The sequence below is a fragment of the Ascidiella aspersa genome, chromosome 6 (assembly GCF_963924565.1).
Source record: "Ascidiella aspersa chromosome 6, kaAscAspe10.2, whole genome shotgun sequence".
In the NCBI taxonomy this organism is placed as follows: domain Eukaryota; kingdom Metazoa; phylum Chordata; class Ascidiacea; order Phlebobranchia; family Ascidiidae; genus Ascidiella; species Ascidiella aspersa.
The window spans coordinates 7,479,897-7,551,224 of record NC_139452.1 but is presented as its reverse complement, the minus strand read 5'-3'; the positions used below and the strand labels follow the sequence as shown (position 1 = coordinate 7,551,224).

Genomic DNA, 71,328 nt, shown 5'->3' with positions numbered 1-71,328 from the left:
AAGTATGCGCAACAAGCTAAAGTTCGGTTTAAGCGTTCATTTATTTTTTATTGGACATTGTTTAAATAACGCTTAATTCGGTAATTGAAAAGTGTAGTGGTGACGTCATAAACACGACTGGTACAATTCAGCAAACGCCACATAAACACAAAAGTTAGACTGGCGGTTGCTTTAGATCCTTATACTGCAAAACCTTTAGTTCATTTTGCTTATTTCTTATGGCGGTTCTTTTTATCAAATACTACACGGCGACCCCAAAAGAGGGTCGCGATAAAACAATTCAAGCGCCCTAGAAACACAGTCGCCAAAAATAATTGGAAAGCAGTTAAAAGTGGCAGGTGATAGCAACATATAAGATGTTCACACAAAGTCGAAATGCTAAACCTTGTTTTACTTTGCCTTTACGCGTCCAAAGGACGACTTTTATTCATTTGGCGCGTCCCGACCAAAAAGCATAAAAACGCGTACGCTTATTTCAGCAGATGTCAGTCTGGCGGCCCAATATCAAAATGGCGCGTAATGCGTGTTGGTTTCCGCCATTTTGGTTTCTGTTATAGCGCGGTTTCGATCCCTGCAAACCTTCGTCTGGTTATAGTTGATGTCGGGCGTTTTCTTTACGAAGCTAACAATAGTGGAAAATGATTTTCTATCTCTTACGCATTGAGTTGATCTATTTAAGGGCACGAATTGAACTCGAAGGCGTGTTAACTAAAATACTTCTATTAGTCACAGTTTCGTATTCCTGATAAGTCTGATGCTGGACAAAGCCAACTAATATGCGTATAAATGTCAAATGGAGTTACGCCATGTGTTAAAACTTATCGTCAAGTATAGTTTTGCAATCGGTACTTATCGCATGTCGTTTTAGCTTCAAATTTAATGCCGTTCTGAACATCATTATGGTCAACCATTGATAGTGACCAGATTTTTGAATACTAACCGAAATTGGCAGTTCTGGTTCACTCACTGTTAAACCATGCCACACATTGGACATCGGAAGCTGACGAACAAATTAGGATCGTGAATGCTTCGTATAGTTTTTATATGACCGTTGTGGTCGCAGTATATTGCCGAAAAAATGGTCACACTATCTGTACATGGATATGAGTGGTAAACATCCTTTTAACGGCAGTAGTAACCGCCAAAAAAAATTTTTTGTGAATATTCTTGATGATATTTCTTCAGGGTTTCCAGCACGCTTTACAAATTTTGCTTTTGCTATTAAACAACCTTCATTATTATTGGTCTTCAAATTGCACAACAAAATGCAATCAAATCATCGTTTCTGATGATTAAGCCGCTTCGCGTTGCAGACGCTTACTCAATTGAACAATAGGCGCCAATCAAAGTACACAACAACACACACTGTCTATACCCAGTCAGCAGTCACTCTATTCAGATCGCAAATATACGCGAGACGCGCGTCACATGTTTGCATATTTTTGTTTTGCAATCAGTGATCTAAACCAGACGACTAGCACCGTTGACTGTTTCTGCCTGTTGTCTTACACAACGTAAAGGTCACCATTTAGACTACCCTTTTACAAAATCTTTATTGGTATCATGTGGAATTTTTAGTAGCACATTTGATTTCAATAACTGAATGCAAAAAACAGCCTCAACTGAATATTTCGTAGAATAACCAGAATAGCCAACTAGTTACAATACAACCAATGCATGGCATGCACCAAATATAAGTCTATAAAAGAGAAACAATACCCCATTAATTCGAATTAGGCGTGGCCAGCAACTGTGATTGAAGTCTCATCCTAAAATATCGCGCCAAGCATTTTCGTTCCGCGCTTTGAACCTATTTCGGGGCAACCTATTTGGATAGATATATATCCAGATTTAATTCTTGTGAGATATATGCGTTAAAATCGATTAGTATTTAACGTACAAAGATGTTTATCGGACCTTGAATCTGTTGTGTAACACCTGTTCAGGTTAAAAACACTACTTTAAAGACCAATCAAGCAATTTATTGAGGTGACTGGTAAAAGTAAACCTGAACGGTTCGTAACGGGGTTCTGCTAAAATATTTTTTGCAGATACGCCGTCCTGGTAAAACAAAATGTTGTTCTTTTCAGCAGCATGTGATTTTCTCACCAGGCTATCCCGTCATCTCCTTGATGCATTTAAACTAAACTGTTAGTTGCATATCTGTGCACTACATGCAAAATTAACCTCAGTTCTCCTAAGAATACTTAGACGTCCCGTGACGACGTCACTTTTTGACATCATCTCTAAAAAATTTCATGTAATTCCGGTAAAAAAAGTTCTACATCAACGCCTGAAACTTTAACAAGCCTTCTGTACTATTTACGCGAACTCACACCGGTTTTCTTTACAGCAGCAGCGTGGAGGCAGTCGTGTTCGGCAACCCTCTCCAGTCCCGGCTCCGACTCCGGCTACTCCGACCACGTGGAGGCGCTGTGGGGCTCGAACCGGCTCGGATTCCACGGCGGCCATCAGCGTCTTCCAATACAAGCTGCTGACAACGACGGTGTTCAGGTAGATATATATATATATATATTAGCTTCACCAGCTTAAATATCATTGGTTTAACCTGTTGTTTGGCCACCTATCACTATTGGTTTTTCCTAAAGCTGTGTACCACCTTGTTTAATAAGAAACCACTTTAAACGATTTGACTTAGAATTATTAAAACCAAAAACCAAATAAACACTCGGTATAGTTAGTTGCTTTTACAGCTTAAATGTCAATAGTCCAACCTGTTGTTTGGCCACCTATCACTTGTTGGATTTTTATTGTCGCTGTGTACCACCTTGTTTCAAAAGAAACCACTTTAAACGACATTTTGAAGGTTTATCAAAGCCAAATAACAAAAACAAAAACGGTTGGGAATTTTAGATTACAGTTTTTTTGTGGCACGTAGAGTTCTGTATATCACAGATTTAATTATTAATGCGATTAAGATGCAATATTTTGGTTGGTTCTCGATTTGCTGCTTCAGCGAGCCTAAGTTGCCCAGGAGTTAAAGCGACCGTGTACCGCTATGGCCAGTAAAGTGGGTCGAGTCTCTCCACAGGCTTCATTTAGCTTTCAGCTTGCTCTTACATTTTTTAATAGACCGACAGGCTTACAAGCCTCACCAGAAAGACTACATAATAGGCATTTTTTTATATGCGAGGGTGTTACTTTTAAATTTTTTTTTTCTTGTTTTAACATTTTTTGATTTTCTTACTTCTGACGAGGCACGTTAGAGGAAACTTTGAGATAATTAATTGTGTATTGATTATTATCGTCATTTTGCCGGTGGTTAAGGCAAAAACAAAGGGCGTTATACAGGTTGTACTGTTTGATGACAAGAAACTATGTTACAGAACTATCGCCTTGTATTCATTCGTTTTGTCATTTCACCATGACGCTTGGCGTTAACGCTCAAAACGGAAACGATCCCAAAACATAAAGCAATAGGCTATGTTGTAGATAAAATAGGGAGGGATACACCATCTTAGCATATATGATAGGGATCGATCACGCATTACCTTATTGTATACATCAATTAACGATTTCGTCATCTTAATTATATCAAATGTACCGTTCTAACGCATCAATAACATTTAGTGACAAATTGCCTATACGCAATTCGCATCTGCCCGTATAAGTGACGCATTTACACTGGTACTTATGCTGTTCTCGTTGGGCATTTGTCGTGTCTATTTGTATATTTGCGTAACGGAAAATACCCAACGCAATGCGTTAGGCGTTTACGCATTTGGGGAAGTTCGAGTTGTTTGCAAGTTTAGTTGAAAACTGAAAATGTTATTTAAATCATACAATATTACTTTATCTACGCGACCACTTTAGAAACGAAAAACTTTTTAAATTTAATCGAGCTTTGATTTTTCTGTATAAAAACACGAGTTTTAGCAACATCTGTAACTAAAAATATTTTATTTATTTCGTTCCTAACTAAGTTATTAGGACTTAAAATTTATAATTACTCCTAGCTGTTTGTTTAAATAAATAGTAAAAATTGACACAACTAAAAAAATAATATATGGCATAAAAAAGTTGTTCTGGTTGTTTAGTGTGATGTATTAAGAATGTTCAGCATTTAAAATAGTTGAAGCACAAAATAAACCATGACTACTTGAGCATAGGTTTAAAACTTGGCACCTGCTGTGTATTGCTTACACCATAGCAACTCGCTTAACCTGCTTGATTTGGCGAATACATCATCGAAAAAGGCCTTTGACGGACGATCTAGCGGCGCGACCGAGCCTGCGAATCCGCTTTCAATTTACTATAAAAGCCCGATGGCATCCGTTCGTGACACGGGATGCGTTATTACATGGATTTAGCATGCGAGTAACTTATCTTTGTATGCGTTTTCTAAACAACGGGACTTTAAGCTCTTTCGTGAAAGGTTGCTGGGCTTACACAGAGGTTAATTAATCGAACTTGTTTTGTACAAACGCGTTTTGAACATCGATCTCATAAAACCCTAACGAAGTTAGGGAGTTAACACAAAATAACTTCGTTACGTAACGATAGAGTTTACTAGAGTCATGCAACGAACACAATGATATTTTCCGAAGGTAAAGCAAACAGCACAATGCATTTTTGTTTTGTATAGTAAGGTAGATTGGAGTTTGTGCTTTAAATTACTTCTTAAACCATAACTCGGCTGCAAATGCTATTAGTTGTGGGCAGCCGATAAAGGAAAAAACACCAAATGGCCCAAGGATATTTTCTAAAATCGCACCATCACCCGAACAAAATGACCAGTTTAAATAATGTATAGAAATGAAGTCAATCTCCTATATTCTTGTTGCAATTATTACCATTGTTGGCAAACCTGAAAACGACGCGCCCCAGTAAATGTCTGGCGGCTCTTTTGTTCAACCTGCCTTCGTGTAAAACGTCATCGCAAAGTGTGCTTAGGCGTACGTTACCGTGCGTAATCACTGTTGATTCGCGCGTTGTTTCTCGCCACCACCTTCGACCCCTCCCCTTCCCCCCATCCGCCGTTTCGCGTGCCCTGCGTCATCAGTGACGTCATTTCCCGCTCTCTTCCTGCGGTCGTGACTTTTCGGGCGTGGGCCTGGTTCGGATTCCCCGGAAGACGTATTTCTCAAAGAACCAGGCTTGAGAAAGACACTTGCTACGTCGGTATGTTTACGTTAGACCCCGCATTTTTCGGGGCTTTGATTTTTGGGCCGTCAAGAAACGAAATGTCACCTGTGTTTAAGTCACTTTGTTTCTGGTTGCCATTTTATGAAAACAAGATTTTGTCCAAATAATAGAGAGTTATGCCTAGAAGGTTTAAATAAAGCCTACTGTTTAACTCGACAATTTTAGGGACCGTTGTAATTTTAAAAGACAAAAACAAAACTGAAACGGATTTAAAAAAAACATTAGGTTCATTTTTTTAAATCAAACTAATTTTTTATAAGAACCAACTAGTTTTGCTGTTGCAAGTATAATTTAAGGGCAATAAAGTGGGTTTAGGTGACATTTTCGGCCACTTAAAACTTTACTGGTTGGAAGTACATTAGCGCGATAAAATAATGAGAAATAAGGGTGCAAGCCTGCGTTTAAAGCGGACGTGTAAACCCGTCGTTATTGCGATTACATCCCTTCGGTGTATGCAGTTATGTGTCCTAGGCCGCGGTAGTGGAAGCTATTTAAGTACGATGGCGCAAATCCGCTGCGAGAAGGCAATTTAGTTGGAAATATTTCGGATTGTCACCACTCGAAACCTCCTTCCTCGGGGCACTGATTTACACGTTGCGACGAACTTGGGCCATTAGAGAAACGCACGTTGCCGGTTTCAAATAACAGCGCTCGTGACGTTGCTGTTATAGAGGTAGCACAAAAAACTGAATGCCTTCTTGACATGGCAAAGCTGGGCAAAGCTGACCAAAGGTGATTCTTCCGTTCGTCCTATATTCGACCTGTGTCGAAATGCCACCTTTTCTCAAGCTGCTTTCTGGTGCATTCATTAAATATCAAACAGCCAAACGTCACGTTGAAAATATTCATCTGAGACATTACCAGGACATTTATTGCCGTTTTTTCTAGAAACTGGCAATAGAAATCCCAGAGGGACTATAACACCCCGAAAGTTTTATATAATTCAGAAACAGTTTTTTTTTTTACTTTTTTAACCCATTTTTTAATCAAGGTTATTTTATGTAGCTTCAAGGTTATTTTATGTAAACTTGACAATGTAAGCATGTGTTTAATGTATCACAAAAGTATAAAACATGCGAATTTTCCAGGAGCACACTTTGTTTTGTTATACATATTGATATTATCGTTAATTGCAAACAATTAAAAACGTGCATAATATTGAATAAGTTTTGAACCCATACTCTTTGGATAGTCCTGTTTTATCCAGTTTAACGGCGAATTTATTTCGATAATATGGCTAACGCACTCTCGTTTTAATTATTAACCCTGATGAGGTCAGCTGGTATCTGCTGCCGAAACGTCGGTTTATACTTCGTTTACACCAGAAGAGCGATTTATATTTATTGATATGTTGCCTGGTGGAGCTAACTCTATTTTTAAATGACTTCCACGTTGCTTCGTTGATCAATGTGTAAAACTGTAAAACTATAGACGTTTTAATATCAAAACTTGACAACGTTGGATTCAAAACATCCACTAAAGGTTACCTATAAACTTTCGTACTGGATTATACAACTTTATGTGGTTTAATACTTATTCGTTGTCCAGTTTCGACCTCCGCAAACTTTGCCATTAAATATGCCGATTCAAGGCATTACATCAGCGTCCATTGGGGCTTACCGTATGTTAGTCCATGCCAACTGTTCGCCCCGCCCCAAACCAGCAGGCCAGTGGGTAAAAACGTGACCAAGGCCCAAAAATCGTGATTACCGGTTGCGGCGATTCGGCCTCGAAACAAAGTGGTAGTGTAGAGGAAGACATGCTAGTCTTGCCATTGTGACGGAGGGAAGTGGAAACGCCTTTGTCCTGGGAACATATGCTCGGTACGGCCTTGCTGGGTTTCGTAATCGTATAACTTGCTAACCGCTAAATCTTTGGCCCAATTTTAGTGGTTAAAAAAGCATTTACCACATGTGAGTGTCATCCTCTCAACCCCAGTTTTACCCGTCCACCTTTGACTGCTTTGTCCTATTTGGAAATTCATTTCAACCAAATATAGGTTGCATTCGAATTGCACGGTCATCATGTAACGCATTGCAAACAGGCGACAGCTGCCAAAATCTTTGAAAACGTGTTAAGGTCACCATGAATGAAAGTCTCAAATCCGCAAAGAAAGCTTACTTTGTTTAGCACAGGAAAACAAACATGAAGATGTTATAATTTCATCTTCAGATAAAGATTTTGCTGAAACTATTTGACATCGCTATTTCAAATGCACCACTTTCAGTGGCTTAAAAAAGTCCTTATTTGAGCAAGCCTAATAACTCTAAACATTTTGACTTATTTATTATGTTCAAATTGTTTGATGATGTACGCTGAAAATTATTTAAATAAATGATAGCGAAGTACACCTTACTCAATTTAGGCCCTGATCTTTCTTTAGTAAAACTGTTTAACTGTTTTCCAAGTATAGGGTAGAAACTCCTGTCAATAACTTATAACCTTGGTTCTTTGCCATGTTTTATTTTCAACTAGTAAGTTGCCTAATTTTGTTCATAGTAGTTTTGAGAAAAGCCTTTCTTTTTTGACCCAGGCCGCTTACACGAGTGCCTGTGAGTTGAACGGCGCCGACAGTGTACAGCACTACTACAACTTCGGGGGCCAGGAGTACCCCGGCCGGCACCCTGGGGCCCCCGGCACCGAGGAGCACGTCTTTAAGGAACCCAACGCCGTGCAGCCCCGGGAAGGTGCCGTGGGGCCTGGGGGCTTTCCCCGAGCGGCGTCATCGGCGCACCAGCACAGCCCCCCAGATCCGGCCGGGAAAAGGTAACACACGTGGTCTTTTCACACGTTTTTTGTGATGATTATTATTTTTAGACAAGATTTTCTTCAGCTCATTTAGTTTTTATGATTTCGTTTTTATTATTTGTTTCTTATATATATTATTTCATTGTTACCTTATCCGTGTAATGTATTTTTCGAATTTTATTTTATATGATTTCTTTTGGCACATTTTGTTTTGCAATATTTTTAAGTTTACATTTTTTGTTATAGGCTGCAAATTTTTATTTTCTTTCTTCGTAGTCAATTTTTATGATTTATTTTGTGAATTTAGTTTTTCTATGATTGACTTCCTTTTCAGTTTTTGTTTTCGTTTATATCTTTAGTTTGTTTGGCGGTATTTTTCGTTTTGAATTGTTTTCCCACGAAGTGTGTTTTACTAATTTTTGTTTGTTTCAACATTGCAACGTCGCTTCTTTAAAGCTTGTTGTTTTATTTAGTGTTTTCCATTTATTAAGTTTTAAGTTTTTTATCTGCTTTGTTTTTTAAGTTTTATCTGCTTTGTTTTTCTTGCTGTTTTTGTTGCAATATATTCTTTCGAGCTCATGTCGTGTGTATACAAAGATAGAAATACAAGCCAATTTGAGTTAGACATCATAGTACAGTGCACGTTTTGCAGCAAAAGGAAAAAAAAAAACCTTCCATAAATTATTTCTTTTAAATGTCCACTTAGTCACTGCCATGTTTCAAGTTTGTTTCTATAGCAGCCATCCCGGCCTATAGCTGCTGTGCATAATAATAATCGACCGTACGGCCCGCAACAGGTCGCACAGCCGTGACGTAGACGATTGGCGTGACGTCACTTCCGTTTACGCGCGAAATCTTGCGCACGGGCCTTGTCAAAGCAGATGCGCAAGGTTGCTTAAACAGTAGAGTTTTAGCTTTTTTCGCTCGCCATCCTTTTCATGGCACGACGGCGAAGTCCCAGGTGGCGTTTATAAGGTCATACAGTTTTTTTTGGCCAGATGGGATGTTTCAACAAAGAAATGCTTTCTATTCTCAAAAGTTGCGGCGTTTTAAATTAAGTACATGTTTGTTTTTTTTGGAAAAAAAAACGGCGACAACATACCTTATTTGAAATATTTTTTCAAATCTTAAAATGCTCTTTTCAACACAAAAATCGTAATTTTTTATATGTCATTACAGTTTCCCATAACTCGAATAATAGAAAAGCTGTTTGGACAGTTTATATAGGCAAAAATCTGAAAACACCGAACACCACTGTTCAGCTGACCCGCTCTTTGTACTAGAGTTACAGTTAACTACGTAAAACATCAAAATTGCATTATTTATTACGTAAGCGCGGTGTCCAATCATATTTCCTAATTTATTCTTACCTGCTACCACACTGCCCTTCTCTTATTAAAGGCCTTATGATTAACGCACCGCACGTCCTTTGACGTCTTGCATCCTCAGCCAACTTAAAGCGGAAAAAGTTCTTCGAAAATAGAAAATCCCCCTTCCGTTTGGGGAAAGTCGACAGAGTAAATTAATAGGTCGGTCTCAACTATTCGATTGATCGTTTGATTAAAAAAATAATATCTTAACAAGCGTTATATGATAATATTACATATGGTGAATTTAATGTTTTTTTCAAGCTATTTTTAGGCAGCAGACACAAGAAAAAGGTTTAGATTTTTACGAACCACGTTTAGTGTTCAGGGATGGGGGCGACGAAATAAGTGTGTTATATAATTTTAGTATAACACTATTAAAGTAAAATGACTTTTCAAGTTAAAAAATGGGTCAAAAACCAACGAAACGAACGACTTCGCCAATAACCTTCAAATAGATTTATATATACTGTATATATTGAATTTTAGGAATTCATGTAACAGTTTAAAAAGCAAGAGTTTTGTTTGCATGAGTACGAGTGTTGTATTGGTTTTACCTATATTGAACAGATGATCACAAATTCACGAAATGATCACATATTCGCGAGATATTCACAAATTCACAAGATAGTCGCATATTCACAAATAATCACATATTCACGAAATGATCACATATTCGCGAGATAATCACACATTCACTGATGACCACATATTCACAAATCATTACATATTCACGAAATGATCACATATCACGAGATGATCACAAATTTCCCGACTCATAAAATCCCTTATCGGTGAAATAGGCCTTTTTCATGATCTTTCCTCACGATCCACTCGTATACTTCTTATACCAATCACATTAATCATATGACTATCGCCAAGGGTATCACTTGCGATCACCCTTTCACAATACCCCAACTGGGATATTTTTTTCCCTTTTTTATGATACATACTGACGATTACTCAATTCTTTTCTCGATCACTCTTTTTCACCTCTTCTGTTTTCTCCACTCATTTCATTTTTATATGCTCACTTACCATCGCTTATTCGTTAATTTTATTTTTGCTCATGATAATTTCTTTGAACGGCGATTTAAGCCGATCGTGGTGATTCAAATCACGATCACCCTTTACACTGGTGATATACCACTCTCGATCATGCATTTTCCATATGATATTACCACTTAGGATATTTCCGATACTACCACTTACGATATGTGTACTCACAAAATTCTAATTTACAACTACCCTTCCCACTCAAGATATCATAAATCATGATTATCGCTTTTACTCTTTGTTTTTCCAATCCCTATACTCTTTTTCGCACTCATTCTCACCACTCAACATCACCTGTCCGAATGACTACCAATCCCTCTCTTTATAGTTGTTTCCACTTAGAATATCACCAACCACGTAATCCCCATTCACACTCACATTTCAATCACATCACTATTCCTCTTTCTTTTGTAGAAACTCGATCTCGGAGACGAACGACGCTTGCGCGGCCGCCGCTGCGGCAGCCGCTTTTAGCAACAACGCCACTTCGTCGCCTCAGTTCGTAGGCTACGGGGCCTACGCCTACCCGGGCAGTAGCTACGAGGCAGCGGCTGCCGCGGCCCAACAGGCCCAGCTTATTCCGGCCTCCGTGGCCGAGTTCCAGGCTGAGCTGGCCGCGGCGCACGGCGAGAACCTCTACACGCAGCTCAACGGCGCTCAGAACGTGTCCGAACTCAAGATGCTGCCCCAGGGCGGGGGCAACATGGCGATGGGCGCCGACGGACACGCCTACTCGCAGCGGGGCAACACGCCCACCGAGAGTGGCGGCCATTACTTGTACAGCGAGGTGTCACCAGTGCCAGGCTACCCTGCTCAGCACGGTGCCGAGCTTAACCCAGCCGCGCTGAACCCTCAAGCTGAGTACTACGCCAGTAGCAGGGAGCACTACCAATACCAGCACGCACTACAGTCGGCCGCTGGCATGGTGGCCCTCGATGGGGTGACTCCAGTTGGCCAGGGCAAGTTCCCGCATGCGGCGGCTGTGTTCGCAAACCGACAGTACCGTAGCTCGTTAGAGTGCATCGCCGAACGCGCCCAACGACGGCTTCAAGACTCATCGCGCCTTCACGAAGAGTCACTGGCGGTCAACCCTATCATCAACATCCAGGAGCTAACCGGCTACACAGGTGTTTTGCAAGGCATGGCGTCTTTGTCTTTGTTTTTTCTTCTTAAAAGATATATAGAGCTTTAACGTAAACATTCTGGGGTGACATCGATTGAGATTATAGGTGACCCAGGGATAAAACTAAGAGCGGTTTAGAGACCACATTGATGTCTGAAATCAATCGAGCGAGGTTGTTACTTAAGGAACATCAGTTTAGGGTTGCAGAGTTATTTTGCATGGCAATATGCCCTATAGTAATGGGATAATTATTCTTCACTCTGCTTAAATTTTAGTTCAATATGCTTGGCATCAGTAGCCACCAAAGTAAATGGTTCTACCCTTGTAAATACTTCGTCTTTTGTTAACCTTAAAGCTTGCTTTACGTCATATTTGTTACGTAAATTGTCTTGTTTGCATAGTCAAAAAAATAAACAGCTTGCATTTCACTTTAAAAATCGAATTCAACAGCCAAGCACTGTTTTCCATTTCCGTTCTCAAATTTATTTTGTGTTTAAAGGACTAAAATAACTTTTCTTCACATGGTAATAATGGAAGCACCAAATGCGTGGCGCATGATCATACGCCTTGTAGATTTCGCGCAATAGGTAAATCCAGTGGCACAAAATAGCAAATTATTTTAGTTTTACCAGGCTTTTTAGGTTACAAGTGTTTTTGAGTAACAACTAAATTAGAGAGGTTTTTTAGATTTTATTTATAAAAATAACTGTATGTGGCATACCGTCGGTAGAAAGTGTCAGCTACGTTCCATCATTGTTGTAAACAAGTCATTTCAAAACTGACTTAAGGCCCAGTCGAGTAATACGCGACAAATGACAAGATTCAAGTAATTGTCATAGTAAATCGAGTCCATGTAAAGTCAGTTGAACAAAATTCAAATTTTTAAAATTGCTAAACCACAACAAAAACGTAACATATAAAATTGGACTAAAACAGTATAAAAGTTAACCAAGATTATTTAATGAAAGCACTTCAAACTGTAATTCCGATCTAATACAATTTTTTTTGTCTAAATGCCGTTTAGTCAATGTCTAGTCAAGACTTTTAAAAATATGACTTGCAATAAGTTAGATCCTTGGTCAGTCCTTCCAAGTTACAACACTGTATTCTACCGTCGTAAACCTAATTTACACACAGGGCGAATAAATTACTCTCCACAATTTGACAATTGGCCCCCCATAGTCGGTTTCCGTCGCCCGAATACCACCACCTATATATATTATATATATGTGTGTGAATGTCTTTCAATGGCACCAATGAAATAAGGCTTTCCGCAAAATCCAAAGCCGCGCGAAATCTGACTCGAAAATAAAAAAAAACTTGGCTTTGCTCTAACCGCGCAGCTTTCGATTTTACTGCCAGTTCTCTTTTTACCGGTGGATTTGTGCTACTGATGAATCTCCTGGCATATGAGTGACTTTTAAGTGCAATTCTTCTGCGGTTGGAGTTTCCGTGAACCTAGCTAATCACGACAGTCAGCGTTGTCAGTCAATTTGTAGAACGGTGTTTAATCCTCTATCATAATTATTTAGCCACTGTATTTTTTTTTGGTGTTTTGAAACCTATAATGTCGTTCAAAGGTTTGGAACACATTTATCGAAATCCTAAAGTGATCACATTGTCTTGAAGCAACCGCATACTTTATAATTTTGCGATTAAACTTTTTGGGGATGTGCCATTCTTTAATTGCTACTGCCCCAAAAAGACAGACCGTTGCATGTTGCCACGTTTAAAATTAGCGCATCAAAAAAGACGCACGCAAAAACAAACAATGTCCGACAAACGCCACACCCTCAGCTTGTTGACACCGAACCGTAATGAGCTGAATCGAAAACAAAACTTCCATCCGAGGTCCAGGGAGCTTGGAAACAATCCTGGCGTGACTGCTGTGACAAAACGACGGCGTGTCGTCCTGGCGCGCTGTCCTCCCGTTTCCAGGTAAAATCCTGGCAACTTTTTCCGTCCCCGTGCTTTATCGGCGCCCTAAACGTTTCCGACGCGGATGCGCCGACGGCCGCCCGCGACATTTTGATGCCTCGGAATTTCGCGCGAATTCGGCGGCAAACCGATGCTCGATATCCGGCAGAAACTCGGCGCGCAATTTGCATCGGTGCTCGCAGCCAACCATGCCTGATGTGCCGCTGTTGCTGCTGATGATATCGATGCGACGGGAATCAAAAAAAAAACAGCCGGTGTTGTCGACTAAATATATGCCACGACGTGTAAGGTTTTTCGAATCGGCGATTTGGCGATGCCTTGTAACTAAATGTAGGCCTATATCTCGGTTTTGCCGTTTGACTGTTCGCGACTAGTGCTATTTAATTATTAACTGCATACGAAAAATGGCCAACGTTAAGCAGGCTGGCTTGAGACGAATTGCACTAGTTGTGACTGTAAAATTTTAATTGTTTATACAGCTGCATTAAATTACTAATTACGGAAGAAATTGATGGACCTGAAATGGTTTTCCTGTTATTATTTTAACAGTTTTTTCAATAATTTTGAACTAGCTATTACCATGGGCCAAAAATGCAGCTTACCAGCGTATGTTCATCTCGTTTCCGATTATAGCTTAGCAAGGCCTGAGAACACGATAAACGAGACCCATAAAGACGAAATGCGACGCTGGTAATTAAGCAGTAGCTTGACACGATGCTACAACAAACCAGTTTTTAACAGCAGCTGCTGCGCTCGACGTTGTAGGAAATGCTTATTGGCGCGAGTATTGTAGTCGCCCACCTGTTAGCGCTTGCACACAACATAGTGAATACGATACAGCAGCCCGTTTACATGACCGCATTAGGCCGCTTCACTTAAAATCAGTTTTCACACCTTGATAATTTTTCCATTGATTTTGTGTCCTGCACCAGGGATTTCCTTCACAGTTTTAAAATTTACATTACCGGTAAAATACGTTTTTTAAAGATGTAACTCACATAGTGCAAAGTATATTAACTCCCAATCGGTTAGCTCTATCTTAGACGATCACTGACATAAATAGTTTTTCAATATATTTCAGTTCAATAACCACAAAGTGGAAATAGGTGCGATTGTTAGCCCAGGAGAGCTGCTGGTCAAACTAGCCTAAAGGTGTCGGGTGTCTTGAAAGCCTTGCAAAATACCCGTGCACAGCAGTATGCTGTAGCGAGAGCGGTCGGCCAAAAAATGGCAAGGACGAAGCGGAAAAGGCGACGTGTTCGGGCTGTGTTCGTCAGTGGCGACTGGCTCACGCTAAGGCCGCCGCTGCCGCCGCTTCACCTTATTTGTCTGACGCGAGGCTCTTCGTGGAAAATCTCGGCGCCTCTCCTTGGGATACAGAATTAAAATTGAGGTGTCGCGTTCAGCTGAAAGGCAATCGGTACTATATGCAGGGTAGCGATGCTTGGCTAAAAATAGCGACTCGTTTTGCTTATGCGCGTTTAAAGCAGCTTGCTGCAGTGTCGCGTTACCGCGCTTTATTTAGAGCCAGATTGGCATTTGCGCGTGTCTCTCTCTATCTTGTGTCCAACGCTGTTTACCTTCATTGGCCTTAAAGCGTCGTTTGGTTGCTGTATGCCCAGGCCAGTCTATTTTTGTGGTGGCAGCCTTACCTGTGCTGATGCGACAGGTGACGCTCGTGAAACTAGCCAGGCATATTTATAGGTCGGCTTATTTTTGGCCTTTATTGAAACTCCCGCCGCTTAGAAAAGCCTTAAAGAGACATTTTAAGCCTCGCTTTGTACTGTTTCATAATAAGTTGCATAGCGGTATGACAACTTTTACGCACCGCTCAAAAGTTTAACTTTAATGGTGCTTGTTATTAAGATACCTGCACTCCCACAAAAATTGTCTATAATTTTGAAAATTTTTGGCAAACTTTTATTGTTTTTTATAATATAAAAGGGATTGACAATTTGTTTTTAGGGGCGCATTTTTCCCATTTTTAAAACCACGATCTTTCAGTTTACCACAACAACATTAACATTTTGAAGACCAAGCCTGTTAGGTCCGAGAACGCATTTTCCAATAATGACAGCAAGTGAAAGGCAACCGGTCTGATCGAGAATACAATTGTTACGCCAAACTATCCAGAGCTCTACTTAACGGCCTGTCGGATGCCCGAGCACTACACGAGGCGTGTATTAGTGTTGTAATATAAAACGAAACAAGCGAACTTACATAAAGAATCATAAAACTATAAAAGGACTTAATATTTAAGCGGCCAATGACTAAAATCGGGCGTAAACAATGACGATCTTTAAAGCTCCTTATCCCAGCCTTGCCCAAACCTGACTATCCTTCTATTAAGTGTTCCCAAAACTACAAGTGTAACGAAAAAGGTGTGATGGCTTCAATAACGAAAGATAAAAAGGTGTTAATAGCAAACGTGATTAGATAAAGTATATACAGGTGAACGGTGAGGTGGAGCGTGAAGAGGCAAGAAAAGTTAAGTGAGTGAAAACGCATAGAAACAATAAGGCAAAAACAACATACAACAAACGTTAACTCAGTTTGTGCAACACAATAATAAAAAATAATGAAATTAAAAAAAAAAAAAACATATTTTATTGTATATTTTTTGTTTTTCAGGCAACGGCCCGATCCAGCTCTGGCAGTTTCTTCTCGAGTTGCTGTGTGACCCCACGTGTAAGAACTTGATCAAATGGACCGGAGAAGATTGGCAATTCAAGATGGAAGAGCCCGACGAAGTTGCCAAGTAAGAAGCGCATCGAACTTACAGTATTGTCAAGGAAACAGCGATCTTGGAATTTCTATATTTCTTTCTTTTTTTGGATAAACTTTTTTTTGAAAAACTTTTAGTTTTCCCTACTAAAGTTTAAAGAAAAAATTGGAAAAGTTTTTTTGTCCAGTGGTTGTTTAGAATTGTCATAGTGCAAACAGATAACTCTCTAAAAAAAGTATACCTATACCATTAAACTCCTGCATTTAATCGGTATAAACGCTATTTTTTTTAAATTACAAAAACTTTTCTCAAAGATTTATCGCAAACATTATTTATTTATTTGGCAATTAAAAGCTGTAACGTATGCGATAAGCTATCCATTTACGTAAACCGATAAATCTAGACGCTATATAGTCTGGCGAAAGCTGCTTCGCAAAGGTCTCTATAACCTCTTGTTCTCGTTCGCAGGCGATGGGGATTGCGCAAGAACAAACCGAAAATGACGTACGAAAAGCTCTCGCGGGGAATCCGGTATTACTACGACAAGAACATCATCGTCAAGTGCCCGGCAAGGTAAAAATTAAAGTCTTGTTCTCTTTGTTTGTTTTTTCGATTAAATATTGATTTAGGTAAATAGGTTTTAAATTCGAGATAACGAAACTTAAAATTGACTTTTGCTGCTATTTTATCTACATTAATATTTTGTTATGTTTCGGCTCACCAACGTTTGGAATACCGCGGTTTAACAAAAGACGTTGTCAGTATTTTAAACTATATAGTCTTTTTGATATTTTTTAAGTCCCATTTAAGTCTTTCTCAACAATAAGAAGTCAAGTACAAATAATTATTTCCCCAAGTCATGTCCCAGAAACCCAAGTCATTTATATAGCAAGTCAATTCCAAGCATAGTCGTTTTGTTAGAAAATAGATGATTTAAACTAAATGAATGCTGCTCTTTCCATGTCTTGCGATATTTCGCCTCGCAAACACTAAAACAAGACAAATAACAAGCAAGCTGTTTCACGCAAAAAATCAAATAAGTACCTCATTTTTACCATAATTATATTTTTAAGCACTTAATTTTAATCTCAGTCTTTTTCCAAATTGACTCGAGTCCATTTCAGTTAAAAACAGTGAGGTAATTGGACTTAAGTCAAGCCGTTCACTTCAATCGTTACAAAACTGGAAACTGTCATCTGTCTGTAAACGCAATTATATAAAACGTCTCGCGCTGTGCGGTTCTTGCCTAAACCTTGACCAGTTTTAACCTGAGGCAAAACGCCCTAAGCCTCTAGGACACAAATTGTGGTACCTTTTCGTGACCTTAAGCGAAAAACCTGCAAAGCAGAAAGTATTTTGCCTCGGTTTGTGCCGCTCATATACGACAGTCTTATCACAACACGCATTTTTACAAACTCTACACCAGGAGGTATGTGTACAAGTACGTGAATGACCTCGAAAAGATCCTCGGGTTCTCGGCCGTTCAATTGCACAAGATGCTTGGGATTAAGCCGCTCAACGAAGATGGCGAAGAATCCCATGCGGTGGAGGTGAAGATCGAAGTCAAACAACAGCAGCAGTCGGTTCCGCCCAATGAGGGTTCACCTTGTGCCGTAACTGCGTCGTCCAATGGTTAGTAATATGCGCTTGCCAAAGTTTTATGCTATAAGAAAGTGTCCGATATTTTTGAGTACACAGAAACATCGAAAACAAGGTATTCATTAAGGCAAACAATAATTGTTCGGTCGTTACTTGCTCCCTGTTAACGATACAGCACAAATGATCAACCTTTTGGGCGCGTACCACTTACAGAGTTTTACTGTTGCTGTGTATCACCTGAGTCACAAGAAGCCATTTTGCTCAAATTTTAGTGAGTTTTGACAAGGCCAAGTACGATTAATGAAACACGCTCCCGGGGCTGTTAAGCTGCAGATGAATATGACTTACGACTGCCACAATAATATTACACTTACGCTATTTCCCCAAAGTCAACATAAGAACACGGCCGGGTACCACCACAACAACCTTCCCGTACCACAGGCTGAAAAAAAACACTGATATAGCACCTATAGCTATATTGTTAGGTTCTACTATAACAATGCTTATATTAACAAAACTCCATTGGGCATGGTCGGAGGTCAAAAAATATTGCACATCACCGTGCTTTGGGTGAAAAGTCATGCTTTGCGACTTTTCGCTTTTCACTTAAATTGGAAACGATGATCTCTGCTTAGTCGCATTTCGTGATAAAACGAGTTGCGAAACCACCTTAATTTTTGTTTGTTTGGGACAAAAAGTTAACGAAACGTGCCACGTCCGAAATGACGTAACCTTTGAGTAATTGCACACATGTTTAGCTTTATTATAACACACCTAAAGGTCGCAAGTTGCTCGAGCCTACAATGCAGTTCAAGCCAAATATATAAACCCAAATACGAGGTTTTTGTTTTCTGTTGTCTTGTGCACATTTTTTAACTGTTCTGTAAGACAGAGTCCGCATTGATCCTGACAAAATAATGATTTCATAGCAAAGTTTGCTGGACGTGTGAAATAAACGGAACGGTCGCCCAGTTTAAACTTCGTCAAAACGACAATTACCCAACAAAAAACAACATTCGTCGCAGATCTGAAATCGAACGGCAAGCGCCCCTCGTCGTCATCTTCATCGACGTCATCTCCAGGCTCATCTTCAACAAGCGCCCCAGGCCACCACCAGAACCCCTCCACCTCACAACACCAGCAGCAGCCGGAACAACTGGCCGAAATCCCGGCGTCGCTGGCACCAAAAGGCCCTTCTCCGCCGACGCAGTACAATGGAGTCCTAATACACGAAAACCAACAACAACAGCAGCAGCAGTACAACAGTCAGCAGCCGATGCACGCAATAGGTGGGTTTTCGAGTCTGGCTTCCGGGAAGAGGCGAGGGCGGATTCGGGGTCTTTTTTGACGAATGCGTCCCGCCCGACGGCAACATCCCGCATCCTCGGCTCGGCGGGGATTCGCGGCCTGTTCTCCCGCCGAAACGTGAGCGCTCGAAAGAGTAAACAAGCGAGCGCCTGCTCGTTAATTTCGCTCGGCGACGGGAAACGGTGCAGCGATAATCACCTGAAACGAGGAAGTGGAGCGCCTCGAATGAGCGCAAAATTTTAATTCGTCGAGTGAACATTTCAGTTCAAAGACCGAGGGCGCTTTGATAGTTATGGCCGCTCATATTGCCGTTCAATGGCGTTATGTAGGGTAACGGCGAAATACTTTTTGAAATCCTAACGTTAGCCCAAAGCACGGACTGAACATCGCTAGATATGACTGAATTATTATTTTTATTATAAATTTTCCAGCAACGTAACATTTTGTCGATTGACCACAAAAACAAGCGAACTGATTTGATTTAAGAAGTATTTATACTTGGCCCAACTTATACATATTGTTTTTGCCTGTACATGTTTTATTGACATCAAACAAAAACATGCAGTAGCGCAGGGCTATTGTTGAACATATGATGTAATTTGATTACTTGTCCGCTATTTTTGAGCCATACAAAGTGTCTCCAAATATTTTTTAAAAATTGAACTCTACAATTTGCCTAAAAAGTCATGGACGGCAAATGCAAAACAATGTTGTTTAGTTGAACAACTGGTCCGTCAGTTTGTGTTTTAGAAACCTTCAGAAAGCTTACGACATTTTTGGGTAACTTTTACGTGATGTTTAATATTTAATCAGTGAACTATAGAACTTTGACATTCTGTTTTACTTTCCCGTTTTAAAATGGGGCATCCTGCATCACAAAGCACGCAAATTAAAACTTATCATTCTTTAAGTAAATGATTGTGGGGCAGATGCCGGGATTAAACTTTTTATTCAAGTTGCAAAAGAAGTTGTAACAAATGCATTTAAAATTTAACCAGGCTATTAGTTGCAACGTAAGCCGAAGAAATAATAGGATTGTTTCCAATCGCAGGCGGGCAGCAACAACAACAGGGCAAGTCGAACTTCGACGATTGGATCGTCGGAATCTCGTCCAGCTGCGGCTCGCGGGCGCACCAGGAAGAAAGCAAGCAGCAGCAGCAGCAGAGACAGGTGATCCAGCGCCAGCACTCGCTTCCCTGCAGTCGTAACTCGCCCATACAAGCGCAAAGCCACGTCAGCTCTTCCACGCCACCTGCCGACCGCATGCTCCAGTCGCCGCTGGACACTACGGTGGCGCACTATCCCACAGCAACGTCGGCTGCCGGCGTCAGCCAAGAGCAGCTGCTCGAAAGAATGATGGCGCAACAGCGCGTTAATAGCAGTAACAGCAACAACAGCAACAGTGCCAACTTGCAAGAGAACCCCGCCAACGCCGCCGCACTCTACAGCACCGGATTTAAGCAGGAGGTCAGCGGCGCCGAGGGCGAATCGCTGATGCAGGACGGCCGCCGAATGTGCCAGAACAGTCAATATCTCGTTTGTGATAGCGACGTTCTAGGATGATGCTAAGCAATTCTATTTTTTCTTCGTTTGTTGTTGTTGTCAAAATCGAGCTTTTTGTAATTAACTCGCCCTTCCGTGGCGGTTTGAAACAGATATTCTTGCACTAAAAAGAAAACTTGGAGGTTTACCTTTAAACTGGAAGATTCCTAATGTTCAAAATAAATCTGACGATAAAGTTTGGCGAAAGAATCAACTGATATGCAAAATTTTGCATTAAATTGCTTTTAGGGAAATACATAATACAATTATATGGGCTTCACTCTTTTGACACACACTTAGAAAACGATGCCATTGCCATTATTTGCCACTTAGTCACAAACGCACACAAGTCAGCGTTATGACAAACAAGGACAGTTTTCCGACCGGTGCTTTAACCCGAGCTCCTGCCACGCCCCTTGCTCCGCCTACCGTTCCGTCGTGCTCAGCGGTTCTCCGCTGCTTTTCGTGCAATTTTTTCGTCTTTTGTCCACCGACCGTGTTTCCGGACGGATAATCTTGCCTGTTCATTTTGCTGGCATCGACTTATCAGCAGCCCCAGCTCTGTTCAACCTATCTTGACACCCAGAATGCCCCTGAACACCTTCACCCTTCGGTCTCTTACATTTCAGTTATTCGCCTTTGTAACAGGCATTTCATTTTGGTCTTTTCGGGGAAAACTAGTTAGTGGTTTTATTTTGTTTTCGTTTTGTGGCGAAAATTAGATTTGTTGAGCCTCGACCCAGCCAGAACCAGCATAACTTTGTAAAATTATTATTTGCTAACAGTTTCAGAGATTGTGCACAGTTGTTCAGCATGCACAAAAATCGGGCGCAAAAAAGTGCTATAGTGTTTTCCGTAAAACGCGTGCTGCTCCATAGACTGTGATGTCACGTCACTTTCACAGCAGCATTCAACTAGTTTTTCTTCACGCACACACCGACATAACACACGAATTAAAGTGCTCTACAGTTGTCCCCTTTTTAGTCGTTTTCTCGTTGCAATCGTGTCTCTCGTTTTATCTCGCGCCCCGAACTTCTTCAATTGCCAAACGTCAGTACAGTTTCAACTCTATTTTTTTCGCGTTTCTTCAAATAAATTTCGTCCACGGCCATCGAAGGGGAAAAAGCGGCTCGATCGCTCCGCTAAACAAAAAAAATTTTCGAAGCGGCGATCGTAAAACAATTTATACGGTACCTGGTGTGAGTATGCCCTTGAGACGCCAGCCTTTGAGTTTTTTTTTTGCCTATTTCCTGGTGGCCTTGCGTTTTGTTGTTTTGCCGTTTTTTTCACCTTTTTTTTGCAGTGCGGGTACCCAGATGGTCGTTCTACTCTTTACCGTTCCCCCTTTTTTTGTGCGCCCGTCGTTGTAAATACGATTCGTTCGTTTGTATATTTACATAACCCAACAAAGGAAATACAATCTTACCAAAACGAAACTCCCCCGTTGCTTTGAGGAACGTTTTTCTGTTTGTCAAAAATAGGGCTGTTTTAAAAAACATTCTGTAAAGATGCAATGTCAGTTGGTTTGCATTCGTGCTGAGATTTTAGGTTTGTAACGATGAAATATTTTTGAATTTATAAAAACCTTTATTTAATTTGAAAGTATAGAGAAGTTAGAACAGTTATTATTCTTTCCTGGGGATTTAAGATATCTAAAGTGCGGTTAGGTACAAACTAAGACAGCTTTGTCAAGCTTTAATTGTTTTCACCTTAAAAACGGTCAGTCAAGAGTTTCTATAAGCATCAAAATGACTATTCGATAGAAATTGTATACACAGGTCCTGTATTACGGCTAAATAAGCGTTGCATTCGCAACAACAAAACGTGTCCAACTAACTAATCATTACATCGGAAAGTTATTTTTTTGCAGCTATACTTTACACGAATGTATATAATTGATCATGTTGACGTGTTGAAATACCAGGTGTTTATTTGTCATCAAGTTTAAAGTCGTTAATTTTGCTTGAAATTTTCCATCGTTGTTAAACACGTTAAAAAATGTAGGTGTTTAGCACAAAATCCATTATGTTTTTATAATTTAACCACAGTTCTGACAGTGATAGTTTTCAACGTTATATACCCTTTGAAAGGTTCTGGTTTAAGTGCATATGAGTTGAGCACAGTTGCTATTTAAACCAATCAAAGTCCACAACTCGCGATGTACATTTTGCTTGCGCAATTCACCGACAGAAATGTAGAATCTCCAGCTTTAGTAAAGGCATACGCTTTGCGAATTACATCACGGCGATTTTCGATTGTATATCTTCTAATTAATACGATCTGATTTTCTTCTACCAATTGTTTAGTGTCTCGTCCATGGAAATAAGGGGGGCAACATTGGCCGGGTTTCTCGAAAAGCGGCAAACATGTGATCGCCGTGTAATATTAGCTCTCGCGTATATGTTTTCATTGTGTCGCGGCTATAGTCGGTGATCTCCGAAGAATACCGAGCAATATCTATATAATGTCGCGGGCTTGCGGTCGGCACGAGAAGTAATCTGCTCAATTATTCATCGCATTACGGCGATCGGCAACTAGACCTGGCGCCGTGCGGGCGCAATTTATGCCAGGGCCTCTTCGCGTGTTTGATGGATGTTTTATTAATGCGCGGCGCTATTTAATTATGTCTTCGCCGCCGCTGCTTGCATCGGTATTAGCGGCTGAGTTTGGGGGATTTGCAGCGGCAAGAGTAAACATGTGTTTTTATGTGCGCTTACACTTGTCCTACACCTGTAATTTTCTGTGGCTGGCATTTCGGTTGATTCCTGTGTTATCCATGAAGCTTTCAAATCGATTAAAATAAGATTGTCTTCTTCAACTGCACATAAGTTTTCCCAACAAGAGGCAATGTACGTCATGTATTACAAACATGAAACTTCAAGCAAAACCACAAATAATAATATTATTATTATTTCATCAAACATGAAACTTATGTACATTTAATAAATGCAATTTATGGAGACAAAAATGCAATGGAGGCAAAACATTCATGGCTTAATGCTGAAGTTTGTCTTAGGTTTTGTAGCAACTGATAGAGGCTGATAAGTAAGTCCGAGTATAGAATGCGCAAATAAAATCGCACAATTCAAAAATTCTACACGAATCATATATTATTTGTAGTTTCCCATTTATTTCCGTATGTGCTTGCAGCTTTTTTGCCGTCCAAAGTGCCAAACTTAATTCAAAACGGTCAAGAATCGTTTAAATCGGCCGGCGAAAAAACGAAAATCTAAATATCATCCTCGTCGCTAGGTGGCGGTCTGCGACGTCGACTCGCGCGACGGCTCTTCCCAAGTTCGGGTAAGCCCCCGTTTTCCATGGTGCTCATTTGCTGGTGTTGAAATCCATTTCCCATCTGATTCTGATTTTGCGGCGGAAAGCTGTTGTTTAGCTGCTGAACCTGTCCGTTGCTGCTGTTGTACTTGGGCTGTTGGCCGCCGCCGTTGTACATCTGCTGGTTGCTGTCGTACTGTCCGTTGCTGCCGTTGTTCGCCTTGGCGTAGATGGGCGGCAGCTTGACGTAGGCCGACATGGCCGGGGTCACCTGGGAGTTACTGGCGTCCCGGAGCTGGGCCAGCTGGCGCCGGTGGTCCTCCGTCCACGAGTAGCTGTCCTTCTGGATGAGCGCCCGCGGGCCCCAGGTACGCAGGTCGTGCGTGTGGTAGTTGTGCTACAGACAAATACATTGGCTCATGCTAAAGTTAAAACAAAGCGGTGTTGTTTGTGTACGTATATGATGTAAAAACTCTAAGTCTTAACAGTGGACTTAACCTTAAAAAGCCACTTCATAAATTGATTTGATTGAACATTTACTGGCAAATTAAAAAAAAAAAAAATTGCTGGCAAATTAGTCTCTATAGTCGGTATTAAACGCAAAGTGTTGTTTTATGCTTTTTAATTTATTGATATTTTTAATTTATTAATGTTTTTCTTTAATTTATTGATATTTTTATACCAGACATTAAATTTGCGCAACCTCTTTTGTCTTTGAATCTAAGCTTTGATAAGATCAATGGTCACCAAACTACTGCAGGCTAAATCATACTGGTTAAATATAATAGTTTTCTTTGTTTAATATTAACTAAGTCAATAAAATGCGAAAAAATTGTTTACATCTTGCCTGCGATTGCCAGTCCTCTATTCTCAAACCATCAAAACAAATCGAGTATTTAGATTTCAAAACATAATAACTTTTTAGCATCATGGTGAGTGGTTTAAGTTAGGCGTAGGCGTAGGCGTAGGCGTAGTAAGAAATACCAAAGCCCTTATGGAATAGGTAGCATTTTGATTTCGAAATATATCTTTATTCATTTTCAACATGTTTTTTACTACGTATAACAACTTCGATTTAAATTCTCACCTTCGATTCGGTGTGCCAGTCGTTGCACGAGTTGCCTAGCGACAGCGTCGACTCCAGCATCCCCCTCTTTCGTGATGACGTCATCTTTCTGTCGCCCGTCACCGCTCTCCCCTGGTTGTTGCTGCCGTACACCACCTGCTGCTGGATGTCCTGCAAGAAACACAGAATCAAGAACAATGCATTTGCATTTGGGTTTTGTGAACAGAAATTAGGCTGTTATATTCCTCAGCAGAACAAGTTAAGTTAGCCCTTTTGATTTTAGCTTGAAATGTTGTTTTAAAGTATAACTGCTTCGCGAGGGCCTTTTACTCGCCATACAACTCTATTACCAGAAAATTAAAACATACCAAGCAAAAGGTAGCGATACCTAAACTTCGAAATCTCGAAATCTCTAAGGTTTCAAACAAGTAGTTTTCAAACTTATGAATAAAATAAACAATTCGCGGCAAAATGGGTTATTTTAAAAGTTACGTACTAAAGTTCCTCGTCACACTTTGAAACCTCAAGCCACAATGCTGTGCTGTAGCATACTTTTGACAATCACTGATCTAACTAAACCGTAAAACGACGTTGCGTTCGTGCGCGGTTCCGTCTTTTTGTCAACGACAATCAAATAAAACTGTGCTCATACAGTGTTTTTTTTATTTCTGTCCATTAATATTGCTGTTAAGTGCGTTTACCCCGTTTGTAGTTGCCCAATGGTCTTTATCGTATCCGAGAATTATGTTGCTGCTTCGCGGATCGACTCTTCTGTACCGTGAAGTTCTTCCGGGCTCATACTTTCTTGCCGATCTACTCGTATCCTGTCACAAAAAACTACTTCAACTCTTGATAGAAATGTACCAAATTTCCACATAACAGAATCGGATTATGGTTGAAATCAAATCGGCGTTTTCTATCAACTCGAATTAAAGCTTTCAATAAATTTATAGGTAATGCACACTTTAAACGTAGTTTTTTTACTTTTTTAAGTCCTAGCGGTTTTAAAGCTTAAAATAGCCTACATCTAGGTATTGCGCACTTTAAACGTATTTTTCTTTACTTTTTTAGGTAGGGTAAAAGCAAGTCAACCACCAATGTAGCACTCTTGCCTGCTTTATCTTATTCTTATACGTAAAACTTCAGTTAAGATTTTCAAGGCTTACGGGACTACACGAGAAAACCCGAAATACTTTGCTTACCAAATACTCCATCCTACAGCCGAACGCGGTAGATACACAAATTCAGTTTTTGGTTGTCGCCTCGATGAAGTAATGTTATAAACACCTTATTGCTAAATGCTTGTAAAAAATAATACCTAGCACCTTGTCCTTCGTCTTTGCATCCTATTTAGTAAAATGCATTATCCAAAACCAGTGGTTCCCAAACTTTTTTATTCCGTGGCCTATATTTTTTTAATAAAATAGTTTGTGGCCGGTGTAAGTTTTTTGTAGGCCTATGACCTTTAGCCCATCATCCAAATAAGATATATTAACCTTGTTAACCTTGTTAATATACATAGGCTTTAGCAAAATTGCCTGTCTGCAATTTACGTCTACATAGTCGGACAATTTAAAAAAATGCATTAATTCTAACAACATCCAAATAATCCTTTTGAATACCGGTTAGTTTCAAGATTGGGATTAAATATCACTGTGACAACAAACTAAATTTAAAGTGCTAACTGCGTAGCAAATAAAAAAAAACATAAGTCGATAGATTTTGCCTTTACGTATATAGTTCACAAATAGGGCCTCGTTCCTATATAGTTTTAGATATACTAACAATTATTTTAGTAAAACAAAACATATTTAGTTGCAATATTTTCAAATAGCTCCATGGCCCACTGAAAATAGTCTTGTGGCCCACAGTTTGGGAACCACTGGCTTGAACGGTAAAGTAAATTTGACAAAAATAGCATTTTTTATTTTTTGCGGTTTTATTTAAGATTTAAGGTTGTTGCCACTTCAAAATCATCTTATTACCACTTTCACATTCGTAACTAAAGCAGCTTAAACTCTCAAAGCCAAAACTATTTTTGTAAGAGGTTCTCTCGTCCGACTACCAAAACTTTTCTACCTTTCTCTTACCGTGGTCGATCTCTGTGCACTTGTTTGCTGATAAGGTCCGCTATGCATTATGCATGCCGGAATGAGTAAGGCTCATCATGTTAAATTTCCTCGCGGCGATAAAGGTCAAGATGCGCGACTTTTACGGGACCTTGTTTTCGCTCGCACTAGCGACCGTCTTTTTAGTGTGAACTGTCTGTATTTGCAGTCCTTGCAAACCATCTTTCCAGCCGAGAACAACTAAGAGATTTTCGTAAGATTGGATGACCACGCGTTTGGCTACAAACCAGACATGGTGCATTTGCCTGATGTCTACCAAACTGCGGTTAGATTGTAATAACTGCATGATGTCACAATTTTATTCAACTTATCAACAAGTTTTACAGTCGAATGACGGTGTTTAAATGTCTTAAAAATAATGATGCAACACCCGTTTACATCGCAAACTTAGGGTTATATGAAGCTTTCCCAAACATATATATATGGTTAGGTAGTATAGCATTATTTAGCATTACAAACAATGCGCAGTTTCAATCCGCAAAAAAACAAACAACACTTGATAGCTAAGATGATTTTCTCTACGATTTGGCTATTATCGTTTCAGTTTGCCTAATGTCCTTGGGAAACCCAAACCAAAAAATCGACGGTCGGCGATTCCATTATATACGTTATATGTGCAGGTTGAGACTTTTAAATCCAACTTTTTTCCGGTTAACATTTGCCACAAAGAGTGACAAATTTGACCCGCAGCTTTTGTCACGGTCAAAGGAAACGCCGCGTTAACCTTTTAAACAACTCCTCAAACGCAGTAAAAGGTTAAAAGGTTAGATTCCTTTGCTTAAAACCGAAAACAGTATTCGACTTAAGGCTTGCGTCAGGCGAAAGTTTCCCGGCTTTCTAACATTTAAACCAAGTCGATTCTTTTAAACCTTTGCTTTGGCTTTTTTGTCACGAAATCAGCTCGTCCAACCAGTCGTCCAGGTCCTGCTCATCAGCGACACCTGGCGGGGTTAAATAGAGAAAATTAAATAGTTCAAATAGAGAACGTTTGCCTCCTTTTAAGGGGACAATCTTTATGCTTTATGGCAGTGGTCTCCAACCTTTTCAAAAAGCGACCCCAATTTAAATAAATTTAAATCAGAATTTATATTGCGACCCAATTTTTTACAGATAGGAATAAATTATATATATAATAATGCTGGAACTAAGTAACACAAGCGAATATATGTAAATTATACACACCTAAATGATTTATTTTAGGTAGTATAGTTTAAATTATGAATTTATATTTAGCACACGAAATAAAGCAAAAATTTAAATTTGTTTCAACACTAAGTGCGACGGTGGCGCCTGCATAATGCCCACTGTCCACCAGTTTTGAAAACGCGTCTCCACTTTGCATAAGCATAACGGCCATGCTCTACTTCCAAGCGATGCACGATGTTTCGTTTTCAATATGCTTAGTGCGCTAAATTTCGTTAACAAAGCCATGTGGTTGAAAACGGAAAGAGTAGTTAACTCACAAATTTGGACAGAGTCGGGTATGTTAGTTGCATAAAAGTCCAAAAGTAAATATTTATTTGCTGAAATTTTTGTAACCTAGCCATTCTTAGGAGCTAAAAACACCTATTTTATGTAGAAGAAACAAAAGCTTATCTTTCCTATGTACTCAGTCACATTTATTAGTGTGACGTAATTGCAAAGAAAACAAAATACATGAATCGCACTGAAACAGTAAGAATATGATGAGTTATTGCGACCCCAGAAAATTTTAGGCGACCCACAGGTTGGAGGCGACTGCTTTATGGTATAAGGAATAAAATGCGTCACAGCTTTTATAACGAACGCTTTGCTTGCTGAAAAATTATTACACATTTAAAAATGAACTACAGCACCTAAAAAAGAACCGCTTTATCGATGAAGAAACTAATAGACAAATTAGATTCGAATTTAATACCAACCTATCTTTGTAGAAGTTGTTTTATCCTCAATCGATGCATCGTCCAAAACATTTACCACCACCTTTTCAGAAGATTTTAGGGGAGGCTTGTTTATGGTTAAAATTTGTTGCTTTGGAGTGGGTGCTACAGTGTCTGACAAAAGATCATCCAGCTCGCTTTCAAGATCATCTGGAATTGACAATGTTGCGACTGCTTTATCAACACTGCTTGTGTCACTTTTTGTTTTAGGCTCGTCTGCAGAAAGAAGGTTAGCAGAGACTTTGGATAAACAAGCTTTATCAGGGTCTTGGTTTTGTGACGTAAGGTCTGCTTCTGATGTTTGTTTAATCTCTGAACATTCTTTAACAGGATCAACAGTTGCTGGGACTCTGTCTTCCGATTCTGTTTTTAGTTCTGTTGTAAGTAAGCTATTGGGATTAGTTTTGGGTAGTTGAAAGTCAAATGAATCCATGTTTGGAACAAAAGTGGGGCATGTTGCTTGCATTCCACCTTCATCGTCTGCTGGGTCACCATCAATAGCTTGTAATAATTCAGGCTTCAAAATGTAAACACAATTAAAAACTGCATTGTAAAATCTGTTTATTAAAAATTATTAGTTTTTTTACATGTTTTATGTTTCGTGAATTTAACCAATAAGCTATTGTTGATAAATAGGCCATATTGTGTTTCTATACAACTTTAAATTTCTAGCACATACATCAAAATCTTTAGGGTTGAAATCAAATTTTTCACAAAATGTCAACTGTGACAATGCTTCAGCAATCTTTGCTGTGTCGATAGAAAGGACATCTTCAAAATCCTGAAACAAAAGGATATCAGTTCAGAAAACGAGTAGAGAGAGCAGGGTTACTGTAACCAAATTTTACAACTTACAGTAAACTAAAAATTATTAAATTTCAAAGTTGAAACAAATTGATTCAGCTGTACTGCTTTAGCCAGAAATTCTTACCATGTCAAAGTCCCATTCCTTTTCCTCCTTTAATCTAAAATGTGATCCGGTTTTACCTTGGAAAAATAAACTTGAATTAAAAGATCACTTACAAGTTAAACAAACTGTGTTTTATTAAAAAGGTTATTTCAGCAATGAAAGGCACATAGTTTTTCATAATTATTCTAATCTTTGATTTACAATATGGCATTGATAAGAAAAATTATCAATTAAGTATTTACTATCTTTTCGCATTACGCTACTTACTTGATGAAGCTAAAACTTTGTCGTAATCTTCTCCAATCAGTGTTACTAACTGCTCAGGTTCATCATATCGCTGCCAATTGCTTTGCACTTTGCGTCGGGAAAATGTCTGCACATTTTTATCAGGTAAGATTGGGTCATCATCCTTCAAATTATGAAACAACAAAGTTTATTGAGCTGTGTAGAGAAGTCTTTCATTGTAAATGGTACAAAATTCGTCCATGACGTCAAAAAGCATTAAAAAACAAGGATTGGGAAAGCCTGTCATATAGAATTACATAACAACCTAAAATATATTTCTATTTCAAATCAGTATAACAGCTAAAAATTGCATGCCTGTTTATTTAAAAAATACACCAGGTGAGTGTATTTAATAAAACAGGTTTCTTAGTTGTGATATATGTATGATATATATATCAGATCACGATTGCATGCAGAGCCTTTGAGCCATAGATCTTTGGCGAGCTGCTTAAAAATCTTTGAGTGGAATATTTTAGCATAAAATATTCTTTTTGAAAATGAAAATTTACTTTTTCGGTGGTTATGTCACAGTATTTTAGTCTTGGGATTTCAGTAAAATAAGGTTTGGCGAGAATCTTTGGCGACCACAGAAAATGGAATGCAGTCAGGGTTTAAATTAGAGATCATAGGGTTGATAAAGCAAAAATATATGTAAACATATTCTTTAAATGAAGGTTCATTTACCTTTACTTTTGTTTCAGGATGGTTTTCTTGTTTGGGCTTTGAGTCTAAATTAAAAATAAAACCAAGGGGGTTTCACTTTGTGAATTGAGTTAATCTATAATATTTTTCGACTAAGCTTAATATTGTTATTTAAAGGCAAGATGAATTTTCTTAACAATTAAAAAAATATGAACAGTAATTATTTTTTGCTGCACCTTTTTTGTCTATGCCATGTTTTTTCTTGTATTGTGCACTTTTCTTTTGCTTGTGTTCATCAGGCCTCATTATTATTATTGAAACGGAGACTTAAACTTCGATAACGGCTACAAATAACGCAACGGCTAAACAATAACTGAAAATAACGTTTATTAAGTGTTATACCTTTGCAAATAAGAAATTTACAAATAAATAAGTGTAAATAAAAAAACACTAATGTTTAAATAGTTCTCTGAACTGGGAATTAACCACAAACATTTCTTTCGAAATACTGTGGCAACCGGTCTTCAATTAAAAAACACAAGTTTGAAGTTTGTTTCATTTGTTTCCCCGTAGAGTACAAAATTGAAAAGAGACGTGAGTATTTACTGAGTTTTCCTTTTATTTGCACAACGATTATACAAATTACAGTCAACTATACACCATAGCGAATGATCACCAGCAACAAAAACCGAACAAACTTATCCATTTTATTTGCACAACATTGATACAAATTACAGTGAACTATACACCATAGCGAATGATCACCAGCAACAAAAACCGAACAAACTTATCCAGTTATTATAACGAACACAGAAACGATTATTTATACAGTGGCCGTTTAGGACTAAATAGAAATTACTGGCCTTCGACGGCCTCCATTTTCTCAACGGTGATTGGCACTTCTTTGGTATGCTCTTCAGGGGGCGGAAGAGAAAGGTACGGTGCCTTTAGCTTTAGTACGCCAGCCTTCTGGTCAAAAGTCGAAGTCAGTTGATCAGCATTGACGTTGTCTGGTACGACAAGAGAACGGTGGAACTGTCGCCGCGAGTACGACTCGCATTCCTCGTCAGCGTGCTGGTCTTCTTTTACCGCGTCGACCACGACCTTGTTGCCGACCGTTTTGACCTTGATGTCGCCCGGTTGAAAACCGACCAGGTCAAAGTTGAAGGTGAAATTGTTGGGGTCGCTCTTGTCCACCGTCAGCGGCGCGCCTTGGCGATTGGACGCCGAAAACCAGTCAGGGCGGTAATGGAACGGACTGAGCCAGCCGCGCTGATCGTACAGCCCACGTTGCTTGCCTTCACCTGAAATCGCCGCTCTATTTCCCGCCGATCGCCAAAAATCGTCGTTATCCATCGCGTCGTGCATGCGAGATATCGACCTTTGCATGTCAGAAACCATCGGCATCAAAAACAGACTCAACGGCGAATCGTAACCTCTCAAAGACATCTTTTTTAGCTTCTGTGCTTTTCTCGTTAAAGTTAAACACTACTGCTCTGAACACTCCTCTAAATGCCTGATGCGCGATTCGCGTTCCCTTTATATATTGTTTGGGCCGTTTGCACGACTAACCGCAGCCGTTGCTCTTTTACTTTTGATACGCCCGGTTGGATTTTTCTCGAAGCGTCTGGTCGACTGGTCGTGTTTGTTTTTTTCGTCACAGACTGCTATTCGAGGTTACTGGAACTTTAGAGTATTCACATCGACTGCCAGCACTTGCTGGAATTTTCAAGCTTTTTATGCCTGTTAACTGTTAAGGCCCTTAGTCAAAACATACCAACATAAAAATATCCCAAAACTAGCAAAAATAGGAAGATTTGTATTTGCTATAGATTATATAAAAATGTAGGTTTCGACATTTTTAAGGTTTAATAACAAATTAGTAATGTGATGAATTTGAACTTTAAACTTGAAAAATTAAACAAATCCTGAATTACGAAATCAATACATGGGCCAGGCTGGTCAATGTGTTGTATAATTTATATTTATCTAAAACTCCAGTATATAAGAATAATATTGTCAGCTCACGAGATGCATTTTTGGGGGGGTTCTTGTTGTATTCAATACAAAGTCAATGAAAAACGATGCTGTCTACATCATCTACTACAGGGGTTCTTTTTTACAGCGGATCCCAACATTTGTTTTGCTACGCGTAGACCACAGGTAGCAAGAAAGACCCCCAAGGGGATCCATGGAACCGACTTGAATAACTCCCGATCTACTACAAATCTGATAAGGCATTGTATGATACAACACAAACAACTCTTATCCCTGAACAGGTGGTAACATATTGTTTCAAAGCGTTTCTGAATTGTAATTATAATTGACCTTTTTGTAAACTTCTCGTGCCGTTGGCTGTTTTTACTTTTATTTTTGAAACATTCTACCGGCACGCCGAATACCCATAAAGCTGCTGGTACGTTACTTCAAAAAATACTTCAGTTGCATTCAGCTGGTGGGTTTGTTTACTAATTGCACGGCTGATTGATTTACCGATGAAGGTCACGTGCGCTTAGACAAGCCACACTCTATATTTACTTTTGAAACGGCCTATATCATAGAATGTTCTCGTGCGTGCTGTTTTTCTGCTGTTCTGCTGGAAAGCAATAATTGCAGCCGCCGCATGCTTTTACTGTGCTGCACAAATCACAATTGTACAACAAAATAGAGGAAAGCTCCGTCTAAAGCGATCACGCTTTAATGTTCTGCCCTAATTCCAGCATAAATTTTTGTTCTTAATAAATAAATTGTGCTGTTGTATCCCTCCATGGTCCATATTCAGGCATGAGTTTGTTTTACCAAACTGCATTGAATCATTTCCCACTGTTTTATGCTCTTATTCGGATTACTTATTAATGACTTGCTCTTATCTTTCGGTCATAGCAACAATTTGTTTGTTTCTTGCTTAAATTGTTTCTTGCTTATATTTATAATTTTCATTAGATAGCAAAATTAAATTCTTTTTACTATTGCAAAAATAATTTACAAGTTTTAATGCCGTTACTTATATTTACGATTTTCACAAAATGATTTGCAACACGTTTAAATAAAAACATCTTTGGTTTCTTTCCAATCTTTGGTTTCTTTTCCAATTTCCTTTGGGTTTATTTTCCAATCGCATTAAATTGCATATATAGACAATTGTATAAACATGCAAACAGAAATTCATAACACGAGAATTAAAGCTTGGATTTCAGTTGTCCCTCATTTATTGGCATTTTCGCCTTCTTAACTTCAGCAGACGCTTCCACCTTTACTTGTTGCTCTTCCAGAGCCTTTAAATCCAAACGCGGAGCGGTGACCTTGAGGACTCCTTCCTCGCCAAGAGTCCAGGTCAGGTGCTGGGCGTCCACCGTGTCCGGGAGGACCAGGGATTGGTGGTACTTTTTTGTGGTGTGAGACACAATCCCATCCTGATCCGACTCCACCTTAGATCTAGCTTTAACGATCACCGTTTGACCCCCAGTCTTCACTTTGATGTCGTCAGGAGCGAATCCTTTCAGGTTCAGGTCGCAAGTTAAAGAAGCGTTGCTGTCTTTCACTGTTTTATCTTCATTTCTATTATTGCCATCTTCCTTTGTTGTCAACCATCGGAATCTCGGAATGCCATGAAGTAAGAATCCTTCCATTGGAAAATTATGCATAGATATTTTGGACGGAAAACTGTATTTTATTTGTATTGCAAAGAACTAAGTTAAAGCAGATTGAACGTCTAGTTAACATATCAGATGGCTTCAATAATTACACACGTTGTTGTTATAAATAGAAATGGAACTATTAAAACCAAATTTTTAATAACCTTGTTAAGGACAAGTAAGCATAATTACCTTCATTGGTACTGTATAAGAAATAACAGCGACACAGCAATACAATTAGGAGGAAGAATGTTTTTTACATAAATCGTATATTAAACTTCTTAAAAAAAGAAATTTTTGTTGTATTTTTTTTCACAAAAATTTATTGCAAAATATGAACATAATGAAATACCCTACTTTTATAAAAATACAGTTTGTATAGATTTTTGTTAAATGTCTGTTAATCTTGGATTAATAGAGAAAAAACAAAGTAATATTTTGAACAACATAAATGGGTGGCGCAGCAAATGACACACAAAAACAGCAAAACGTAAACAAGAAAGCGCAAAACGAGAAGGGTTTAGGATTTTAGCTCTTCATCTGTGTGAGCTGGCTCCGATGGAGTTTCAGAAGTCGTTGCTTCTTCATCTTTCGGTTTCGGCTCTTCGGGAGTTGTCTCAACTTGAACTTCAACCTGTTGCTCTTCCGGAGCCTTCAGAACCAAACGCGGAGCAGTGACCTTGAGGACACCTCCCTCGCCAAGAGTCGAGGTCAGTTGCTGGGCGTCCACGGTTGCCGGGAGGGCCAGGGATCGCTGGTACTCCTTCCTCGTGTGAGACACAATCCCGTCCTGATCCGACTCCACCTCAGATCTTGCTTCCACGATAACCTTTTGACCAACAGTCTTCACTTTGATGTCGCCAGGAGCGACCGAATTGTGTCTCACACGAGGAGGGAGTATCATCGATCCCTGGTCCTCCCGGATACGGTGGACGCCCAGCAACTGACTTCCACTCTTGGCGAGGGAGGAGTCCTTAAGGTCAACGCTCCGCGTTTGGCTCTGAAAGCTCCGGAAGAACAACAGGTGGATGTTCAAGTTGATACAACTCCCGAAGAGTCGAAACCGGAAGATAAAGAAGCAACGACTTCCGAAAAATCGACGGAGTCTGGAAATGCAGAGGAGCGAAAATCTTGAAATTTAATAACTGTTTTTATTTGGTATACCTATTGAACTAACAAAGCGCTTCTATTTCTGTCCTAAATTTGTTGTACAATGTACATTGTTTTACCTTCTAACGACCGCCATTGATCTGTAACTACTTCTCTTTAGAAAAATATTTTTGATTATGTCGTGCGCTAAAATCCAGGTTTTCCTTTAGATAAATGTCGATTTCGCGCAGTATAAACTTTTGTATACAAATCTACTCGACATTTTAATCTTTTTTTTTGGTTTTACCCAAACTTGATTGCTGCTCGTTGATGGAGAGCAAAGGTTAAACCTTTTTACTCTGTTCTATATAAAAGGTGTTCATTGTACTGTGTATATTAGCATTTGCAATAAACTTCGTTATGCCATTTATAAGTCGTAGTGTTAAAAAATAAAAATTAAGACAACAAAACATTTTTGAGTTAGTCAACGCATTGTACGAATACAACACAATACAACTGCAGTTCTTGGTCAAGCAGAAAGCTACTTGACAGGTAAAATATTAATTCAATGCGATTGTGAATTTGTAATTATAGGTAATCTTTTTGTAAACTTCTGTTGCCGTTATCTGCATTTATTTTTATTCTTGAAACATATTACCGGCACGCCATATATTGGAAATGTGTATATTTCAACAGGGGGGGGGGGGGCGTTGATCTCCGTATTAACGAACTCCACTAAGTCGAACATAAACAAACTGCTGCCATAGCATTACAAAGTGCATATTGTCAGGTCACTTATGGGTTTAATGTACGTTTGAAAAATTCAGCATAGCTACGCCTTCGCACAATAACACACGTCTCGCATGTATAGCGTTCCTAACGTTCTGCCCAGTTAACAACCACCAGCAGCCTCATGAAACTATATAGCTCAAGAACACTGCTTTTGAGATTAGCTGAGTCAAATGCCGACTGGATTTGCCAGACCAGCCCAGTAAGGAAAATAGTATCGAGGTGAAATATCTTGCACTTTACCAGGCGAACATGTTATAATCATAAGCACTAACACAAACAGACATGCGTCGCTCTTTACAAGCTATAGCTTGTAGTGTGTACTAATTGCACGGCTGAGCGATTTCGTGATCAGGGTCACATGCGTTTTCCCAAGCCACCTTCTTTGTTTACTTTTGAAACGTCTTCTAGCTTGGAATGTTTTAGCATTTAGTGCGTGCTGTTTTTCTGCTGTTTTGCAAGAAAGCAATAATTGCAGCATGGCGCATATGCTGTTGCTTCATGAGAACGGATCACGTTATGTCGCACTTTTACTATAAATTTTCGTGCTTAAGAAACAAAGTTATATTTTTTGATAATTGTATTACCTCAATGGCAAAGTGTGCGCTTGTCTCACCACACTGCTTTGAATTTCCCGCCGTTTTATGCTTTTATTCGGTTTTCCTAACTAATGTCTTGCTTCAATATTTATTGTCATAGCAAGAGTTTGTCAGATTTTCTTGCCAAAAGGTTAATGTACAATTTTATTTAGATGACATAACATTCTTATTACTATAACAAAAATCATTCCCAAGCTTTAATTCCGGTACTTATATTTATTTTATTCTGAAAAAAGGTTTACAACACGTTTAAGAAGATCTATGATTTATCTAAAATAATAACATATTGACAATGGTAAGCATGTACATAGAAATTCGTAACACGAGAATTAAAGTTTGGATTTCATTTGCCATTCGTTTTGGGGGATTTTCGTCTTCCCAACTTCAGCAGACGCTTCCTCGTCTTTTGTTGTCAACGATCGGAATCTCGGAATGCTATGAAGTACGAATCCTTCCATTGGACGAGGTTGAAATGAAAACAGCGAGAATGGATCCCATTCATAACTTAGACATGGATGTCTTCCGAAAGGGTACCCAGAGTAGTAAACACGCATTGCCATTTCCATTATTTTTTGTATCAGCCGAAATAAGATTGTTATGCCCTTGATAGCTTTGTACCAGCACGTCTTCCACTGATTTGACACGCCCTGTCAAAACGAGTTTAAAGAGAACCTTCTAGAAAAAGGAAGGTCTGGTTAAACTAAATCATGCGCAAACAAGAGATTGCTGGCTTTCCAAAATTTTACTTATTTACTTCAAAACAAATTTATTTTCAAGATTGTTTCATTTTCGGTGAAACACGGTTGCTATTAGAATATAAACCGCAAATAACAATCCCACACCACTTGGCCTTTACTTTTGATACGCCCAACATGTATTTTCTTGTTAGCTTTCGGACAAATACGTGAACGCACAATAAGCCAATCGGCTTGAAGCGAAATGATGTGCTGGTACGTACTTTAATAACCTCATGGTCTAGAAAACTTTAGCAGCATTGATTTCTGCAAAAACGCACGCAGAGTACACTCAAAGTTACTTACACTTTGTAATGTAATTCAAGTAGCAATCTTATTTTCTGAACTCATTCTTGTTTACTCTTTCTTGAAGTAAAAACAGGTATAAAAGCATAAAATATTTGTTTTAAATTTGCCAGAAATATATGCTTCGCCGTATAAAATATGGACATCATCAGTATCTGTAAAAAACACAATCATGTATATAATGCCAAAAATGTAGTTAAAAGTGGCTATCTTGTATATATATATATGTTTTTTGTTTCACATTTAACATATATTTTTGGTATTTTATACAGGTTATTTTTTTACAGGAACTGATCATGCCTATTTTAAATGCTGAAATATATGTTTCTGTAAAACTTTAAGGAATGGTTTTGTGCTTTTATACTTGTTTGTAGTAAATAAACAGTCTGATTCGAAAGCAAGAATCTTTCGTTTACATCGCATTGTCTATGGGAGTATCCTTATTTGAAAGTGTTTCAGCTTATTCTTGTTTTTATATAGCTTCGCATGACACTACACAAGGAGTGTTAGTTAGTGCCGTTAAAAACTTTTCAATGTCATCGACGTTCATAATGTCACAAATTAACTGCAAAAACCCGGTACGAAAACTTCATATGAGAAAACCAGTTTGACCCATAAGCGCCTTTCTCACACAGAACAATGGGTACAAAAAACAACATTTATTCAAAATTAATCAAAGGGTTGACTTTACTTTGATTTCATAGCTACCATAACTCTCTATTAAGGTTTGCCGTTATCACGTAGCTCAACGTTATGGCCTTAAAAAAGGCTTTAACAAAAATAATACCGATGCTTTTTTGGTCTTTGTGTTTTTAATGCACATTAAACATTTTTAAGACGGAATGTTACGAGAAAATAACTAGGGTTTAAAATACTTTTATTGCGCAAGACAAAAATAAAATTAGGTATATATATTTTGGCAAAAAACTATAGTTCATTTAAATGCGATGAACTAAGTTAAAACAGTTGGAACCTGGTTAATATATATCAGATGTCTTTAATAATAACACTCGTTATTATAAACAAAAATAGAACTATTCAAACCTACCTTGATCAGTATTGTATAATAAATAACAGAGACACAGCAATAAGATTAAGGGGAAGAATGGTTTTTACTTAATTGGTTTATTGAACTCTTTAAAAAGAAATTTTTAGTTGCATTTCTTTCACAATAATTTATTGCAAAATATGAACATCATAAAATACACTAATTACACAAAGATTGTTTGAATAGTTTCCAAATGTCTGTTAATCTCGGATTAATAGCGAAAAAACAAAGCAATATTTTTAACCACATAAAAAGTTACGCAGCAAATGACATATAAAACAGGAAAACGTAAGACGACAAGGGTTTAGGAATTTCGCTCGTCATCTGTGTGAGCTGGCTCCGGAGTTTCAGAGGTCGTAGCTTCTTTATCTTTCGGTTTCGACTCTTCGGGAGTTGTCTCAACTTGGACTTCCACCTGCTGCTCTTCCGGAGCATTCAAAGCCAAACGCGGAGCGGTGACCTTGAGGACTTCTCCTTCGCCAAAAGTGGAGGTCATTTGCTGGGCGTCCACCGTGTCCGGGAGGACCAGGGATCGGTGGTACTCCCTCCTCGTGTGAGACACAATCCCGTCCTGATCCGACTCCACCTCAGATCTCGCTTCCACTATCACTTTTTGACCAACAGTCTTCACTTTGATGTCGCCAGGAGCGAAGCCCTTTAGGTCAAAGTCGTACGTGAAAGGCGAAGTTTTCTCGTTTTCCGTATTTTCTTCCTTGTTTTTGTGGTTTTCATTATTCTTTTTTTCGTCTCTTTTCGCCAACGTAAGGAATCTCGGCAAGCTCTGTAACAGCAATTCTTCCAAGGTATCTACTGACCGCGGTTGAAAAGGAGCCAGTGTGAATGGGTCCCATTCGTATCTTGTATACGGTTGTCTTCTTAAGCAACGACGTCCTGGATAGAATACACGTACTGCCATTTCTTCTATTTTAAATATTTAAGTACTTTTAACTTGTCACTTTTTAGTAAATTCCTATACTTTATAACTGCGAAAGAATTCAGATTGACTGATTTTGGTGCAGTTCAGCCGAGCGTCGCTATATATACTGGCCTAGAATTTTCGAGAGAAGATGACGCGAGCGAGAGAATATTCCAGAAAAGAAAGAAGGTTCGAGAGCTTCGCGAAACGACGCGAACATTGGGGCGTGTCGAGTAATAGTGACTTTATGCAAATGTTTGTTTGAATTTGTTGTTTCAATTAAATTATTGCATTGGAAATAAATGGTAAAATAGATTAAACTAAAAGCCGTGTTTTTACCCTTTTTTGGTAATATTTTTCAAAACATATTTTTTCCATATTGTTTGCAAAAAATGGCTGTAGGTACCAAAAAGTGCAATTTAACCCGACTTACGACGTTTAACAAAAGTTCGAGCCGCTTAAAAAAATATACTTTCGACCCTTCGTAAAAATCCTGTGTTACTCTTAGGAGACTTTTTTTCTCGACAATTTCTCTCACGCCATTTTTTCTTTTTTCGATTCACTTCTCTTACGCGTACGTCATTCTCTCTCGAACGTTCGCGGCTAGTATATAAGTCGTCAGATTCGGTAGATGGCATAAGATAAGTTTATCCGAAACCAACCAAAAGCAGCTCGAACACTTTCGTATTTTTGAAGTATATAGAAGATAGTTAAACAGAAGGATGTCAGTGCGTGTATGTTACCCAGCCAGCTGCTGCGTGAGAAGACAGCCGTACGCGAGGTACGAATGGGATCCATTCACGCTGGCTTTGTTTCAACCTCGTCCCGTAGATGCATTGGAAGAACTGCTACTTCAAAGCTTGCCGAGGTTTTTAACGTTGGCGACAAAGGACGACGATAGCAAGAAAAATGAAGATAAAAATGAAAACGAAGAAACTTCGCCTTTTACCTACGACTTCGACCTGAAAGGCTTCGCTCCTGGCGACATCAAAGTGAAGACGGTCGGTCAAAAGGTGATCGTTGAAGCGAGATCTGAGGTGGAGTCGGATCAGGACGGGATTGTGTCTCACACGAGGAGGGAGTATCATCGATCCCTGGTCCTCCCGGACACGGTGGACGCCCAGCAACTGACATCCACTCTTGGCGAGGGAGGAGTCCTTAAAGTCACCGCTCCGCGTTTGGCTCTGAAAGCGCCGGAAGAACAACAGGTGGATGTTCAAGTTGAGACCACACCTGAAGAGTCGAAACCGGAAGATAAAGAAGCAATGACTTCCGATAAATCGTCGGAGCCTGAAAATGCAGAGGAGCCAAAATCTTGAAATTTAATAAGTGTTTTTATTTGGTATATCTATTGACCTAACAAAGCGCTTCTATCTCTTTCCTAAATTTGTTGTACAATGTACATTGTTTTACCTTCTAACGATCGCCATTTATATGTAATTACTTCTCACTAGAAAAATATTTTTGATTACGTCTTGCGCTAAAATCCACGTTTTCCTTTAGATAAATGTTGATTGCTGCTCGCTGGTGCGGACCACTGATTAAACCTTTAACTCTGTTGTATTAGGTGTTCATTATACTGTGTTTATTAGTATTTGCAATGAACTTCGTTATGTCATATGTAAGTCGCAGTGCTGAAAAAGCAAAATTAGGAAAACAAAACATTTTGGGATAGTCAACATACAGGAGTCTGTTATTTGAAATGATTTTAATATATAGAGGTTTTATTCTTTCTTCGTGAATTTAAGGTCTAATAGTGTAACCCAGGAAAGAAAACTGTGATTTTATTAAAGGAGTAACCTATAACTGCCAACTTTAAAATATATATATATATGGAGTTTAAAGTCGTCAGGTTTTATTAGCGGTAGATTTGCAACAGGTTTTACTGTACACGTGTACTACGGCAACGATAAACCATTTTTTGTTTGTGTATTTTAATACTATAAAATATATCGCTAGGTGGCGACAAAGAAACGTTTGTATAACCAAAGACTCAAATATATTTTTAAGTATGAAAAATCTGTTTTTAAAGACTTTTTTCGGACATACAACAATGTAGTGATGAGTTTCGCAAATCTTGATAACGGGATCGCCTGGTAGATACTTCCCAAGGTTTCTCGACCAAAGTAATTTGCCGGCCAAATGAGTGACATTTTAAGAACAGTTCGTAAAGTAAGAAACACCTGAAATCCATTTCGTAATCTTGCCAGTATCCCAAAAGCCTCGAATATAAAAGAATTTGTTATCACAGAAAAAACAAGCAAATACTTTGAGAAACCATTCTTACCTGTATACCAGGTGTGGCCAACTTATGTTTGATTGCAATCGACCATATTTTTTAGAGACTCACAATCGACCAGTCACAGGATCAAACGTGACAACGAACCTCTTTTCTGTGACACTTTTGCGGTAAATAAATTTATGTTTTCACAGGCGGCAATTCCTTTCTGAGGCGGCAATTAAGTTTAATTTGTTATTTCATTAATTTAATGTTACGCATGTGTGCGGCAGTTACTGTAATGACGTAACAAGTATTTTTCCACGTAACAAATCCGCGAGGAAATGATAAAACATATGACACAAGCTGGTAGCTAAAGTAATTCGTAAATTCTGCATTGGCTTAGGGTTGCCCTGCGGCCCTGGCCTGCTATACTACTGAACACCAAAATCACATTTATATCGTTTTATTTTCAACGAGAAGCGACGAACCGGTCGTAAAATCATCTTTCAACTAAAACCTTTGTTAGAAACAAGCGCGCAAAAAAGAGAACAGGCAAGACGGCTTCTTAACAAGTTACGCGAAAGAAAAGGAGAGGGAAAGATGAAAGTGAACGTTCGCAAAGCAATCGTAGGGCGAAGTTCGACATTACAGTGGCACTACACAAAAATAAAACACGTGAAAAAAACGAAATTAAACCTTCCTTACCCTCACAATTACCGGACAAGCTTGAATCGCTTGGGTGCGACCTTACCAACAGTTCATTAAAAACGCGAATTATATTTATTTTAAAGATGATTTGTTTCTCAAAACTTTTAATTAAAGGACGGAGCAAAAAAAGACGAGTATAAGAGTCAATTAAAACACATAAGCGCGATTATGCTCAACGAGATTGGAATTGATGTATATTTTTTTATTTGACTTTTTTAATTTAACACACGAACTATAGCTCGATTGTAAGGAACGTGCAAATTAAAAAAATGTTAAACCTTCAGAGTCTGCATTGGACAAAGCACATTGACGAAAATTTAATTTTGCGCGAACGTTCTTTACACAACGCACACGATACAATGCGCCGAAGACTCGATGACGAAACATAAAATGTTACCGATTTATACCAATGTAACAATAGGCTTAGGGACAAAAAGTTGCTGCTGAAATAACGACTATACGTAGACCGTAAACAAAATTAATAACGAGAGTGGATACTGCACTTTAGACGAAAATGAACTTCTTATCGCAACTAAACTACAGCAAGGTTATCACAATTAGCACAAACTTAATTTCGAAAAGGAAAATTTTCGGCAGGGCTGCGGAGTCGGACTCGGGTTTCTGATTTTAGAATTTTATTAACGCTGTTCGAAAATTATTAAAAGTTTAATTTCTCCTTGGAAACATTTTGCTCAATTTTACGCAACTTTTATTTCGTTTAGTTAAAAAAACATTGTCATAAGCTTTGAGAAAAGCATAGGTACACGTATTTCGTTTTCCTGTGTTGTTCTACGCTGTTGGCACAACGGTGGTTAGCATGTCCGAAACGCACGCGCTGGTTTATCGCCCATTGATCTCGAATTAGAAAGAGTAATTAACTGATTAGGCGGATATTTTTGGACGCGCCCAGCTGCCAGAGTTCGCACGGTCTGCCTCAACTGCGTTCGTGCGGCAGGTAATAAAAACGACATTTTATCACGTCGCTGGCCAAAGTAAAATGGGTTGCTTTGCTTTTAATTACATACCCCGACTGCCCGAACAACATTTTTATGACACGTACTTAGTTGATAACGGTCGAATGGATGGTAGAAAAAACGAGAATTAATCATGTTACGGTAAGAATAAAACTTGTAATATTTAGGTGACTGGTCATTTCAAATTATTGTGGTCCTATTTTGTTATGCATTTTACCCACAAGGTGGAAGGGAGTGCGATGGACTGGTATTTTATTCACCCCTGGTCAATGCCGAACCTGGCGCGACTCTAACAGCATTCAAAGCATCAAAACGGTATTGTTTATGTAACAATACATCACCGACATGTCAAATTTTTCTGTCGCAGGCCAAAACAAATTAAGCCAATACTTATGAACCGTCAGTCAGGTTGTAGTGGCTTCCGTTTATAGAATCAAACCCAAACTTAGTCTATTGAAACCCGAAGCCCATGGGAGCGATTTCAAGAGCCCTCTTTTAACCCACTTATGATTCAAGTGACATATTGCTCAGTTAGTAGATTACGGTCTGCTTAGGGTGTTTAGCTGTCAAGTTTAAAAATTCAAACAATTGCCAATACTGCAACTCAAAATCACACGGCACATTATAGATTTTAGGCGCGGATTTAAAAGTTTCAATAGAATAAAAAACGGACGGGTCCTGCCTTGTAAAATGATGGCCAATTTTCCATTTCCACTTTCACGCCTATCCGAAGACGTGTTGATTTTGTTGAAATGCATAGAGATAAGCAACTTGTGAAGAAGGGGCGATGTTCTTCTGCAATCGCGCCATGTATTAATGAGTGTCTCTTTCATGGCAGTGCATTCACTGACAGTGTTGTTCTTTTCATTCAACGACTGCAAAACGAGGAAAAACATACAAGTTTACGTTTAATTATAGGTAGTATTAAACTAAAAGAAGGTCCTTTGGCTAACATTAATAAGCTTAAGATACACAAAGTTTTTCTTTTATACAAATAAATCGAAAAACGTGGTCTGATATCTCTGCACTTTAATAAACGGCCTAAAAGTGTTGTTTTGTAAGAGATAATTCATCGCATCTGTAAATTACAACAAAAAGCCAAAACAGTGCAAATAAAGCTCCCACCATCAATAAAAAAAAGAATCAAATTGAAGTACACTTAAATATACAAACATACCTTCTTCAACAGATTTCAGATCTCTTGCTTTGTGCAGTTCTTCGCCCTCGACATTTTCAGGTTGCTGAGTTATAGTTGGTTGAACAACTTCCCGCTTGTCAATCTTAGCCGGCTCATTGTCTAGTTGTTCATTGACAGCAGCAACGGGTGGCAAATGTTTTTTATCTGCAGCAGCTTGAACAACATCATTTGCTTGATTTTGCTGCAAATAACATGGATTGGAAATTTTTGGTTAGAAATTGAACCAACAGTCAGTGGTCACCAAGCTAATCAACTTTTCAAACCGTACAGGCATTTACAAAACAATAGTCAAAAAATGATTTGGCATGCTTAAATGCTAAAATGGCATTCTGGTGGGAAATTACTGTTTTAAACAATACACCAGGCTATTATAATATTCAGAATGTCCTATACATAAACTTTTATTCCAATACCCTGGATATTTTAAACAAAAAAGTATTGTGATCAATTTCGATACCAAAAGAGGTCATTACTACGTTCAAACATGCAAAATAGATGAAATTAAAACATTCAAGGTGATTTTCCAGGTTGTTCTGTCACAATTTGATTTTGCATTGATAAGTCTCAAGCAAATGTTAACCTATTAGTTTTTGAATATCCCATCCCTGCTGATACTACCATTGGGGATCGGGTATCAGCATTGATCAGATATAATTAGTCATCTTTATTTAATAGGCAGATATATTTATAATTAAGAAAACACTTTTGTGTTTACAATTTAATTTTTTCTGTAAAAGTTTGATTTTTAACACTTTTAGGTTATTAATCCTCAGATTCATCAGCAGAATTTGGAAACCGCTTTACAGATTATATGCCAAATATGGTTTTAATTAATAAATAAAAACAAAAAATCTTACAGGAATCAACACTGCTGGGTTTTGTGGCACAACAGGAGCGGGGTTGTTTGGAACGACCCCTGCACCCGGCTGAACAGCAGCTGCGGGTGCATTTAGTTTTTCTTCTGCATTTCTGACAGCTTCGGGAAGTTTGTGCTCTTGTTCCAATACAGGTTGAGGCTTAGCCTGATTTACAACAGGCAAAGCTTCTGGCGGATTTGCATGAACAGGAGCAGGATCTTGCCGTTTTTCTACTGGCTTTACTAAGTTTACAACTGGTTCGTTGTTGGCGATCACAGGTTGTCTATTTAACGCCGCATCCGGTTTCTTTTGGACAACTGGGTGTTGCTTGACATCTTGGCCCCCATTGGCATTTAAGGGTACATCTGGTTGCCTATTCGCAATTATAGGTTGTTTTTCTGCATCTGCCAATGCTGGCTCTTTTTGGTTGACTGCAGGTTGCTTTTGCAAGACAGGTGCTGGATTTTCATCTTCACTAGCTTTGGGAACGTTCTCTTTTGGATCTTCATCATCAGTTTTCTCTTGTTGATGCTTCACCAGTTGCTCAATGATTTCATGCTGTTCTTCCAACAATGCGTGTTGCTTCTTGTGTTGTTCCTGTATTTTCTCCAGAAGCAGCTTGTCATCAATGTCAGCCCCTTCTTTATGCTCAGAGTCGTTGTTTTCGGCATCGGCTTCATGCTTTTCCTCTTGCAAATGATTGTTGCCATCTTCCCTCTTCTGTTCGTGCTCGGGAGCTTTTTCTTGATCAACAACTTCTGTTTTTGGTTTTTCGATAACATGATCTTTAACCTTTTCATGCTCCACCGGTGAATTAATTTCATGGTTTGAATCCTTTTTTTCTCTGGTGTCTCGATTTTCATTAATAGCTTGAGGAGGGTCAGCATTGTGTTTAACATCTGCACCAACAAGTGGCACTTTTTCCTCGTTGTTCATACCTTCAACCGGCTCTTCTTGATGCTCATTTGGAATGTTATTCACTATAGGCTCAATCGGATTGGGTGGCTCAACTCGTTTTTCACTGTCCAGATCTTGCAGTTGAGGATTATTTAACAGGGGTTTATCTAAAATAGGCACGGCTTTTTCATCTGAATCCTGAACAACGTTATTGGGAGGTACCACAGGATTGTCTACATTATCTGGGTGAATTATCTTCGCAATATCAGGCTTTGGTTCGGGGATGGCAGTCAGGTTTTGGTATGTGCATACAACCAGTAGAACACAGCCAAGGATAAATACAAGCTTTGGAAGTACGCCATTTCCCTTAGTGTAGGCCTTGGAATAAATCACCGCAGGCAATATGTAGCAAATCAAGGAACCCATTGTTGCACCAGTTAAACCCAAGATCGTCTCTACATTTGGAATGAAGATGGCCACTGTCATAGTCGAAAGAACAATGCAAAGAGTTAAGATTTTGAATGTGAAAGGCTCAATGTAGGTTTTGGATGCAACTCCATCGACAGGGGACTGCTGTCCAAAGAAAAGAGTGTAAATGCTCTGTCGGCACGGAAATATCATCAAGGGAAATCCAATCACAACAGAGCCTGCAAAACCAAACTTAACCAGCTCCAGTAGAACTGTGTGTGGCAAGTTTTGCAAAACGTTTCCTTGAACAAGAGCGTGGTAGGTTGTATATCCAAAGATGGCAACCAGGCAATAGACAAACGTGACTAGCTTCATGGCACGTGTGACTATCATTTCCATTCGCATCACGGTTGGATCTTCAATTGAATCGTACAAGACAAACAGCTGACATTGGCAGGCATAGGCCAGGCTGAAAATAGGCAGGATTTGAAATATGCCTGCTGGGCGAAAAAGTTCGATTTTCGACAGCCACTCGAATGTTAAAAACCCATTTGCAACTGCGTTATATAACATGACCAACAGAAAACAAAAGTAAAACATCAGTGATAGAAATCCTATCTTGCCAAGCACCGATAGGTTTCTCATTAACCCCAATGGAAGGGCAATACACAGCGCACAAAAAATTATCACAAACGTTCTCAGTTGAAGTTCATTAGTGCTTACATAGGAGGCAAAAATGCTAGTAGCAAGGTCTCCGATAATGACATAAAATGCCACACAGGTCCCCAGCATGAGACCAATCATACTCATTTCGACTATGAGTTTTCCTGTGGGACCAAGTGTGTGAAAAGCCAAATACTCATAGCTCCTTCGCCTTGTTATAACAGCTGATGTGATGAGCATACTGCAAGACACATAGGTGAGCCATGATGCACCTAGGAGCAGTGCCAGTCCCAGAAGAATTCCACATTTCTTCATGCAGTAGGGCATAGCAAGTACACTCACTCCTATAATGCTGTTGACCAGGTTTGCAACAAAAGGTGCATTGCTATCCATTTTATCAATTATACCCTGACTTGCTTACAGTATAAAGTTGTGGCTGGAGCGCCTTGAAACAAGCATATGAATTAAGGTTACACAAGACTGTGATGATGCATAGTAATTGATATACTTCTATTTTGGGGAATTAGGCACTTTTTAATCACCCAACAGAGTACAACTTTACTCTTTTACTCATAGTCATAACTACAATGCAAACAATGGAGTTTTACTTTTAAAGATTATGACTCATTCTGTTGTCGAAAAATCATTTGACTTGTTCCATAAAACCATATTATTGAGCGCTGGTCTAGAATCCTACCAAACAGAGTTCAAACAAATTGAATCAACGCACAATATTTGGGTTGAAGTGCGGGTTCGCTAACGTTCGGCTATGGGTGGGGCAAATATTATCATATTTATTATTTAATTAATAATGTTGATCTACCAAAACCCAAACGCTTATAACCATACCTAAACCAAATAATGTGCGTTGTGTTGTGATAGTAATCTGGACCATTGCCTATAACTGACATAAAGTGCAATTAGAGGAGGACATATAGCCCAACATAACACGAAATTTTCTAAAATTAAGATATTCTGACTAAATCGAAAGTAACTCTTTCAAATGCAAACTTGTTGTGGTTGGTCGGTTGGTCCACGTCTGCATTCTAAATATTTTTCACAGTTCACCAGGTTTACTGAAAGAAACTTAAACGTAAAAAGGCGGTAGTGCGAAAGATATTCGGGGTTTACCCGTTCGAAGAAAACTAAAACATAAATGAGGCAAGGGTTTAAACAACGACATAGAAATTTTTTTTTATAATTATGTCGTTGGTTTAAACCAGGTCAATTAATTTTTTAGGATATCTTGTCATGTTATAAATTTCTTCATAATGTCTATTTGTTCTTGCAATAAGCGATCGATTTGTTTTACTATTTAGTTTTTTAAAAGAAATCCTCTGACAAAATATCATGCGTTTAGAAAAAGTCACTATAAATCTAGGTAGGTATACAGAAATGGTCGTGCATGGGCAATTTTTCTACGTGACTTGCTAAAATATACAAAATTACATGGTTATTTCAACTACTAAGTATTATGTACAATTTTTTGGGATTTTTTTGTTTTTTAAAACAAAATAACAACAAGAGCAAATACCCATTATGGCAATCATCTTAGAACGTTGACGTACACTTAAATACAGAAAGGTGAAGTCCCAAATTACTGCACATTTGCTATTTATAAAAATGAACGCTTTTTGATTGAGTTTTGAGGTTTGTATTGAGTTCTGAATTTAACAAGCGGGATAGGTCGATGCAAGATCGCAGGGCTCGGGAATTAACTTCTGAGGAGCGGCGTCCCGCAAGAGCGACGATACAGCATGACGACACGCTGATCTTCGGGTCAAGTAATCGTTGCAAGTTGCTTCACTTCCACCTGGTCCACGGCATGTACAGTCGTAGTTGATAAACCAGATGTCCACGTCGCTCTCACAAGTTATTGTCTCGTCGCCGTATTCCAACTAGAACCAAATCTGATCAGTTTCTTCCAAATTCTTAATAGTTTGATGGACCTTTTTATCTATTTTAGGGCACGGAAAACAATCATGTAAGTAACATAAGGTATACAGCTGATATTTGTTGTTGGATAAACATTAAGCCCGTTTATATACACGTTTAAGCCGGATTATAATATATTTCGTTCATTCATTCTCTCTCGTTTTGGCGTTGGAATGAATTAAGTTCTCTCGTTTCTTAATCGGTCAAAAGGACTGGTTTTCAATCCGTTCGCCGCTTCATCTGTTCGTTTCGATGATGGCCGAAATCGTTTAATGTATATGACCTGCTTTAACGCAGTAAACATCACGCCACGTTTGGGGCATTATGACGTAACACGAACGGCTATAGTCGAAAACAAAAGTTTAACGCATAAGGAAAGAAGGTTACATTCATACAATCGTTAGATACTAATTTGTGACAGCGACGCTGGCCTAGAATCCACAAAATCGAAAATTATTTGGGTTAGGATGCGGGTTTGGGCAGGTTTAAATAGTAATACTCGGCCCACCCTCACCCAAATATTGTACATTGCTTTAATATTTGTCTCAACGCTGTGGTAGGATTCTAGGCCAGCGCCAAATACAGTTTTCATTAGTCGTGTTTGGTACATCTTATCACCTTCTTTTGTCCACTCTGCCTTGTATAGCGTTGATTAGCACACATAAGCTTAACTTTCCTGCACTTATATTCTGTGTGTCAGGTAAACTGAAGCACTATACAGTCAAAAACGTACTTAATCGGCAAACCTAACTCAAGTAATTCTTTTTTATTTTAGGTTAATGAAAACGAACAAGCAACAATAGATTGCTACTGCAAGGGGTAGCCTAAGCCGAAAAATCGGTTGTGCGTCAGAGGTTTACTGGAATATTACGTAATAATGCATGTCGGTGCAGTTTGTTCTTTGTACACTCAAGCTGGCTTGAATTTCGCGCCATGTAATTACGACGCTGGAAAGGATTACTTTTCAATCCGGATTGAACCTTAATCTAATCTGCACGCGAACGGTGCATATAAACGGGCTTAATGTTGGCATGGACTCATGCTACTCTCGAGGAGCTTAATTTATTTTAGGTTTATAGATTTACCAATTATGTAAGTGTTTTGTTCGCGAAGTTATGCTGTTAGTATTATCCCAAAGTCAATAAAGCCGAATTTGGTGATTGTTTAGTCTTTCGTTAGATTGTTAACCAACTAAGCTCTCGAACAAAATTATCGTGTTAACATATGCTTAGTAATCTAGCTGACATCGATGAAGCTTGATAACCAAAAGTTGGCAAATGTGTACAGGGAAACGCGAACTTTAAGTTGCTATTTTACTAAGTCGTAATTCTAGCCAACTTTATTTGTCATAAGTTTCAGTAAGCATATTGTGCTAACTTGAATTGGCGATTTGTCAGAAGTGAGATCTTCCAATTGCGCAGTTAGACGACTGTACAAGTATTCATTTTCACAGTAGGTTCCGTAGTTGCAGGTGGCGCAAGGGCAAGATGGAAGTGGTTTGTCCCACTGACCATTTCGCAAGCAGCTTCTGGTTAGGGGAAGAACCTATAGAATTATGTTTATTTGAAATAAAAAAATAATGCAAAAATAGATTAAAATCGCTAAAAAAAGGGTGATTCAAAATTAGTATTTTTATTTTTTTTACTTTTACAAGTAAAAGCAAAACTCAAAGTTTAAAAACCTGAGTAAAACACCGGACCAGAGTTTTGTTGTAAGAAATATATATTTCACAAAAAACAGCATCTTCAGTTCTTTTAATTACAGTAAAATGCATACATAGCAAAGTTATTGATAATATAGAAATAATAAATTTATAAAACTAAAAAATAAGACTGATCATTTGTTTTGCTCTGGTTTTCAAACTTTAGGTTTTACTTGTTGCTATTTGCGTTCCTTTTAAAAAAATAAATCTGGAAGTATGGTTTTAAGAAAGTTTGACGTAATGCGGCTGAGTATTTAACAAACTAGGCATAATTAGCAAAGTGGTGTCAGGGAAAAATGCACATAAACATTTGGGGCTTTTGACTCTTATGCTATGTGCAGATTCCACACTCACGTTTTACGACTTATTTGATATTGCGTAGGCTTCCTTCCATTTAAAAAGTCTATTACGCCCTTCCAAAGGGTCCCAGTCAAACGTAGTACAACTATATTGGTAAGACAAAGAACAAAATAAAAAGTGCAAACCTAACCGATTTACCGATTGTATTCGACCTTGTCCGCACTCGTAAGAACATTCAGAACCAGCCAGATTTCCGTTGGTACAACCATTCGAAATAACCTGTTGGGGCACTGGCTCAGATGGACATTCTGTGCAAGCGCAAAACCAAACAAACTAATATCAGTATAATACGGTGTTACTTTAGAGATATTGGAGGCAAAGCAATGTATTAATTAAAGCGTATAGGAAATGTTTTTCTAAGAAGTTTTTTGTTTACGTAAAGTAACTTATATCCAGTGAGTCCATAGTGTGATTTCCCCCCTTAAGTACAGCGACTTTTACATAACATATTGTAAGAATAATAAAAGTTAAAAATCAGCCTTACTAACTAATTTAATTAGACACTTTGGGTTGCACCAATGTATTTTTCGACATCCTTCCTTTAAGTTTACATATAATCAATTTATGATCGAATTTATTTGAAACTCAACATAGTTTTCAAATTAAAGTTTAAACTAACTTCCTCCTGAGTGTAAAACAAACGGCTTAATTAATGGGAAACTGTGTAGAAAATACTATTAAAACTAGACACATGACTAGTAAAACAATTTTTTTTTTGTTTAGTTTTCAACTTTTCAGTTTGCACATTAGGCACTTTGGTAATTTTAAAATAATCTTATGCTAGCCTTGTAAATCAATGTTTGGCCCGTGCCACTTAGGCCAAATGGTGGTTGAAGTCCAAATGGAAGCGTGCCGTATTATATGTCTTTTTGACCTGTATTCATCGTTATATATATATTGAAATGGAGCTTATGGAGAGTGTGTCAGCCGAAGGCCTACCTCTTAAGCATTCTCCTTTCGCTTCTGACCAAGTTCCATCTGACAAGCATTGTCGGTCAGCCAACCCTTGTAACTTGTATTGGGCGTTGCACGTGACTTGGCACACTACTCCAGTTTCAACTTTGTCAACATCGAAGCCATTGCAAACCAATCTACCTCCATCAAGCGCTTTGACTAAGCAGGAAGTTGTTTCACCAACGTCCGACCGATTTCCTTGCATATTAAATCGATAAATATTTTAACTTCACAAGAGAAACGGACACAAATCTATTGTGCTGCGTCGCATTAGTAGTGGCAATCTGTAATTTTGAATTCTTTATCATACTATATGGCCTCTCTTCTGTCAACTTACTTCTGATTTATGCATATTATCGCTAGCAGTTTATCATAAGATTGTTTTTGGATGCAGACTTGGACAACTATAAGTAATTTTTAAATATATATTAGGCCTATAATACAATTTGGAGCTTTTTATCATCCCACATTAGTATTAGAATCGCCGAATTCGCAAAAACTACAAATTAAACAAAAAATGTACAACTACTTTTAATCAATTCACAATCATTTTGACAATATAGCACTTTTTCTCATCAAACTTTGACTGACAAGTCCACCAAGATTTGGACCAAGATTGGCTTTACAAGCAGCTTATTTTTTATAAACAAGAAATTGGTTAGGACTATAATTATGGGCAATGTGATTACAATTACCAGCATAACGCTTCAATTTGTCGGGCTTGGCAAAAATGATCTCGTTGTCCAAGTCTGCTTAGAGAAATGACGAACACATATAGTCGTATTTTACCTCAGTATTTTTACGAAAGGTCTTACGTACCGGACAAAATAAAAAAACAATTTAAATAGATTCCAATAAACAAAATTTCGTTAAAAAAAATTAATACCAAAATACCATAACATTCATTTGAACTATTGCAAGTTGGATTTTTATTGATGCTAATTGCAACTTAATTAAAGACAAGACAAACAAACATCTAAAAACGAAATGCACGTAACATTTTACTTGGTTTTAGAATCCTAAACATAATTTAAAAACATAAATACCTGATTTGCTGGGTGTTAAGCAGGAATTTGACAGGAAACAGAAACTTGCTCCATGTGTGCCATACAATGCCATGAATGTTACAAAAACGATTACTATTACAACAGAAGGAACTCCAATCAAGGCAATCAATCGACGTCTTTTTGAAAGGAATGCGGACTCTGCTGAAAGAGATGGCGGATAAAATGAGCGCTTAATGTTGTATGGTGCTTAACAGTTGTTAATGGCAAATAATCAAACTAAGACGGATCAAAAACAGAATAATATTTTGCCGGCCGATTTGAGTCCGTGAAGTTGCATGATGGGGTTTACGAAATAGTTTTTACTGCTAAACCAAACCCAAGGTAATTAAATTGTATGAAGCCAATGCGATAACACGTTTTAATGCATTTAGTTATTTATTGGTTAGCCTACTGCTATCAAGTTTGTGTCACGATTTTACAACGGCCCTTATTGCAATCTTTTATTGCAAGTACCGCGAATCAAATAATAAGGATCCGCCAAACAAAATTTCTTGCGAAGTTTGGAAACCACTGGCTAGTGTAAATCAAGTCCTTTAGGTAGCCTACCAAGGTAATATTCATAACAAGTTTATTACAATTAGAAGTTCAGGTTACAAGTTGTCCAAGTGCAAATACTAAAATATATGATTAAATCATTATTACAAGATTTAACTTTTACCCGATAAGCTACTATTTATCAAAACATGAACTCAAACTTGAATATGGTATGGCCTTTCAGTAGCACCATTTTAACAAATTGTTGACCCCATTGTAATTAGGTAAATCTCAACCGACGCAGGATAATTTAAATTCATTTTAAATACGGCAATGTATCGACCAATGTTCTTAGCCAACAAAACTGTAGGAGTGTAGGGCGTAGGCCTATATAAGATTTAATGCTTTGGCAAAAATGTTTAAAAGAGCTCCACGAGCTCGTTATAGCCTACATAGGTTGAGTTAGTTAGCAATAAACGGAACGCCCCGTTCCCCTAAGACCAGTGGGTCCTTTTATGATTCGTGGCCCCCTTTAAAAGACTATCGACCCTCGTGGTCCCCCTGCTTACAAAAAAATACCTAGCGTTGTGTTTAACTGTTTTTACTTGTTTTACTTTTTTCTCCACCTTAATAACAAATGTGTATATTAAACAACGAATAAATGTTCTTAGTTTCTAAAGATTTCTAAAAATTTAACAAAATCAGTAAATTCGTAATTTTCTAAAAAATAACAAACCAATCATTTGAATTTAAATTAACATTGTAGTCATTACAAAGCTTTATCTTACAGAGGTATTTTTTACATTCGGCTCTATTTTGTACTGAGCCTAGCGAACGTTAATAGATTCGTCGAAATGATTTCTGAATTTTTGTTTTACAAACCCATTACTAGGCTATTACTTGAGAAATACGCTGTGCATAACCTTGCTAAATATTGGTCTAAAATTGACCTTGAGTAACCCCGCACCATACTTTGGTTTTACGAGTTTGTTTTGCAAGTTAACGCTCTTTAAGATAATTGAGAATTTCTGCAACTATTAGACTACACCAGTGTTCGACAATTTTTTTGTCGTGGCCTAAAGTACGCTTTACAGAGTCCCACTGCGTAAAACCACTACGAAAACAGTGTATACGTGACGCATATGGCTCATGAAAGGATTCGAAAAAATCATTTATAGTATAAATTAACAGAAATTGTACAGTTATAAGTCACACGACTTACACGGCGCTTGGATATCGAAAACATCGGCAAGCCATAATGATGATATAAAACGAAGAAAATAGGTTACTCGCGAAGCGCGCCAAATTTTTTGCGTTCACGTATAAGTTGGCAAATCATATAGCTTGACAGGCACTCTCAGGGACACATTTGGCACGCGGGCCTCAACCACGCTGAGACAATATCAAAATCCTTAGCCACACCAACTTTTAAAACACAGTGCAATGAATACAGGGCTAATGCGCGGCCCACAACTATACATGATAACACTTAACTATTCAAAAGCAACTCGTGGCCCACTAAAAATGACTCTGCGGCCCACAGTTTGCCGACCACTGGGCTACACGTTAGTTGCAATGGCGAACGTTCGATTAAGTGTTTATTTTCGGGATAGAACGAATCCAATATTATTCTTTAAGCATGCCTACTGACGCGTCAAAAAACGTTTTAGAAAAATTTGTTACGAACGTTACAAGAAAGTTGTACAGTCATAATAAAAATGACACATTTAAGTTAACTTGCAAATTTCGAACATGGTGATGCTTTGGTTTTGCAATACCTATAGTTACAGAGTTATGCCCGTGGACCACCAATGACCGCTCCGTGGCCCCCCAAGGAAGCCGAGGGCCACGGTTGAGAAAACCTACCTAAGACCTTAGTCCAAATGCGCAGTTGCCCCTTTAATGATATTGCGCCTGAATTGTAACTTTTATCGTTAGTTGTTAAAGCTCGGAAGAGATAACTGGTCTGTTACACAATTTTATGTGCGGCCTAAAGCTTATTCCGAATTAACGACATCAACTATACGAATATTCTCACAATAGTTTATCCTGTTAACCTACAACTAGTACTAATCATTGGGCGTTTTGGTGTTTTGGAATTACTTTTAACAAAAATGTGTCAGGGCAATTGTGGGTGATGATGCATTGTGAACGAGCCCAAAACTTCGGGGTTGTGGGGGAAAATAAGTTTCTTGTTTGACAAGAAAAACAAAAGTATAAGCAACAAAATCTTCCGTAAATAGAAATTAGTTGAATTAAATAACGACAGAAAAACGTTAGAAACGCAAATTGTAAATAAGTGTTAAACGAGCGATTATGACATTGCAGTAATCTAAATTGAAAAGGCTTTTACTTACGTGTTTGTCGCATTTAGGTCATTTCTCTTAAAGAAAACTTTTTAAAGTTTTAAAATAAGCAATTCTTTGTAAAAAGCAGAGAAGTAAAAATAGATTATTCCTGTTTTTAGCTGAAAATTTTTTTCCGTTAAGTTGTTAAATGCGGGGAAGCTTAAACGGTATGCTGTGTGTGTTGGTTCCCTATAGTACCCCCAAACCACTCGTTCATTCGCACGTTGTTTTTTCTATTTATGTCGCAATCGTGATTTGTATCTCTTTATGGAGTCACAGTAGGGTCATAGCTTGTTGAGAGGCCACGAAAGGGTGCAGGGCGCATGGAAGGTCGCAAAGCACTATCCTATACTTTTACCATCGAAACAGGTTTGTATAGACCCCTAATTCGAACTTTCGCCTACCTCGAGACCGGATAGGCTAGGAGTTAAACAATAATGTGTTGTACCAAGAGAAGTTAAAGGTGGTAAGACGACTTACCTGACGTGCTTACTGACGGCAGCGAACTCCCGTATCGCTTATTGGCAGAAACAGCAGTAGAAACACGCGCTGGCTCAGGAACGAAACTGTGATACCCGCTGCTCAACTTACTCCTGGTGGTGCGAATTACACTTCGTTGTGTGATGTGACCAGAGCTTTGCTGGTGCTGGTTAAGCTCGCGTGGGAGCTCGAACTGTGAGTTGTCGGAACAAGTTTCTTCTGTGTTGCTGTTTAAGCACATTGTTGGACGCTATAAACTCAAATTAGTATTTGTTGTGGATCTTCTGCCTAAATCAAATTCCCTGGCAAAAGATTTCGCGATTGGAGCTATTAATTTGCTATTTTGTCATGCTACACTTTCGGAGTTTCATACACTTATTTGTGTATTCTAATTGAGAAACTTCAAATTTGTTTTTTTTTCATGTAAGTATAAAAACAACTTGCGTTGGTTGTTTTCCTGAAAAATCGTTCATAATAGTCTTCGATCCATATAATTGTGAACATGGCCATTAACAGGAAAAAGCTATAGAATCACAACCAATAAGATTGGCTTGCTAGGGTACTAATTTTTTTGACATGTTATTTTTTAGACGATACCTTTCTTCAGTTAAATGGCCAAGGTTGAGCAGCGCAGGAAGGTTTCGCACGTCAAGAATAAAATCCGACCTCGAAGAAATTTCAATTCGGCTGCTGTTGGGAATGGAGTCGGTCGAGCCACTCTGCGCAAATATTTGCATTGTCAAAAACCGCATGTTGTAAAGTCTGTACGCGTTGGTGGTTTATGATTACCACGGGCGGTTAGGTTGTTGGGAAGATCACATAAAAGTTTATTAGGTTCATTACAGGTGCTTATTATTAAACTTGTTTTCATGTCACTGAAGAGGTTTTGGACTTCGGAATTAAGACCGGGTCAACTCTGGTCGCTCTGTGAACAGCCTGTCGGATGAATCGCCATTTAGTCAGGTTTATAAGTTATGACGTCATGGCGCCAGCCTCTGTGTATTTTTAAACTGTCAGCATAACCTACTGGAAGCGTTTCGTCAATTGTCCAGAATATCCTGTTTTTCGTAATTCGTGTTGAAGCGTGTTGTCACGAAATTTAAATATCGCCAGCTGGAATATGTTATTTAGGTGATTTGCGTTTATGTCAGAAGCAGCAGTCTTTTAAACTGTTTACTTGTGGAGTCCATGTCGCTACCTACGGAGGTATATGCACTGAACGTATCGTAAAACCTGTAAGTACCGTTTCTCGTTTGTTTGTTTGCAATAAATATTCTTCCATTGTGGCACTCACCCACACCATGTTACCATTTTACCACATTTTGTTGTAGTGCAAAGTGAATTATTCAATAGATCAGTTTCATAAAACTGTATTCCAATTTATTGCCGGTTTGTTGTTTTGGTATTACATGTCATTGTGGTTGATATTATCTAAAATACTAGTTCCGGGCCTAGTGTAAATGTAGACTAGTATCTTTTCTGGTTTTAGAGTTATATTTAAACTTGTCATGACATTTTAAATTTGGATTAGAATGAATAAGTTACTAATATAGTGCAATGTCAATATTTGATTTTGTCAGTAACATAGGTTTGGTAAAAGTAATCGGATATTACGTGAATTCCCCCATAATGCCCTTTGTCCCCATGTAGAGAAGAACTAAAACAACGAGATTTTAAATTACCTTTTTTTGAAATGCTCTAACTTGGAGTCATTTAATATAGAGAAACAAACGTACTGCAAACGAGAAACTTTATCGGAAAAATTTGATACCATGCTTTGCGAGAAAAAAGCGGATAATCTTACTTTTAGCGACAATAGGAATCCAACGGCTCTATCTGCCCGAGAAGACGTTTCCTTCAACAGATGTCCGTAACTTCTCTTGAGGTCTAAAATTATCGGTTGGTCACTCTACTTGGATAGTAGCATCGTATTCATAACATTGCAACTTGTGTGCTATGATAAATAAGCAATGGGAGCATTTGCACAACTTAATGTTGCAAAATATTAAATAAAACTTTATTGGAAAAATAAAATAAACAAGCAAAATGTATAATCCACGAGTTGTATAGAATTAAAGTAGCCCCAAATCCCACCAAAAAGGTATTATCTACTCACTGTTAACATCAGACACCTTAAGGATGGGTAAGAAAAGAATAATGGAGATTTAAAAAAGAATAATAGATGATACGGAGATGACTAAAATCTGTTTCCTTCATTGCAAGTTTAGTAGGTCACCTGCAAACGACGGTCTCATCGACGGCTTGTCTTCCCAACACTGGATCATGATTTCACGCAAAAACTGCGGCGCATCGGAAGGAACATCTTGCAAGTCGGGTCGGAGAAATTGCGACTCATCGCGCAAAGCAATTATCAATGCTTTTTCGTTGGCAGCATCTGGAAGTTATTCGATGTCACGAAAAATTTTTAGCAATGTTCGAGAATGCATTTTGCAGACTTTAGGTTGGCTACTTATAATTGCTGCATAACAGTTCAGACAAATTCAAAAAAACGAAACATACTTTAGTTTTTTCACCTTAGAATCAATTAAAATCCAATTTAAATTTTCTTGAAAATAGTTTTATTTCAATCACAAAATCATAAGTATGAAACCAAAAAAAGACTTCTTACGTGCATACGGTATTTCATTCGTCAGAAGTTCCCAAACAAAAATCGCGAAGCTGAAATAAAACAATCCTTTTTTTTAATAAATAGTAAATGCCCATTGTGCTATCAGTTAATAAAGTAGTGAAACATGAAGCAGTTAATGTATTTTTTGTACAATTATCTGTTTTTGTCTTGTTGAACGGAAAACACCCAAAATACGCTTTAGCAAATAAATACTTACCTGTACACGTCAGACTTAACAGTTGGACGAATGTTAGGATTACGTAAATGTTCGGGGGCTTTATGTGTAGTTGTGCCACCAACACCATCCCTATTCTTCTGTGATTCAACTGCTGTAAAAATATATGTCTTTTTTTGGCATTGGAAAATAAACGTGTAAATTCACACTTTTGATGCATCGCAGTATAAAACATCATTATCAATATGCAGTTTTGTAAACCCTAAGTCAATGACTTTACTTAAGCGCATTTCAATCACTGTTTTTAAAAAAGAACTTATGTCAAAGTCGAATAACTTGGGTTGAAATTAAATCTTTTCAATTAACATTTTGACTTAAAATCGGGTTATTTATCTTAAGTGTTACACGTAAAACAATTATCTTGCTATGAGTCAGGTTTTGATATATTTAAGTTAAAGTTCTTACTTATAACTTATAATCGAACGAGTTTACCAATTTTACTGCGCCAATTTGAAAACCGATTTCCGAATCCTTCGTGGCTTGCGTTTGGGAAAATGTTCGCTATAAAAGTCCGTTAGGTACACTCTTGTAAAAACCATCGTGGCGTTTTATTAGTTCGATTGTAACGTAAGTATGTCCTACTCTTACCTGGGGCGGATCCATGCCTGCGAACCATTTTTCGTCTAATTCAGCCACGCAAAAGCAATTCTTTTTTGATAAAAATCACAAATCATGTTGTATGTGCGAGATCCGCATAAGGATACGACAAATGATATTACTTTTGTTTTATATGCAATCCGTATATAGAATATTTGCCTAGCCCCAATGTACCAAGTAGCAAGTAACCATAAATACCCAATTATATCCAGCCACGATGTTAATTTAGTAATGAAAAACAGAACTGATCTTACCTTGATAAATCGACGATAAGCTTGTTAAGGTTTCCATGTGGGATAATCCGAAATCACAGATCTGGTAACATGATAAAATCAAAAAAAAAATCAATCTACTTGTTTTAAGAAAGCTTTATAGTCGAAAACGTTTTGATTTTAGCATAACTGGCATTTTATATTGGCATTAAATACAAAGCATTTTGTTGGCTAAATTGATTAATAATAATACATTATGAAATAATTAGTCGTACCACCAATGTTTAACACAAATTACTAAATCGGTCCTAAATTGTCTGGGCACGTCAATTTGTCATACAGGTTTTTTACTTGTACCTTAGCAACATAGTTGCTGTCCAACAGGATGTTGGCCGCCTTAAGGTCGATGTGTAAGATTCTCTTGGGCTTCTTGTTGTGTAAAAACAGCATTCCGTCAATTACCTAAAACAATAACCCATTTAAGGAAGAGGCTAACAAAGCGAAGAAAAACTGGGCAGATTCAACTTATAAATACAAACCTGCCGCAACCCAAAAACAAAAGCTAACCCCAACCTTTACTTAAAAGTTAAGCAAAGATTAAGAATTTTATGCGCGTTGTGCGAAAATTCCAAACTCATTGTACAACCACTAATGGGGTATGCGTAACCTTAGCGTATCAGGCAAGTATAGCCACTTCCTTTTATCAAACTTATACAGACGTTTATTTGCGAATTTCCGTCAAGTTATTTACTAAAAGTTGCTTGCATTGGAATAGACAACATACCAAACAAAATGCATCATTGTTATTTTTCTAACTTTGTAGCCCATCTAAGTTTGATTAATTTATATGCCATCCGAAATATTTATATGTTATCTGACATAAGGCTTTTAAAAGATACAGTGTAACGTAAGCATATAGATAACATTAATTGAGGTGTAAAGCATCGATTTATATTTGGCTGGGTCGGTTGCGCTAAATTGGCGGACAGTCGCTTTATATTAAAACAAACTTCTACAGGGAGATGAAAATGAGACGTTGTTGAAATTTCGTTCAGATGAAAAAAATAGACACTTTACCTGCTCAGTGATGCGAATCTTTAGGGGCCACATTTTCTTTCGACTTGTCCTACTTAAGTTCTTCGCCTTGAGGTCTCTAAAAAGGTCGAAGCAAGATCCGTTCGGCGCATACTCGAGTACCAAACTGAACTCGGTTTCCGAGTACACGAGTCCGACGAGTTTGATGATAAATTCACATGTGAGATTCCACAGGATGCGCGCCTCTTGTTTAAGCCTTTGTATGTTCCTTTATCAAGAAGAAAAACAACATTTTTGGCCTTTTTCGTTTTGTATGAAGGTTTTGTTTTTCCTTACATGGACTAATTTGTTTTTTACATGAGAAAGAACATATTGGAGCTTTTGGGCTTTGTGTGGTCAATTTTGAACGAAAACAATGAGAAAACTCCGATGAATGTTTTTATTACATGATTTCCCCCTCAGAGTTTAAGCTTAAACGCTACGGCGTTGAGTTTCCATCATAACAAAAGCGATTTGGAATACACGTATGAACTAACGCACTTGTTAATAAAGTTGAGCGGCTGTAGTAGTTGGCAGATGATCTTCTAAAACTTGTTGCCCACAAATACCGAGTGGAAAACCTACTAATTTGGTTCGATGTGACAATACGGAACAAACCCATCAAACAGAAAGTCATAATCACATTCCAGTCGTCTAACACGTGTGGAACCAAATATTTTATGTTGTGGCATATAATGTGACAAGCACGCTGTGCTGACGAGAAATAGATCGTTTTGCGAGAATTTGGCTACACATACGTTTTGCTGTTTGCTTTTACATGTTTTTTGTCTGACACGTTTAGTTTATTCTGGTATAAGATATATAGTTTTTTTTGAAGTATTTACGCCAAAGTGCGTTGGCCACACGTTTTTATTCAAATTTCTAACCGCGTATCAGACAGTGGTGTTTTCTAGATTATTTACTCTATTGTATAAAACATGAAGTTCTGTTGGAAGACAAGGTAAAATAAAATTTAATATCAAAATTTTGGAAAACTCCTTGAGCGGTTTAAGGGCACGAAAGCGGGTCCGTCAAGATAAGAAGGTTTAAAACCACTGTTATGTAAAATTGTTTCGCCTACTGACTTATCGTCCAAGAACTGTCTTTCGAGCAGCTTCTTTACAGCTATCCGCTTAGTTTCTCCGTCGGGTTCCTTATAACTGTAAAGCGTTACGCTTCCAAATCCACCTTGACCAAGTCGCTTCACTTCTGTAAATTGGCAAATGTCGAATCTTGGAATTTCGTTTGGAACACTTTGTGTAGTCGTCATCTTAGCTTTTCTTTAATTTTCCTCCAGTAGTAATCATCGCACTTTTTCTGTCACTATCGCACTTTTATTTTATCGTTGCCTGCTATTTTGTGAGAACAAATAGTACTTGTGTTTAGCATGGACACGTAAAAAGCCATATAGATCAAGATCATGCTTGCACAAGGTCGTGCATTTAAAAATCTCATAAATTCCTGAAAAGGAAAAAACTCTAGTAAACAACAACCTTTTCAATTTCAGCTAACCGAAACACAAAAAGTCAATTGTAACTTAGACAAGTCAAATCATCATATAAGGTTGACCAAATTGTATTTATTTCACGGTGTAAATTCGCGTCTTTGTAACCTAAAGAATGATGCCACCATTTGAAAATGTTACGGTGTGAGCCGCCCTTTACTTAACAGACATAGCCTACCCCAGTTTTTAAACAAACACCCGAATCGTTGTTTGTCGTTGGCAAATATAACGTATATTGTTCGGAGCCGTGTGGCATGCTTGAAGGTCGGTTTCTCCCTTGGTTGTTAATTTAAATTAAACTAACTCAGCTATTTCTTTCAAGCAGTGGTTCAAACCCTTTTATAATCCATTAGGCAAGACTTGAACCAAAATAAAACTGTAGAATTATTTCAATGTCCGGTCGTATTTATTCATTATATTATTTTTCGGCCAACACAAGATAAGTATGAACGAGGCCGATATCGCCTTGGTCCTATAAAAATACCCGAATGTAATAGACACGCTTTTGATTTACGAATTTGACAAATCACAGAAGGTTTTTGGCATAGAAAAAAAGAATGACCTTGTTAATTTGGGCCAGGAATAATTAATCGTGAAATCGCGTGTGCATTTGAAGTGCAGTTTTATCGCGCATCGTTTGTTTTAATTTGCAAAAACCTCAATTAAAAAATATGTGACGCATGTTGAATTAGAAGAGAGTCCATATCGCTTGAAATAATGGCATGATTGGTCTAATTCAGGGGTTGCCAACCTTTTTGCGATCTCGTACCACTTGGACGCTCTGTAGTACAACGCGTGCCGTTTCTTTTAAAACAGTGGTTCTTAACAATCCTCTACCGCGCCTCCCTATAGATATTAAACAATAAAAAAGTTGCTCGTGCTCGATATAATGGTTTACATTGAGCTGATTTTAGCAGACGTGTCGTGAAAAAATGAGACATTGTGGTAACTTGCGGTAAATTAGTGATGCGAAAAAAAGTATTTCGTAGTTTTGCGCGAAGCGCGAAGCGCAAAACTTTTCGTAGTTTTGTTAATAAAATTGACAAACCACAGTTTGTGGAGAGGGTGGCATGGTGCACATCTTAGATCTTCTTCAACCATATAATATTGTTGTGACTAAACACAGTCACAATTGGCCGTAAAAGTAGCAAATATTGTCCTAAAAAACTATATTAAAATATAGGTAGCCTCAAAGATTGCAAATCGCAAAATTATGAATCATTTTTTCTTCAGTTACTTATCTAAACATGGGTAGTTTTGATGTTATGCATAGGGCAGCATACAAGCAAATTTAATAGCTAACGCAACATGGAACTGATAAAATTGTTATAAAAAGTTAAATATTTGAGTAGAGCTTGCGCCCACCAAAGAATTGTTTGGCGCACCCCCTAGGGGGGCGCCCCCCCCGGTTGAGAACCACTGGATGTAGTACAACTTTTTTAATCGAACCATATTTTTATCTATTTTTACCTTACAACTAGTATTGAATAATGCTATAATGTAGATTAAGCTATAAACAGTAGAAAATATCTATCAAGAGCAACGATTTGACTAATTAACAACCACTGTACCACAGCGTTGTACGGCTTTTTAAAGCAAATGTGCTCCTTGTCGACGAATGACATTACCTGTATTTTGAAGATGGTAATGGTACGAAACAACAGGGATAGATACGTAACAATGAATAAGCTTTAGGATTTTATTTCTGTAAAAAAACGGAAGCTGCTTGCGTACCACCTAAAAAACTTCGCGTACCACAGGTTGGGAACCCCTGGTCCAATTGAACCGAAATCTAACTTACAAACTTTGTGAAATGCAATATACGTGGGTTTGATTGTGTTCGAGGTAAAACGACCACCGATATGTAACCTTATCAAATAATTATCAGAGAGCGAAAGTCCAACAACTGTTCTGATATCCTGGGGCACTGGCGCTTTAGCTTATCTACGCAAAAAGATTATGACGGAAATAATGGGTAAACTGATCATATAGTACAAGTACTATGCTTTCTATGCTTTGAGAGGTCGAAGAAGTCCCAAATTATTACCAAGCAGCAAATCACAAAGCTCTTGTGAAAACACTGATTTTACTCGAATTTCCGAGTATGTTGCCTGGCTCCAGATGTTACCGGGCCAAAACAAGTACAATCAAGGCTTGTTTGCAACTTTTTTCTTGTTTCTTACAATTCTGTTTTGCTCTTTCTTATTTTAGCCGCTGACGGCGAATAGGATGGATATTAGTATCGTTATACGTTGCTAGTTTGGATAAAAGTTGAAGGCCCTTCTCATAAAAACAAAATCCTCAACTCACTTTACAGGCTCACGTAAATGCGCTTAAATTATTTGATGCCTTGCGCAACCCACGTGACGCGAAAAGACAATATTCGTGAATCCGAACAAAACAACCATTACATAATAACCCGTCAAATAGAGCACGCCAATATCCACGTTAAATGAGAAGATGCCTTTAAAGCTCTTCTACGCCGCGTTTTGATTGAATTGAGTGCTACATTAAAAAAGAAAGCACTGTTCGTCAGAATAAACTGAAGAGATCCGTGTTTTCTAAGTACGAAATAAGTCGCGCCAAAAAGGACGATAAATATAAAGAGGGTGCTCTAGGCATTGAAGGAAGAGAAAAAGAATATTTTCTTAATTTAAAAAAAAACATTGTACGGAGTAAAAAATCAATACACCGTCTTAAAAATAGTGAACACATCTATACTGAACAAAAATCAATATTAACACGCTTGTTTGAAGACCTATACAAAAGACGCAACACTAACGACCCGTAACAAATCTACCTTCGCCGTGAAAACCTGAACTTTCCCAAATTAAACGCTTCCTGCGCTTCCCGGCTATAAGGGGACCCTATAAGAGAAAATACTATCTCATCGGTCAAAATCAAGTTTGCGCCTGAAGTCTCTGAGTTCGAATGCCTTAACCGGTGCTCAACGAACTTCATCTGTTAAATTTTACCAGACGCTTTGATATAAATTATCTGTTTTGAGAAGTTTTTCCCTGCGCAAAGATACGATTACCTGAAAACTATAACAAATATATTCCTTTTAGGCGATCAAATTGATTTTGATACCATATTTTCGAGTACTCAAATTGTTTGACGAAATGTCCGCATCTTCAGTCAATATGGAAAAATTCTTGGGTCTTGCACGACAAAACATCCTCATTTTGTTATCTAGATGTGGTAATCTAGGTGTGTGCTAAATTTATTTTATTGGTAAGATTAGCACAATCTCAAACATCTGGTTGTCCTAGTTTCTAATCATTTGTGTTGCATGTGCATTTGAACACCAAGGTAAATCCAACGCTATTTTCCTAGGTTGGTGTGCCAGTGTTGTAAACTAGTCATTTGGAAATGACTTCAGTCCCAGTCAAGTCATTTGAAAAATAACATATAAAGTCAAAGTCAAGTATTTTTCAAAAGTAACAATTCAACTCCCAGTTTAAGTTATCGGTTGCCCAAGTCAAGCCAAGACATTATGATATCAAGTCAATTTCAAGTCATGTCACTGACATAAAAGTAAAACGTTAAACCGCTAAAATTGGCAAATTCGTCCGATCAGGAGCAACAATTTAACCAAAAAATAACACAAACGCAATATACACTTAATTTAATCCAAACATATTTGACAAAATGACTTAAGTTCAAGTCAAGTCTTTGTCCAAAAGATTTAAGTCAAGTCAAGTTATTCCGGTCAAAACTCTTAAGTCAAGTTATTTGACAGTGACTTAAGTGCACTTAAGTCAATTTTAGTGCACTAAAGTCATTTAAATTCCAAACATTTTACTCAAAGCCTCTCATCGATGAGGAAAATACACTCAGACTTACTCGATTCTAACGGCGAATAGCCTAAGTATGACCAATTGGCAATGAAATGCAACATTAACCCTAGTGTAAGTTTTTTTTTACAGTGAGTTTTCACTTTTATTATAATGATTACCGCCTTGCATCCCGAATAGGATTTGGTTTAAATACAACAACTTTGGTAAAATTTGGGTAAAATTTGGCAGAAATTTTAACAGTTATAATTTCAGAATTGAAACCAGCTCTGTGAAATAAAACTCAACTTTTAAATTCTAAAAAACTCGCAACTTGTAAAGTTTGGTGGACTGCCTTTAGCCCATCTTGTCGCTCCTTCGATTGCTTTGTGGGGTCTTGGCCTGTTTCCCCGTAATGCACAAAAATGAGCTATAACAAAATCTATTCGCCACACAAACTTTAAATACAGTACAATGAATGTAGTGCTATCATGCGGACCACAACTACACAATAACACCGAAATATTAATGAACGGCCCGCGCCCCTTAAAATTGCAAGGTCTACATAGAGACGGCGACCAACGTTTAGCCGACCACAGGGGCATAGGCTTCGATCATACAGTATTGGACAACCTAAAAAATTTTTTTTGGAAAATTTGGGTGTAAAGAAAAACATATTTCGACAAAGACATCAACTTACAACAAACGGGCAACATTGTGATGTTTTTGTTACACGTTCGAATGCTTTGTCATTTAACAAGCAACATAGGTTGCTGACAGATCGCAAGGTTCTTCGATTAACTTCTGAGGCGCGGAATTTCGCAAGAGCGACGATACAGCGTGCTGACACGCTTGTCTTCGGGTCCTGAAGTTGTTACAGGTCTCTTTAATTCCACCTGGTCCACGGCACGTACAGTCGTATTTGACAAACCAGATGTCCACGATGCTTTCACAGGTGATCGTCTTGTCGCCGTATTCCAACTGAACGAAATCAAATCGATTTCTTACGATTGTTAAAGACGACCAAAAAAAAGCCTTTTGGAAGATCCGACGATTTTTGACTACTTTTTTTCGACTGTTTAAATCACAAAAGTCATAAAAATATTAGCTCGGTAATGTACTTCTGTAAATTTGAAAACATTTTTTACGTTAAGCAAACATTGGTAAGGATGCTAATAGGTTACTTTTCTTAGCTTGCGGTTTAATAGGCTGTCAGGTGTATTGTAAGCGCCTTGTTTGCAAAGTTACGCCTTTTTAAAATCATACCCAAAGTCAATAACATCTATTTGGTTGCTCAATTCCCGAACAAGACTATTGGTTAGGCCGTTGCCTACTGAGCTAAATCGATAAACCTTGACAATAAAGATTCTGATAAAATGCATATAGAGGACGTTTCAGTTTAAAGACAATATTTTGAAGTCGTAAATCTAACCAAATTTGTTTTGTTAAGTTTAATTAGGCAAAGGGTGTTCACTTGAATTGGCGACTTGTCAGCACTGAGTTTTCTCAATTGCAATAGTAGACGGCTGTACAAGTATTGATTTTCGCAAGAAGTTCCGTAGTGGCAGGTTGCGCAAGGACACGATGGGAATGGTTCGTCCCATTGACCATTTGGCAAGCAGCTCCTGGTTAGGGAAACATCCTGTAGAAATACAGAAATGTGTGAACCAAAGGTGCTTCCAGCTAAAACGGTTTGTTAACTAAAACTACTTTCATTTAAAAATGTTTCGTCAGATATTTAAAGGCAAGAACTTGAAACCTATTTCGTAAGCGCCGACAAAAAGCATTTCCAATTTCTTGTAGGGCAGCATAAACTGAACAACCAATTTTATACAGATGAAAATTCTTTAAGAAATGACATCACAAAGTTACGTCTAAAGTTGGCGACACAAAGTTTTATCTAAATGTGACGTCATAGAGAAGTAACTATTAGAACGTTACACATTTTTTTTTCGTTAGTGTTTTAGGTTAGACTTAGAGAGTGGTTACTTTCAATACAAAAGCTATAACATTGTAATCGATTCGCACAATGCGAAACACCGCTTTCACATCGTTTAAGCTAACAAAACTCGTGATAGAACCCACAACATCATTAGGCTAAATTGATTTAACCAAAAATACCTGAAAGATAATAATTTATATTAGCGGGCATTTTTGCATTTACGTAGTTGAAATATGAAGCCCCCTGGATCCGACACAGGCATTATAATTTCAGCAAAGTAATTGTTTGGGAATAACTGTACTCAAGCATTTAGTGATTTAAATTTTAACGTCTTTTGGTGGATTTGCAGCGAAATCATAGGAATTTAAATAAAATTGCGTTGGCTATTTGTGTGCGAAAAACACACAACAGGAAGAAAACAAAGGGCCACTGCACATACTGCATTTCCTAAAAAGATGAAGAAATGGATATGCAATTAACCATGCAAAAAATTGTTCTATCTTTACTGCAACATTGATATACTCCTTTAAATATAAATCTGACTGCTCAAGCCTTTATTTGACTCACCCCTTAATGACCCAGAATTGAAAAATATGTGGCTGTTTAATCATATTATCATTTTTTTAAATTTTGTAATAATGATATTGTATGCACATGTCAATATAAGTAAGCACTCTATCACCGAGGTTAAGCATAAATACGAAACGAAATTGTGGGACGCATTTCGAAATTGAAACGACCGGAGGTTTAAGGACCTCTAACTTAAGGAAAGAACGTGGCACTGACATTATTGACGATGCCAGTGATACGATAAAAAATAATAATAGTTGCAATCTTTACCGATTTACCGTTTATAATCGACCTTGTCCGCTCAAGTTTGACCATTTTTTTTTAATCTCAGAACATTTTAAATGCATTTCTTGGGAAAACTTACTAATTGTATTCGATTCTTTCCACACATGTAAGAACACTCAGAACCAGTTTGATTGCCGTTGGTACAACTTTTGAGAAGAACCTGCTGGGGCACTGGCTCAGATAAACATTCTGTATAACCAAAAAATCTAGAATTCTAGACAATTTTATTATATAGTAAATTGGTATTTAAAACCAATACTTGAAAATGGTAACACAAATATATGAAGTTTGCAGAGTTGCCGTATAAAGGAGTTTGTAATATTTTAAATTTTAGGACTCTGAGTTGTCTTAAGATCATTTCCTGTTATTTTTATTAGGAAAGTAAAAATTTGGTTATCATTAAATTTTTGGATTTTGTTAAGAGTGCTGTAAAAAAGTATTGTCGTGAAATATTAGTAGAATATAAACAACTTTAGTTTTTTGTGAATTCCTAAAAGTTAGTGTTTTAATGTTTGTTTGAATTTCATGTTAGAATAGAACAAATCTACAATTTAATAAGGTAATACAGATGAAATTTATATTTGCTTTAGAACCCCAAACATAAATTTATAAAAATCCTCCAATCCACCGACGTTTTTTACTACAGCAGAGGGGTTCTGGAAAACAAAGGTTGCGGACGGAATGAGCACGACCAATGTTGTGTGGTGCTAAACAGTTATTAATTGACAAAAGCATAAACTGTTAACGGATCAAGGCCAAATTTGGAAAACCTTGCAGTACAAAGGAGTGCCACAAACAAATAGTTTTTTGGGATATTTGTTTAATTTTCGCAGTGATTCCTAAAATAGAGTTTGTGGAGCATTATTATGCAAATAGAAAAAATAAGTATTTCCACTGAGCATAACAAAAGTGATAACGTTTTCGGATCACAAAAAATGTGCTTTTTTCTGCTTTACAAAAATGCATTTAATTTAAAACGCCATGCATACATGGCATGTGGCGCGGTTAGACCTGAATTGTATTTAGCGCAATTTTCGATAAATTAGACTAAAAGCTCTTATTTTGGGCACATTTCGAATCACTTTTTATGCCTAAGGCGTCACATTGAACGTTTTCTCAATTTTAATTCTAATAAATAAATGTTTGCGCGCCTTGCGTGGTATCATTAGAATGTAATTGCATGTTTAAGCACGATTTTGCTGATTACGATAAATTGAGACGCAACGTTGTAACGTAATGCCGAAAATTTTCAAGGCTTAACCCGAAAAAAAATTATAATTCCGCCCTCATTTCAAGTAATATTCCATTTCTCAGATTTGCAAAATTAACTCATCTCCTTCTGGGGT

The 71,328-nt window shown here is 38.1% G+C and overlaps 8 protein-coding genes across 8 annotated transcripts; 1 reads left to right on the top strand and 7 right to left on the bottom strand.

Annotated features, from left to right (window-relative positions):
* Positions 1-23,801: 23,801 nt before the first annotated feature.
* LOC146139444 (uncharacterized) lies at positions 23,802-26,125 on the bottom strand. Its single transcript, XM_083392448.1, has 4 exons — positions 26,114-26,125; positions 25,613-25,735; positions 24,933-25,082; positions 23,802-24,242 (listed from the first exon to the last, which is right to left on the bottom strand). The coding sequence occupies exons 1-4, from the start codon at positions 26,123-26,125 to the stop codon at positions 23,802-23,804; spliced, it is 726 nt and encodes a 241-aa protein (XP_083248574.1).
* A 1,233-nt stretch (positions 26,126-27,358) lies between these two features.
* LOC146139443 (uncharacterized) lies at positions 27,359-31,171 on the bottom strand. The gene is made up of 7 exons (XM_083392293.1): positions 31,033-31,171; positions 30,839-30,882; positions 30,137-30,278; positions 29,891-29,946; positions 29,639-29,740; positions 28,942-29,476; positions 27,359-27,981 (listed from the first exon to the last, which is right to left on the bottom strand). Exons 1-7 carry the CDS (start codon positions 31,100-31,102, stop codon positions 27,929-27,931), a joined length of 1,002 nt encoding a protein of 333 aa, XP_083248419.1. The 5' UTR covers positions 31,103-31,171; the 3' UTR covers positions 27,359-27,928.
* Positions 31,172-31,397: 226 nt separating this feature from the next.
* Positions 31,398-32,297, bottom strand: LOC146139442 (alpha-crystallin B chain-like). The gene has a single exon (XM_083392207.1). The coding sequence runs from the start codon at positions 32,243-32,245 to the stop codon at positions 31,652-31,654; it is 594 nt and encodes a 197-aa protein (XP_083248333.1). The 5' UTR covers positions 32,246-32,297; the 3' UTR covers positions 31,398-31,651.
* Positions 32,298-33,975: 1,678 nt separating this feature from the next.
* On the bottom strand, positions 33,976-34,425 carry LOC146139441 (heat shock protein Hsp-12.2-like). Its single transcript, XM_083392447.1, has one exon. It carries the CDS (start codon positions 34,423-34,425, stop codon positions 33,976-33,978), a length of 450 nt encoding a protein of 149 aa, XP_083248573.1.
* A 9-nt stretch (positions 34,426-34,434) lies between these two features.
* LOC146139440 (uncharacterized) lies at positions 34,435-35,677 on the bottom strand. The gene is made up of 2 exons (XM_083392445.1): positions 35,661-35,677; positions 34,435-35,537 (listed from the first exon to the last, which is right to left on the bottom strand). Exons 1-2 carry the CDS (start codon positions 35,675-35,677, stop codon positions 34,952-34,954), a joined length of 603 nt encoding a protein of 200 aa, XP_083248571.1. The 3' UTR covers positions 34,435-34,951.
* A 3,464-nt stretch (positions 35,678-39,141) lies between these two features.
* LOC146139439 (heat shock protein 30C-like) lies at positions 39,142-39,995 on the bottom strand. The gene has a single exon (XM_083392265.1). It carries the CDS (start codon positions 39,910-39,912, stop codon positions 39,301-39,303), a length of 612 nt encoding a protein of 203 aa, XP_083248391.1. The 5' UTR covers positions 39,913-39,995; the 3' UTR covers positions 39,142-39,300.
* Positions 39,996-40,567: 572 nt separating this feature from the next.
* On the top strand, positions 40,568-41,532 carry LOC146139438 (heat shock protein 30C-like). The gene has a single exon (XM_083392101.1). It carries the CDS (start codon positions 40,635-40,637, stop codon positions 41,229-41,231), a length of 597 nt encoding a protein of 198 aa, XP_083248227.1. The 5' UTR covers positions 40,568-40,634; the 3' UTR covers positions 41,232-41,532.
* A 1,058-nt stretch (positions 41,533-42,590) lies between these two features.
* Positions 42,591-48,278, bottom strand: LOC146139437 (solute carrier family 38 member 10-like). The gene is made up of 3 exons (XM_083391297.1): positions 45,871-48,278; positions 44,993-45,194; positions 42,591-44,690 (listed from the first exon to the last, which is right to left on the bottom strand). Exons 1-3 carry the CDS (start codon positions 48,229-48,231, stop codon positions 44,680-44,682), a joined length of 2,574 nt encoding a protein of 857 aa, XP_083247423.1. The 5' UTR covers positions 48,232-48,278; the 3' UTR covers positions 42,591-44,679.
* Between the last annotated feature and the right edge of the window lie 23,050 nt (positions 48,279-71,328).

Excerpts from the sequence above, each read along its gene's own strand:
- LOC146139444 (XM_083392448.1), bottom strand. Across the intron at positions 25,083-25,612 it reads ATTGGGCAACTACAAACGGG|GACATCCAGCAGCAGGTGGT; the intron begins GTAAACGCACTT and ends TGTTTCTTGCAG. Across the intron at positions 24,243-24,932 it reads ACTGGCACACCGAATCGAAG|CACAACTACCACACGCACGA; the intron begins GTGAGAATTTAA and ends ATTTGTCTGTAG.
- LOC146139443 (XM_083392293.1), bottom strand. The coding sequence starts at position 31,102 with ATGAGGCCTGATGAACACAAGCAAAAGAAAAGTGCACAATACAAGAAA. Across the intron at positions 29,947-30,136 it reads CAAAGTTTTAGCTTCATCAA|GTAAAACCGGATCACATTTT; the intron begins GTAAGTAGCGTA and ends TATTTTTCCAAG. Across the intron at positions 29,477-29,638 it reads TCAACCCTAAAGATTTTGAT|CCTGAATTATTACAAGCTAT; the intron begins GTATGTGCTAGA and ends TACATTTTGAAG.
- LOC146139442 (XM_083392207.1), bottom strand. The coding sequence starts at position 32,245 with ATGTCTTTGAGAGGTTACGATTCGCCGTTGAGTCTGTTTTTGATGCCG.
- LOC146139441 (XM_083392447.1), bottom strand. The coding sequence starts at position 34,425 with ATGGAAGGATTCTTACTTCATGGCATTCCGAGATTCCGATGGTTGACA.
- LOC146139439 (XM_083392265.1), bottom strand. The coding sequence starts at position 39,912 with ATGGCAGTACGTGTATTCTATCCAGGACGTCGTTGCTTAAGAAGACAA.
- LOC146139438 (XM_083392101.1), top strand. The coding sequence starts at position 40,635 with ATGTCAGTGCGTGTATGTTACCCAGCCAGCTGCTGCGTGAGAAGACAG.
- LOC146139437 (XM_083391297.1), bottom strand. The coding sequence starts at position 48,231 with ATGGATAGCAATGCACCTTTTGTTGCAAACCTGGTCAACAGCATTATA. Across the intron at positions 45,195-45,870 it reads ACCCAGCAGTGTTGATTCCT|CAAAATCAAGCAAATGATGT; the intron begins GTAAGATTTTTT and ends TGTTATTTGCAG.